The sequence below is a fragment of the Plectropomus leopardus genome, chromosome 4, assembly GCF_008729295.1.
Source record: "Plectropomus leopardus isolate mb chromosome 4, YSFRI_Pleo_2.0, whole genome shotgun sequence".
Classification (NCBI taxonomy): domain Eukaryota; kingdom Metazoa; phylum Chordata; class Actinopteri; order Perciformes; family Serranidae; genus Plectropomus; species Plectropomus leopardus.
The window spans coordinates 18,438,052-18,509,319 of NC_056466.1; the positions used below are offsets into that span (position 1 = coordinate 18,438,052).

A 71,268-nucleotide genomic window follows, 5' to 3' on the forward strand; every position below is an offset into this window, starting at 1 on the left:
TCAACATGGAAAAAAGAGTGAACTTGTCTCATTGGACCACCTTGTATCAATACGAATAAATAAACGAATGAATGAATGTCTTTATAATAACAAATTATCATGGGTATAATATGAACTCCCATACTACCATTTTCAACCAAGATAATGCAAATATTTGGTAACTGATGCGTATTTATGTAGCATTCACAGCTACAAAATGCTCAGAGGTAATAATAAAACTTTTTGTTGTTTTCTAATACTCACATATCACTTTTCCTATAATATCATTATCATATCCACATCCTTTTCTTGGTAAATAAGATAATGTATGTATTCTGAGCCAGTGTTGCAGATGATATTTGCTTTTTTGTAAATGAAGTGCCACCTCAGAATGAGTTTGCATATTCATCCGAGGGAAGCCTGTAAACAAGGTGAGTTGGTACACGGTCAACAGGTAAAGAGGGTTTGGTTTTGACTTGTGAGAAGTAAAATGTTTCTAATTCCAGAGGAGAACAGGCTCAACAGGCTGTGATGTCACGGTTTTCACCAACATGGGACATGTTTCCTCCTGCCAGTCAAGCTTCCTCATTTGTTCAAGGTAAGACCACTGCTCTGATATATCTCACACATCACGCGGTTTAATTAGTGAAGGAGCACACAGTGCGACTCATAGCAGACTGTTTGTTTATGGTGGAGGCAGGTCTGCGCCCGTTTGGATCAGATACCACGGCTTTGGATCTATCTTTATTACATAAGAGAAGAAGTCCCATGTGAGCTGTCGCTTGGCTGCATTCAGCAGGTGTGTTTTAAAGGCTGATTCTGTTGGTTTCAGGTAACTTTTTTGCAAGAAATCGTGTCATAATGTGTTATTTTGAATTTATAAGAAGTATTAAGCTGAACATTTGAGCTAAGATGATACTGATTGTGGGATGTTTTTCATTCAGGTGCTGTACTTGAGTACAATTTTGAGGTGCTTGTACTTCACTTGAGTATTTCTATTTTATGCTGCTACTTCTACTCCATTACATTTTACAAGTCAATATTTTATTTTTAATATATATGTTTTGCATCCTTATGTGTTTTTTTAATGTCAATCATTTGATTGTTTGTTTGTTTATTTATGTTTTTTTCTGATTTAAGAGCAGATACTACCACCACTGCTGCGACAAGAACAGCATTTTGTACATGTGGCCCGCTCTACCAGGTGCGCTACTGGCACCCTATATGGTTCGGTTTGGTTTACTTTACTTTACTTTAGTTTGGTTTAGTTTGCCTTTTTTCCAACATAAAAAATTCAGGTACACTCAAGAAAAAAAAACAGTAATCAGTTATTACTCATGAAGCAGTTACAAACCAAAGCATGTTTTTCTGAACAAATAAGTGTAGAATGAGCCTTAGCTTATTGCTTTTTACATTAATTGTTTTGTACTGTTTTCTTTAGATTTATATGAAAGACATAAGAAAAACAAAATCCATGTCTATTCTTTAAATCCCTAAGTCCCGAAAAAATATTCATATACACACACTGGCATTTGTAACCCAGTTTTGTATCATATTATATTGCATTTTTTACTCTAGTACATTTATCTAGCAACTTTAAATACTTTGGTAATCAAATTATTAATATAAAATATAAATCAACAAATAAATGTATTAATAAAGATTAAGCTGCACAGCAATATAATGAGTAGTTGAAATGATGCTTACTTTACCAGCTGTTAAAGTAAATGAACACATTAATGCATCAATAAATTCAATACATAATGTAATATACAGTATATTATATTTTTAAAAATGGCCCACTCTGCATTATGAATATGTTTAATTTTGGTACTTTAAGTGGATTTTGATGCTAATGCTTTTTTACTTAAGAGCAATTGTGATTCTTTTACTTTTAACTTTATTTTTTTTTAGTATTTTTACGCTGCGTAATTTCTACTTTTACTCAAGTAAGAGCTCTGAATACTTCTTCCATCATCACAAAAATACTTCACATCAGTTTAAGAGTAAAAATATGTTGTATAGATATTCTCTCTGAATCTACTCCATACATTTTGTGTTAGTGTAAATGCAGTGTTTTGTGGTGTAAATGTAGCACTGCATGTGTTTTTGGAGTGATTTCCACATTGTAACTGTGACAGTAATTGAGAAGAATTGACAGGATGCCTACGTTGTGTTTGATGATACAGTCATGCTGCAGTGTGTGTTGGTTTGTTTTGATTCTGTCACTTTAACCGTCTTCTGTGACAGTACAAACCGGTGCATATACACCGTGGTCTCAAGCATGCCTCTCTATTGTTTAATCTGTCGCAGCAGTAGGGAGGAGGTGATACCAGTTACTCCCACAACTAAAACAGAGCTGCAGATTTCCACTGCAGCAACATGACAACTCACAGCTTGAAGAACAGCTGTGTGATGTTCACTGTCCTCATACACACTGGGCTGAGAGAGAAATGTAGTGTTTGCCAGTGAGGAACTACAGACGGCAGTGACAGAGCAGTATAAGTACACTGAAAACTGTGAAACTACCATCACAAAAGAGAGCACCTGGAGGACCACATACCTCCAACAATAACACTAGACTTTATAAATAGAAACTGCAACACTGTCCAGATCTACATGGTATGAATCATATGACACATTACATTTACAAGCTTTTTCCAGAGCCTCCAATCTGACAATCTTCATCCACAGATGGAGTTTGGGGAAGAAGTACTACAATTTTTTACATAAGTAAAAGTAGTTATACCACAGTGTAAAAAAATCTTTGTTACAAGGAAAAGTTAGGAAGGAATACTTCCTCCAGAAACCAGTAAACCAGTTAGTCGTGCTGTGTTACCTTGAATTAGTGAAGAAAATTTCTCACATTACACCACTAAAAACCTTAATATTAGAGACTTGGATTATGCTGCAGAAGTTGTGTGAGAGTTTGTAAACAGGTCTTTTGATATAGTTTTGATTTGCACGATCAATCAGTAAATCAAAATGTTTGTGTTTTCTGTGGAAACATGCTCCACAAATTCAAGGTAACACAGCATGACTAATTGATTTGCCAGCAGTTATTTTGTGGATTAGTATTCCTTTTTCCCTTTAACACCTGGAGTGACATCAGTTTTCTTGTGCTGCCTTCAGATGCCTTTCACAAGCATTTAAACCTCTGAAACCTGAGAAAACTGGTTTGATATCTTTAAAAAAAAATAGGAAGCAAGTGGACAAGAAAAGACCCACAAATTGCAAAAAAAATGAAAAAAAACCAGAAAACAAGATTACCTGAAAATTAGCTGGGTTGATTTTTGAATACACTTAAAATTATAGGATGGTAGCTCGTTTTCAAAGATGGCCTCTGTTAAATGGGGATATCAATGATCTCCTCAATCTTTCTCTGCCCGTCTACTGACTCCTCGATGACTTTGACCCCCTCTGAGTTGATGCTGTGACCGGTTTGGCTTCATTTTTCACAGACAGTTGGTGTTGTCTGTTTCCAGTCTTCATTCAGTCTCTTGACAACTGAACAAATTACATCTGCTGATAAAGCATGTTGTGAGATGTGGCTGAAAAAACTTCCTGTGGAAAAAAAAGCAAGAAAAGTGATCAGTGTGGCTCAGTTCAAAATGTTGAATACACAACTCTTCATCTGTTCTCTGACATGATTTTGACTTCCCTCTTTGTCTCAGCAGAGATAAATCTCATCTTCTACTGGATTTTGATTAATGACTTCAGTAAAGAAAGAAATACTTCAACGAAAAGGAGAAAATCCAAGTTCACTGAACTAAATACCGTCAAGAGCTTGTCTTTTTGTGTTCATCTCGTCTGAATTATCTGCTCTTTGTCCTCTTTAGCACTAGATCCTGTTTGACTGGATGATCTCCTGATGGAACCCCCTTCATATGAGGAGGCCGGTCTCCACCCTCCTGCTCTGGGCACAGCAGCATTCCCCCCTCCCCCCTCCTACGCCACCTCCCTCCACTCCCCCCCAACACCTCCGCCCACCTACGGAGAAGCAGGTACAATAAGAAATCTCACTGGTTTCTCCTCCCCAGTTTGTTTCACGCCTCATCAGGTGGTACTTTACATGCCGCGCTTTAATGAGCGTGAGCCTCCGTACCATAAGCAGATGCACACTTCCTCCTGCGCAGTGACACGGTTGGTGGGTGTAGCTCAGTAGAAAAAAGATTCTTGTATGAAACTGCTCCCAACAAAGTCTGTGGATTATCTTGAGTAACTGAGTCATGATTTTTGGAAAGAGAAGAGCTTTTCAAATGTATTATTTGGTGCTTTGAGCACAGCAACTCTATTTAGTTTCACTACATAGAGAAGGCAGACATCTCTGCGGCTGATATCCTCTAGGGCCTTGGCATCTATGGCGACTCACACCAAAACAATCTAGATTGATAAATAGCACTACAGATAAGAGGACACACAGATACATGTAATTGTGATTTTGGGGTGAACTGTACCTTTAACTTTTCTGGTACACATCCTCCGAGCCTCACTGGGCTGTCTAATATCACTGTTCTTCCGAAGCCATATTACCAATGTAATCAAAGCCAGGTTTCATCATCTAAGAAATACTGTTAAGGGACGGAGCTTTTTATCTCAGGATGATGCTGAAAAACTTGTTTGTGCTTTTATTTCTAGTCGGCCGGACAACTGTGATGCACTGCTCACAGAAATACCTTAAAAACAAATAAACCGACTTAGGCTCCTCCACAATGCAGCCGCCAACCAGAACAGAGAAATCTGACCACACAGCATCTGTGTTGAAGTCACTGCACTGGCTTTGAGTAAATTTGAAAATTTTATTTTAATATGTTATGACTGTTTTTTAAGGCTCTACACAGTCTGGCACCCCAATATATGTGTGAGCTATAAGCCAGCTCGACCCCTAAGGTCATCTAGTACAGGTCTGCTGAATATTACCCAGGTCTCCATGAACACAGTTGAAAGTGTCTTTAGCTTTTATGCACCAAGCCGCTGAAACATGTTACGTGATAACATTAGAATTACCCCAGCAGTATCATTATTAATTTAATTAATTTTAAAATTAATTTATTGTTAAGCTGAATACATTTATTTTGAGCTGCTTATTCCAGTAGTCTGGTTCGACTATTTTATTTTAGACTACTTAAGTGGTTTTAACTTAGGTGTGTTTTTACTTATGCTGGTTTATTGTTTTATCTAGGCCCATTATTTGTTCTTTTTTGTTTGTTTGTTTGTTTTACCCATGTGTTGTTTTTTTATTGGTCTATTTTTCTGAATTTATTCTATTATTAATTTATTCTATTATTAGTTCTTTATTCATTTTAATTCCTATGCATTACCCTATTTAATGGTCTACTATTAGTATTATTATTTTATTTTATTATTTTATGAGCTTTTATTTTTAATGGATTTGATTCTTATGGTTGTACCTCACACTTTGTGCAGCACCATTGTGTTTCCACCTGGAATTAAGTTTGTTTTAAAAATAAAGTTTTGCTTGTTAACTTGCTGAAAAGGAGAGAAAGCGATGCATTTACAGATTTAATGTGGACGTATTTCCTTTTTCTTTTTTACAACAGTCCAGCCAGATCCTTTTCCTGTCCTGACAGTGCCAACTGTTGTAACGTCGCACACCGGTATCACAATCCATCCTATTACACAAAGTATGTAGGGTGGATCTTTACCTCTGTTCTAGCATACACACAAACCAACTGGGCAGGTGGAAATGTTATTTAATTTTCTTCATAGTTTGTTGCTGATGTCCTCCTCTTTCCCTCCTGTTCCTTGAATGGCAGTTGGTGTAACACCGTCTGTTGGCGTCAGACAAACTCAGCCAGCTGTAGTTGTGACACAGCCACGGCCTCATCACGTTTCAGTGTCGCATCTGGAAGATTTCCCCAGTTTGGTTGTTTGCTCGCACTGCCACCACTCTGTCACCACTAAAGTCACATACCAGCCTGGGAAGGCTGCCTGGTGCATGTGTTTTCTTCTAGCAGTGATGGGGTGAGACAACAGAGGCACACACTCACGAGTATTTACACGTCAGAGGGGTGAACCAGCTTTAACATCTTCTGTTCTTTCTCTGCATGTGTTTCAGTTTGTTCTGTGGTTTCTGTCTGATACCTTTGATGGTACGAAGCCTACAAGATGCGCATCATTCCTGCCCACGGTGTGGAAACCATCTGCACACTTACATAAGATGACAATGTCAGGATAAATAAGGTTCCTCTTTTCCTCAGTCCACGCAAAACCTGATACTGATAATGTATTTTTGTCACAACACTGATAAATAACAATTTGTCATAAGCTAGGAATGTAAACACCTCACTGCCTAAACTACACAGGAAGATAAAAGTGAATTCAATTAAGTGTGCAACTGAATGTATATACAGTGCATACTGACGACAGAGATGGACAGAGCGGTGGCTTATGCTGCAGGAAATGTTTGAAATTTTTCATAGAGAGTTTTTTCTATAAAAACTAAAAATACCTCCCACTGCTTTACGCTATAAAGGACAAATTTCCCATCTTGTAACCTACAAAAAGGTGAGTATGATACCAAAAATATTTAATTTGCAGTTTTAATGTGATCTTTTTTTGAGATGTTTTTCACGTTTTACATTTTAAGGCACAGCACAAAAGCATTTCGAAGACAAAAAGTAGGCAAAAAACTTGTGCACTTTTGACCCTCTGTAAGAATCTATTGTGGGGGTTTAAATCAAAGTTAATGGATAGGATGAGAATACTGAATCTGTCCCTGCATGTGCACACAGTATGTGCAGGATGCTTTTTAACATAAACGAGTGCAGACAGAAGACTAAACAGAGGGCATTTAGAATGAACAGGATAATGTCCAGTCCAGGGACTTCAATCATTGTTATTTTTCATTTATTTTCTATATTTAAATACTGAACGAGCAATGTCTTTGTTTTTGTTTTTTTGTTTTTTTTCAGATGTATATGAAGCTACAATTTAGATTGTTTTTCCTCGGTGAAGCAAATCAAAGCAAAAGCCTAAAACACATCAAGTTAACACGATTTAACTTGTTTTGCAGAATTCTTCTGCTGAGGCCCTGCACATCCAATGTACATCCACATAGGTGATCGACTTAAACACTGCTAGTCTTGTTGCACCTGTTAGGGAAATAAAAAGATCTTTATCATTCTCATGAGTTCATGGAAGTCATGTGACCTAATGTAAATCCAGCTCTGATCAGTTTCAACATGAGCAGCTCTAATCAACCAGAGTGAATGAACAGTGTGGATGTGCGGGGCCTTTAGGTAAATTAGACACTACTAATAACTAAATGTAAAATGCTTTTTTTGTTACTGTAAAAGAAAAGTTAACACCAGGAAGGTTTATCCAAAAAGTTAACCACATTTATAATTTGAATTATGATCAATGTAGAAACACAAAATTGAGATATGCTATCTATGAATTAACTCTTCTGTTGTGCTTCAAATTTATCTGTGGTATCTTTCGGTTGTTCAGTTTCAAATTCAATCCCATGTCACAAATTTGCCTTTGCATTACTTCTCAAAGTTAAATAACCTTCATAACTGTAGGTGAAAGGGTTGATGCAGTAGCCCTCTCCTTCTGAACAGATGTGTGTCTTAAAGAAGCTGTCTGACATTTTGGGAAAAATGCTTATTCACTGTGTTGCTGAGTTGTCACAAGATAGATATCTCATGTCTGTCTGTATGTATTTAAAACTACAGTCAGATGAAGATTAGCTGAACTTTGCATAAAGACAACAAAAAAAACACCGGCACTGGCTCCCTTGCTGACTGGTTTTCAGGCAATAAGTGAAGTCTCTGCTTTATTCCAAGATGGCTACTCTTCCCTGCTTGCCTTGTCACACCCCAATGACTGCATGTAAACAGTCCCTCCAGCATTTTATGTGAATTCAGGCAATCCCTGTGAGTTATGTGTGACCTTGCATCACTGCAACTTTAAGTGCAAAATTGACTCATTTCATCATACAGCTGCACACAGCATACTGATCCGCTCATCCCTTCTCTTTTCTTATGTCTCACTGTCTTTAAACAGCTTGCATCTCATTTTTTTAACAAATCTGCCACAAAATCAGGCATTTCAGGCTGCGACAATCATGAAAACAGCCCATAAAATCCTGGAGGGACCTTAAAAAGATGGACAATGGATCTCCACTAATTCCTACTGTACAAAAAAGAAGCCAAAATGCCCGGCCGCTTCAATCTATTATTTGGAGCCAGAATCTGTGCAGTAGCAATCTCGGTGGTATTCAGTTCCCTCCTATACATCCATCTGAATTAATCATGAACAGCGCCATTGATAGTGAGCACAACAATTGGCACACACAGCTGTCAGTCATTATTTAAATTCCCCTTCTTATAGCATCAAATTAAAAGCAAATGATCAGAAAAAATACTTGAACAAACATCAACATGATAAGAACTACCTGAATTGGCAAAAATCACCTTTGGAAAACATTTATTCGATGTGTAGCCTTGCTTTGAGTTTATAGTTTGGCCCATCTGCTAACATGGAGGGGCGAATTCATTAGCTATACTGCAGGCAGCCACCAGGGGGCAATCAAAATGTTTTGACTTCACTTTTTGGGGAGTTGACATGTCGTCCATCTTATATAAAGTCCATGATCACACAAGAAAAATAGCCTAAATTATGGCCTTTTTTGTGTCAGGTATGGGTTTGTTAACAAGTGAATGCATCTACCAACAAACAGTGTAGAGCTTATTTTATTGTATTTAATTATACTGATTGATTGTATTATTGTAATTAGGCTAGTGTAAATATTGCTTTTCATTAAGATGTAGGAGTATTTAAATGCTGTACTATTCCTCTGATGATATAGACTTGATGTATGCTGTGATAAAAAACAGGGTGAAGGATGTGGTTGAAGGATCTGTGTGGTGCTTGTGCTGCTGAGTCGATGCACTCCAGTGCCATGACTGATAATCACACCTGATTTACCTGTTGTTGTTGTTTTAATATTGTGTGATGCTCAGTTCCTGCTATTTAAAAAAAAAAATCCAAATGTTATGTTATTATTATTTATCACTCTATCATGTTGATAGAGAAATAAAAATGGTCTTGGTTACTTTGATGAAGCTGTGAAACTGTTTAATTTTTCTGTGTAAGCAGGTGAGTTTAACATAATGTGTGTGTATGTGGTGTGTGTTTGTATGCTTCCATTTTGACCTTGCTGAGGCTAACAGTGTTAGGCAAAGGGCATTTAGATATTAGTGATATACTTGATATGAACAGCAGCCAATAGCAGAGATACAGCAGGGCTCAGATAGGAAAGTTAATCAGCTACAGACTGGTGGGTCTGGTCGGCAGATAACAGAAGTGTTCACAACTACCAGCTCAGCACTGATACACACACACACACACACACACACACACACACACACACACACACACACACACACACACATCTGTATATCAGCCCTTCATTTCACCACTCCCTTCATACCTTTGTGTGTAGATTGCTGCAGTGTCCAGTCCGTCAGTCTGCAGGTGAACCGTCATGAGGACACTGTTGCTGTTGGGGGCGACGGCCCTCTGTCTCTGTGTGTTTGTCGCCGCTGACAAACAGCCGGACCGACAGGCGGATAAATCATCCCCCGAGAAGGAGGATGGAGTTTTACAGCTGAAGAAAGGGAATTTCAACAGGGCACTGAGAAAACATAAGCAGCTGCTGGTGCACTTTTGTAAGTCACACTCAGCTCGATCTCGACCTACATATTTATACAGACCATAGGGGAGAGTGGGGTCATTTGAAACACATTTCACTCTCTGCTGTTTTTCTCTGGCATTATTTATGTTAGAATATTCAAACAAACCAGCTGCAAATGAAAAGTTCATCTCTGTTAAAGGGACTGCCTCATAGCCAATTTAGTCTTATTTGCTGTTGTGGAAGAAGAGCTCAGAGCTGTCACTTAATTTATCAGAGACTGTGACACATTGTTCATTTAAAAACGGTTTAAAATAACCCAAACTTGCTAAACTGGCACATTTACAGAAATGTTTATCAATATGCACTCTCCCTGTAAAAGTAGCAATACCACTTTAAATTGTGGTAGAGTAAAAGTAGCAAAAAATGTAGAAGTAACGTCAAAATACTTTAAAAAATTGTACTTACATAGAGTACTTGAGTAATTACTGTGCTCACTGTTTGTGTCTGTTTCCGTGTGTGTAGATACTCCTCTGTCTGGAGAGGGCCATCGTGTCTCAGCAGCTTTCGAAGACGCTGCTGCAGAGCTCCAGGGGTCAGAGGTCAAACTGGCTGTGGTTGATGTGGTAAAGGAGAAGGACCTGGCTAAAGAACTCAATGTGACGGGCCTTGTCACAATCAGGCTGTACCTTTCTGGAGATAAACACAACCCTGTGCCCTGTCCGGGTATGCGCAAATAACACATAGCTTATCCATTAAATGTACATTAATATCAGCACGAGTTAATGGAAGTGTAATCACATTATTAGGAGCTGAAGGCCTTTAAAAGTAGCCTGCCTTCAAACAGCTAACTTTTCGTTGACCTGATCAAAGATCTTCGATTACTCTCCGAGCCAATCAAAACTTACATACACACATTTATCCCTTCTCAGGATAAGGTCCATGTAACCATCTAAGATATATAAATTAAACATATATTTATAAACATTGCCCAACTCATACATATTGTATGATCATCAGCTTTTCAGCTAATTCCTGTTTCTCTTGTAATATCACAACGCGTTTCTCTCCCGAAAGAGGAGGACGTGATGTCAGGTACAACGTGATGCCAGTCTGGTCTATCCTAGAGTTTTGTTCACACATGAGGTTTGTTAGCAAACCAACAGAAACTCAACTGGCTGCTGGTTTCCAAGAAATAGTTGCAATCCCGTAAAACATGTATTTATATTTCTGTTTGTGTAAGGTTCAGACAAATGAGACATAAGATAAACAGTGTAAACGAATGCACTTAAAAAGTTAAGGTATATATTTAACTTTGGAGAGAGTTATGATAGCTCTTTCCAGTCTTTCTGTTAAACTACGTTAATCATCTGAAAGTCTAGCTCAACAGTTACATGATATGCGTATTTTCCAACATGTCAAACTGTTTTTCAACCTTAACTTTAAAAATGATTTGTTTGGTTTTGTGATTAAGTTCCTCAGAGCTCGGCCTCCATCTTGACGTGGCTGAAAAGAAGGGCGGGGTCAGCTACTGATCTCATTGCTGATTTGAGCCAATCAGAGGCCTCCGAGGAGCTGACTGTGGTTGGATTCTTTAAGGTTAGTGCAGTACAATACAATACTGTTGTAATGACTGTAATCATATGTCTGAATAATAACTTTGTGATAACTGTCTGTGTGAATGTGTGTGTGTGTGTGTGTGTGTGTGTGTAGGAGCTGAACCATGAATACGTTAAGGTGTTTTACGCTGCAGCGATCGACCTTCCTGATATTAACTTTGCTGTGACACAGAACGATGAAGTCATCAGCAAACATGGACTCACACATGATGTAGTTATGCTGTTCAAAAAGGTAATTTAATACAACACACACTGTGACCAGTGGTGGAAAGTAACTGAGTACATTCACTCAAGAATTGCACTTAAGTACAATTTCAGTGTACTTGTACTTGTTTTTATATTTTCTGCTATGTTTTTGTTCTCCACTACATTTCAGAGAGAAATATCATATTTACTGCATTACTTAATTAATTTTAATTACAAGTGACTGTGGATTCAAGAGACTGATACAACATTTAGTCAACTAATAAATTATGATTGATCATCAAGGATGAAGCTACCAGAATTTAAATTGATGAATACATGAATACATAAATAATTAGTCCAATAAAATAATAATATAAATGATTCTGTAATGAAGTACTCTGCATAATGAGCAATTTTAATTTTGGTACTTGATGTTGATGCTATATTGATGCTGTTGTTGCTTTTACTTAAGTAAGATATTGAATGCAGGACTTTTACTTGTAGCAGAGTTTTTATACACGATGGTATTGTTACTTTTATATAAGTAAAAGTTCTGAGTACTTCTTCCCTCACTGCTGCAGACAGATGGCGTATATGTCTATGTCTCTGTATTTTCTTGGTACAAACTCAATTATTTACATTTCTGGGGATTTTATATGCAAGAGATGGGATTTAAATCATTAAACCATCACAGAAAGCTGGTGGAATCTATTATGTATAAGATAGTTCAAGACCAGAGGTTCATTGCACTCTCATTTGTGTGGTGTGTGTGTGTGTATGTGTGTTTGTGTATGTGTGTGTGTCTGCGTCTGCAGTCCAAGCTCATCCAGGCTTACAAAATGATGCCTGAGACATCTAAAGAGATGCTGATCGTTTTTATCACCGTCTACCAGATGGACCCAGTCACTGAGTACACTGGAAAGGTGTAGTATCATGCACTTTTACACACAAATAAACACACACACAAACACACAAACACACACACACACACACACACACACACACACACACACGCAACTGCTACGCACTCTAAAGTTTAGAAATGTTCTGTTTGTTTTTTTAATTATTTAATCTTACCGAAATGGGTTTTACAGGATTAATACATTGAAAGAATGGCTATAGTCCTATTTAGTTTGTGTTTTGGCTTCAGTTGCCATCTTTTTAAGGTGAAAATCTGAAGGTTTAAATATCTCTTTGCATGAGTCTAAAAAAAGGAGGTTTTCTTGCATATTAGGCCAAACATTTGACTTGATTTTCTGGATTATGTTCTCATAGTTAAAGGATTTAGGGTCATCTGCTGGTAGAAATGGCATATTATATTCCATAGTTGTGTTTTTGTTACCTCAAAATTAGTTGTTTTAGTCCTTTTCCACGGAGTCCGCCATGTTGTTGTAACACAGATGCTCTGCCTATTTTTAGCCCATTTTCAGTATGTCTATGTTCTTGTCAAGTTTAAAGGTTAAATGTGAAGTGTATTCCACCCAAAATTTTTGTTTTCGGAGTCAAACACTCTATCCCTTGTGGGTCTGAAAGTTGGACATTAAAAACAAGTGTTTTGCTTAAATTTGGTGTGATGGACCATTGCAAAATTCTGTTTAGCTCCTACTTAAAAAAAACTCAAAGGGGTTTCTGTAGTCCTTTTTATTTTTGAATTACTTTTTTTGCAATCCATTTTTAAATAAATAAATGAGTAAAAACTACATAGATTCAGGCTTTAACCAACCAGATAGAAACTGTGTTATTTTGCATGTAGAAGTGTTATATTGAGCCTTGAATGGCCAACACTTAAAAATAATAAATTCAACAGTTTGTATTTGCTAAAAGCATATTTACACACACGTAACTTTATCTTGTTAATGGAGATGCATTGATGTTTTACTGTCTCTCATACAGACAGCCACTCAGATATTAACATCACCTGTGTTAAACCACGCCCTCCTGTTTGTCAACAAAAGCTCTGCTGGCTTTAAAGAAATTTACAACGCCTTTCACAGCGCTGCAGAAGCCTTCAGACTGAAGGTAGAAAACAAATGCACACACTCTTTTTCATATGGCAGCATTGAAACACATTATTAGAATAAGTTGACGGCGTACTTCACCGTGCCTTTGTGTGCGTTCAGATTTTGTTTGTGTGGGTGAACGTGGATGAACCTCGTAACGGCAGGCTGATGGAGTACTTCCGGGTTCGGGAGTTCGAGGCTCCTCTGATACGAATGGTCAACCTGACAGATCATGTGACGTATCACCTGCCCTCTGACACTCTGGATGTGCAGACCATAAAAACATTCTGCCAGTCCTACCTAGAGGGCAAGGCTAAGGTGACGTTCACTGTCATTTAATGTGTGTTACATAACAGGAACTGGAGAAACAGCTCATCCCTGATATAAATAATGTCTTTGTGTTGATGTGACAGCCGAAGATGCAGAGTGAGCCGATACCTGAGGGATGGGACAAGCAGCCGGTGAAGGAGCTGGTGGGAATGACTCTGGAGAAAGTCGGCTTCAACCCCAACAAGACTGTTTTTGTCCTGTTCTGTATGTAAATACACTCTTCATTTAAAAACTACCCAGTAAGCTTGGACTTTCAAAAGTTAAAATACACCAAGACAGTTGGGTTAATACTGGGATAAACTGAACTGAAAAGTAAAAAGTCTCAGCCCAGTCAGCAGAGAGAAATGGTGACATTGCACATTTCTGCAAATCACAAATATGCAACGTTGTTACATTTCATATATATTATATAAATGTTTCTAAAGCGATTTATTTAAGCTGATTTTGTAATAGGGACAAAGAGAGGACTGTGGATGTCAAGCTGCAGACCACTGTTCGAGACCAACAAAACCGGTTGATTTTTAGCAAGTCCTTGATTTTTTTCCAGTGGCTGTTAAGCCATCAAACATTTGTGTTTTTTAGCAACCCGTTGCTATTTTCCCATCAGGGATAGTGGAACAATCAGCATTTTTTATAGAAACATTGCTGCACTTTCTGCAGGGATTGTGCCACAAAAGGCAGTTGTTTTTTTATCAAAACATTGACAGCTTCTCCAGCCACGACTGTGTCACCGAAACTGTTTTTAAGTCTTAACATGATCTTTTCGGTTTCAGTGTATCTGCTAATGATGTACAAATGTAACGTATCCATGATTTGCTGAAACACACAATGCCATTTTTTCCCCTTGGCGATTCAGTTGGACGTCATGGTTTCATGAAAGCACTGTTCAGACACCAGTTTAAAGCTGTTGTAATCAATGTTTCACATTAACAAGTTCTCAGCTCAAGAGAGCAATCCATTTTAAGCTATCTGCCCAGTACCAAACGGTAACCAAAGTTCAGTGACTAAGTCATGGACATAGAGGAGCATTCAGAGCCAGATATTTCACTCAGGAGTGGGTGGAGGCCAAAAACAGAGCTAAAGGAGAGCGAACACTGGACTAACATTCATCATGTGGCCAGAATCACGACTCCTAATAAATTATGATGTTGCTTTATGTCTGATATACAGTATATGCAACTAGAGAGTTGTTTGCTAACACATTTGTCACAATAACTTAATGAGGTGATAACATTTTAATGTGTTTACAGCTTGTTTTCTTGACCCAAAACTTAACTCAGGCTTAGACACAAGTTAGGTAATTGTCTAAATTGGACCCCTGAAGTAATTTGACCTTCAAATCAACAAATTCATTCTTTCCGCGTCACGCTGCTTTGTATCATCTTTTGTGTTTAATGTTTTCTTTGTGCTCTCTTTGTTCTCCACTCTTGTTTTCTATGTTGTGTCTTACATTTATACATTACTGATACTTAAAATCTCATACTATTCAGATCTTCCCTATAGTTCAGAGTCTCGTGCTCTGTTTCCGCTGTGGGAGGAGTTGGCCGAAACCGTGAAGGACTGGGAGGACGTGGTCATCGCTCGCATTGATGCCTCAGCCAATGACATCAACATGTCAATGCATGGTCCCTACCCATCCCTCTGCCTGTTCCCTGCTCTATATGCTGAAAGAGTATGGAGTATCTATGTTTAAATAATAATAATTTAGTGATAGCTTCAATATTATCTTTTGTCAGCGTGATGATTTGACTGTGGAGATGTGAACTGCTACAGAAATGAAAAAAATTATGTCAAGAAGGATAGATAGGCTATATAATATAATAAGATATGTGTATTACTTCTGTTCTTTGAGAGACACTTGGCATATATTGAGGTAATAATGTTCATTATGTGATGTCTGTGTTCATGTCAGGTTGTGGTTTACAAAGGAAAGAGGAAGGTGAAGGACTTGGTGAAGTTTTTAGATAAGGAGATGGAAAAAGCCAGAAAAGACAGAATAAAGGTAAATTATTGCTTCACAAACACCAACATTACTGCAGTCCTTTGAGTTTATATGAGTGTGTGTGTGTTTGAGAGCTGTCCTCTTAATCTCTGTTAAAAATAAACTTTCTTTTGTGTCTGCAGGAGGATGAAGACAGGATAAAGTACATCGAGGCTGCGAAAGCTGAAGAGGCAAAAAAAGCTGAAGAGGCAAAAAAAGCCAACAAAACCAAAGATGAGCTTTAATGCACAAACAAAGAGAGTACTGTGTGTGTGTGTGTGTGTGTGTGTGTGTGTGTGTAGTTTGTGTGTCATGTATCTTTTAGTCGGCACTCTTTAAATACAGATCTGGTTTTATCTACACAACCAACCTGTCATTAACCATCTGTCCTATCAAATCCAATAAAGTTAAGTTAAAAACTCTGATGACTGATAGCTGCAAACCTTTTCATTTATTTATCCAAAAAGATTTTTTACACAGAACTGTAGACTGTTAATGAATAATACAGAGCCCGACTGATACATCGGCATGGTTGATGTCATTGTCTGATGTTATCGTAAGACAGATTTGTTAATATTTCATCTGATAACAAAAAAGTGCAGTACAGAGACACAAAAACATAAAAAAAATGTTAAAGGTAATTTAGAAACTGTGTTTCCATTAAACAGTTTGCCCACCAGAAGGCGCTAATGAATTTAATTTTTTAACTGTAAAATGTCTTGCCCAGTACATATTTTGGTCAGATCAAAAAAATAAGACCAACAATGAACTGATCCTTGTAATAAGTGTTGTCTGTGTAGGCAGCATTTTTAGATGTGATGTTTTTCAGTTTAATTCGTTTTAGGCCGGCAGAATAATGCTATAAATTGATTCACCATACCCTCACCAGAGAGAACAAGCATTTTTGCACTGTCAAATTGTGTCCACTAAACATGCTCTATGGAAAGAATTCCTACAGACATAGACCTTTTTGTTAAAGATCGTTTTTGCTGAATCAGAAACAGCCCCAAATTCCTGATGTAAATCGAGAATGCATAATTGCCCCGATTGGTTACCTTGCAGCCTGTTTCCTGGCTGCAGCACTCTCACTTTGGTACTGGACCAATTTCAATCATTTTTTTCCCCATTCCTCAATAAGACACAAAATTATTAAAGAAGGGTACAGATTGAAAAACACTGAAGTAGCCCTTTAACATATTCAGTTTGAACGAGAATTTAGTAAAACAACAAATGATTGTAATATATATTTTGCCATTGTGAGTCAGTAGGCTACATGATAATAGCCTATTGAAATATTGCCAACCCTAAATTATAGCAGTAGAGTGATGTGAGAAATTTAGGTTTGAAAGAATGTCTCCTTTTCATCATCCTGCAATAAAAAAAAAAAAAACAACCAAGTTTGAATACAAAGCGACGGACTAAGTCCAATAGAATAATGATCATTGTCTATTTATTCTGCAGTCTCTGATGTGCTCCCGGTGACGCGGTGTGACTTCACACGGAGGCTGGAGGAGGACGCCGCCGCTCCGCGCAGCTCTCTGACCGTCTCCTCTCGTTCTTTCAGCGGATGTCAGGCTGCACTAAAGCCGGAGGGATGGAGCCAGCGGGCGCGTACGGCGCCGGGAAGGCCGGGAGCATCGCCTTCGATCCGGTAGCCTTCTTCACGCATCCCCGGACAATCCTCAGACTGATGTCGTGGGTAAGTGAGCCTCCTCTGCAATGTGTGGGCTGACATCAATGGACAGGCCTACCTGCACCCCCCTCTTTCTGTCTCTCTCCCATTCACATTGTCTGTGTCTCGCTCTTGAGTGTCTTATCCAGGCAGACTCTTATTCATACAAATCAATATTCTTTTATATAAAAAGGCTCAGTATATTTGAGTTAAATCTACGTTGTGATGTGCGGTGTAATAAACAGAAATCATATCAGTGATGCAGCTTCTGGCTGGAGCTCCAGGAGCAGCGTCTGATTACCATATGTTTATCTGGAGCCTCTTTGTGTCTAGATGTGAACGCTTTGGATGTGAATGCCCCCCAACCACCAGAATGTAACACCTCTCTGTCTCTGGTGTGATGCTGTGCAGCTGTGAGTCACCAGCGTTTTATGTGCACTGGGGGAACAGTTTGCTTTTGAAAGGAGGAATATTAAGTTAACAGATGCACATAATAAGCCCTGTCCTTCTTTCTGTCTCTGTCTCATAATTCAATTCAGTTCAAAGTGATTCAATTTCCCTGTGCTCCCTAAAACAGACTGTAACACAAAAGACAGCAGTAAACACTGAATCAAGTCAAGAGGAAATATTTGGATAGATAAAAACACGTTACAAATTGGAAAATTTCACTAGAAAAAAAAAGACACTTAGGCATTTAAATGAATTGCTGTAGATAGAGATTGGTTGCAATGGATGATCATTTTCATTGTTGATTAATTATGCTAAATTAAAATGAAAATATTAATTGTTTGTTCATCTCCAAACAACTCCAAAATATTAATTTCACTATCACATTAGACAAAGAAAAGTAGCTCAAAGACCCTCAGTTTACTGTTTGGAGTAACTTTTACTGTCTGCAAATGTATGTTATAATATTATCCACTAATTGACAATCTAATCTTAAGTTAAAACAGGCTAAAACTAACAATATCAACATTTATTTACTGGTTTGTTTTTCACATTTTTTATTTTTTAAATGAATCCATGAATAAGTTGCGCTTTAAAATTTCAGAAAATGAAAAAGGTGCTTTTTTTTTTTTTTTTAAATCAGACCAACACTCCGAAATATAAAATATTCAATTTACAATGATCCTCAGAATTTGAAACTGATGAACATGCATGTCCTGCAGCACATTTAGAGAAACGGTGGCTCGCTGATTTTTTACACGTGCCATGTGGATTGGTCGGCAGAAATAGACAGTGATTGTTATATTGGCGCTGTATCACTCCTTACTGCAGTTTAAGTGTCTCCCATGGATGTATCCCTGTCACAGAGATAAGGAAATACAAAGACATTGGTTTTACTCAAATGTCCCTGCTTACCTTTCAAAATAAAAGCATTCTAACAGTTGCTGATAAAAGGCATTTTTATTTTGAAACATTTACAGGACCGTGTCGTCGGCAATGCAGGAGCTTGCATGACTTCAGAAATGAGTGGTGTTTGTGCTTTTTAATGTGGAAATACAGTACTAATATCACGCTGCAGCTCGGCAAGGCTGTCCTCACGCACTGCTGACGCGCGCTGTGTTAACGTGACGTAACATGACTTCCGGTCTGTGCAGCACCATGTAGAGTTAGGCTTTACCTGAGCTCAAACGGGACTGATTAAAATCACAAGGAATGCTCTAATTTCGACGCAAAAGTCCCCCAAACCAATGTCCACTTAATGCATGCACCCTGGAAGCTCGACAAAAAGTTAGGGAAAATGCCTAAAACCCAGAGTGACCGCGCCTCTGATGCCCAGGAATGCTAATGGACAACAGGTAGTTTTACAAGCTGTCAGCGTCCTTCGGGAAGAAATAAAGATGAAAATGACAGACATTTCCACAGCCCACTCAGAACAGCTGTGAGAGCTGCAAGACACGATGGAAAAGATGAACTGATTACCATCCTACCCGACTACACCCAAGCAGTGAGTAAACAAGGAACAAAAAGGGTGAACTTCATAGGAGACACTGGGAGAGTTTTTCCTTTCTCTTTTATTCTTTCTCATTTTTTATGGTATTTGAGAATTTGAATGTGTTAATTCCGCTAGTTCAAGTGATTATTGTTTTATTAGGCCTTTATGTAACTTTTTGTTTGGTAATATGTTCAGTTTTTGTTTTTCTCCTATCCTTCTGAGGTGTATTTTCAGAAAACTCCAGCAGGAATGCCTTTCCATAGACATCAGAAATACTCCAAATCATATGATAGCATGGCAGTATACTTTTAAACTTGCTTGGTATGATTTCAAACACTAGCAGAGCAACAGGAGCCAAGATAAGTGTGGTGGGCTGGAACGTCAAAGGCCTAAATCACCCAATAAAATGCAATAAGATATTTCTACTCAAAAAATTACAGGGTAATATTATGTTCTTACAGGAAACACACCTGCTAATCAAAGACCAGAACAGGATAAAACGATCAGACTTTATACAAGCTTATCAGTTAAATTTCAGTTGTAAATCTAAAGGGGTGGCAATTCTTTTTAATAGAAATGTTTAGTTTAGTGAAGTTAAAACCATTCAAGACAGACATGGACAATTCATACTTGTTCAAGAAAATTTGTTTAACATCCCTCTAATACTGGCTAATATATATGCTCCTAATTGAGGCAATATGCAGTTCAAGGATTTTTTTCTCACTTCTCCCAGGCCTAAACACTCATAACTTAATTCTTGGGGGATACTTTAACTGCACACCGCTAGAGTCCTCGTCAAATATAGGTTCCCCCTTAAGCAAGTCTGCACAGTGCATCAACTCTTTTCTCCAGACTTATGGCATGGCATTAAAAACCCAACATTAAAACAGTTATCATTTTTTTCTCCTCCTCATCAGTCATACTCCAGAATAGTTTACTTTTTACGGGACCATAGACCCCTCCCTTTGGCGAGCTTGACCAATTACTATAGTATAGTTATTTACGACTTTACAGCCACAGCCCTGCCTTATTAACTGTCAGTTTTCCAGAAAACTGCCCCTCCTACAGTGAAACAGGCCACTGTATCATAGCTCCTTAAGAGGAATCTTACCGTCCAGTGAGTTTACTGATTATAAAATTCTAACTTGAGTGTTGGCAGACAGACTAGAGCGTGTGTCAGAAAAAAATCATTCACCTGGATCAAATGGGGTTCATTAGGGGTAGGCAACTCTATAGCAATCTCCGCCTTGTGGTTAATGTGATAGACAGACTACAGAGCATCGTCTTTCCCCAGGCTACGAGACTCCTCAACTCCCCCTTAGACGCCAAAAAGATGTAGCAGGATTTAGGGTCGACTTTAATTACATTTCTTCTTAAACCAGGTTTAAGAGAAATGACAATAAATCTACCCTGTACCTTGTAGAGGTCCACAGGCTGCAGTCCGGACAAATAATATTGTTTCCAAGTACTTCCCTCCATTCAGAGGTTCTATAGACAGGGCTGCGCCCTTTCCTCTTTACTTTTTGATTTCGCTATTGAGCCCTTTGCAATCACACTAAGAAGGAATGCTGACCAGACTGGAATTAGTAGAGAGGGACAAATTCACAAACCTTCCCTTTACACGGATGACCTCCTTCTTTTTCTGTCCGACCTTCATACGTCCATCCCAGACGCTCTAAAAAGCATTGAAGAATTTGGGAAAATATCAGGATACAAAATAAATATGACTTAGAGGCTGATTGTCCCAATCAATGAAAAAGCGAGCCAATTGTCACTTGATTCCTTTCCATTTACAATCAGCAGGGACAAATTCATCTATCTTGGGTTGTCAGTAACAAGAAGTTATAGGGACTTATATGAGCAAAATTTCAAAACAGCCCTCAGGCAGGCCAAACAAGATATGGATAGATGGTCATCTCTTCAGTTGTCGCTGGCAGGGAGAATTAACTCAAAACTAACTTAAAATGGTGATCATGCCTAAATTCTTGTTTTTATTCCAAATCATATTTTAAAGAACTCGACAAATGCACATTTATATATTTGGAATAGAGGAATTCCACAAATCAGAGAGGACTTTTTAGAGAGAGAGAGAGAAGAGGGAGGGCTGGCTATGCCAAATTATATGCGCTACTATTGGGCTGCTAATATCTATAAGCTAAATTATTGGATGGAGGCTCTATAGGAGGAACACATGCCCCTCTGGGCTCTCATGGAACAACATTCATGTTATCCGGTGACTCTAAGTTCCCTAATCTGTGCGCCACTACCACTGAGTAAACAACTGGTTGCAAACAATTTGGTTATAGGAGGGACTCTCAAAATATGGGCACAGTTCAGGACTCATTTTAAAGTTAGACAGGGTTCCCCCATGGCCCCCATTTCTGCAAATGCTTTGTTTCCCCCCTCTCCTATTGACTCTGCATTCCATCTCTGGTATAGAAAAGGTATCAATTCTGACCTTTTCGGAAATGGTAGTTTCATGTCCTTTCAGCAGTTGTAAGGTAATGTAACATAACACAGGCTACTGAACTGACATTACGTATGTAACATGACTTACCAGTTTTACATATGTTTTAAAATGTTAACCATGTGTTTTAAATTGTTGACTGTTATTGGTCATATCATTGTTGTATCAATCTCCCACCATCACCTAATTTAGAAAAACCCCTGTGGGACATATCAGAGGGTGCTAACAAACAGACTATGTAGTGCTATGGGTTGGAGGACTCGTTGAGTTTTTCTCAAAAGTGAACAACTCAAATCTTAAAATATATGCAGAAATATCTGAAATGTCTGTGTAGCTCAATACCATTAACAGCAGGTGCAAAAATGTTTTGTAATTTGAATGAACTGACCCATTTCACCTCACAAAACTGGATGAAAATGTACAAAAACACGAGCTGCAGTACTTATTATTTCTGTAAAATTAATAAAACTGTCATCAACAATTATTTGAAATTATAAATAATTTTTTAAAATTTGAGTGAACTACCCCTTGAAAAAGAAAAGAGCCGGTGTATGTGCTGCTATGACTGTGTGTGTTGTGTATGTATGAGGAATGAAAGGCATTCGTACAGCAGTGTGAGCTCATTCTCGTCCACCTGTTAAAGTAATAAATTGTCTCTCCCTGCAGGTTTTCTCCATGGTGGTGTTCAGCTGCATCGTGAACGAGGGCTACATCAACATTGGCAGCGAGCGTTTGCTCTGTGTCTTCAACAACAACGCGGATGCCTGTAACTATGGTGTTACAGTGGGCGTGGCCTGTTTCCTCGGCAGCATCTTTTTCATAATCCTGGACGTTTACTTCCCTTCCATCAGCAACATAAAGGACAGAAGACGTGCTGTCCTGCTGGACCTCGTCTTCTCTGGTACGTACACACAAACATTACTGTCCTCAAGTTCATTTTTGATGTACTTGTACTTTATTGAAGCATTTTTATTTCTGCTCCTTTATACTTAAACTACACTACAATTCAGAAGCAAATATTTCAGTTTTTACTCCACTACATTTACTTTGTAGATTCTGATTAACAAAACAAGTCAAAAAATAAATATAAATTTAAAAACTGTAAGCGAGAGTATATAAAGTAGTAAAAGTTATCCCCGCCTTAACTGCTGCTTTATTAAAGTGATGAACACGTTAATACAACAAAAACTGTATTCCAACAAAACACATTATTCTAAAATGAGTAATTCTGCATAAGGAGTACTTTATATGTTGGTACTTTAAATATACCTTAATGCAAATACTTTTATATTTCACTTAATGAAGGACTTTTACTTGTAACAGAGTATTTCAGCCTTGTGGTATTGCAATATTTTTTTAAAAACAAGTTCTGAGTACTTCATCCACCTCTGCACAGACATCATGGACTGATGGTTAACAAACATGACAAAATATGTCAAATTTTCAAAATTCCTCCAAAACTCCTGGAGTCCTGTGCAGACCGGCTGTGCAGGATAGTGGAGCACATCTTCAACCTGAGCCTGGAGCTTCGGCGAATGCCGCTGCTGTGGAAGACTTCCTGTGTGGTCATCACAACAGGAGGACTTCAACAATTACAGGCCAGTGGCACTGACTTCACATCTGATCAAGACCCTGGAAAGGCTGGTCCTTGTCTGTCTCCGCCCCCGAGTCAGCTCATCGATTGACCCACTCCAGTTTGCCTACCAACGTGGCATCAGAGTGGATCTAGTCATCTTCCTCCAAGATAGAGCTTTCTCCCACCTGGAAAAGCCTGGGAGCACTGTGAGAATCATGTTCTTTGATTTCTCCAGTGCTTTCCATACCATACAGTCTGTGCTTCTGAGGGACAAGCTGGGGCACACAGGGCTGGACCTCCACTTCTTATCTTGGATAATGGACTACTGAGGGCTCGGGACTGTGTGTCTGACATGTGAGTCTGCAGCTCGGGGGTCCCGCAGAGAAACCTCTTTGCCCCCTTTTCTCTTCACCCTCTACACTGCAGACTTCATGTGCAGCTCTACCAACTGTCACCTGCAAAAGTTCTCTGATGACTCTGCAATCATCGGCCTCATCACAGATGTGGATGAAACAGACTGCAGAGAACTCACCAATAACTTTGTGTCCTGGTGCAGGCGAAACCATCTCCAGATCAACCCGGGGAAAACCAAGGAGCTGGTGGTGGATTTCCACAGGCGCAGACACGCCCTCCTTACTCTGGTGAACATCCAGGGAATTGACATTGAGATAGTGGACTCTTACAAGTACCTGGATGTTCACCTGAATGATAAACTGGACTGGACCGAGTATATATATATATATATATATATTTGTATAATATATATATATATATATATATATTTTTTTTTTTTCTTTTTTTTAAATTTTATATTTCTAGACCGTTTTAATTTGGCACCTTTTTATGTTACTATTTTTGCACCTTGTTTTTCATTATCTAACATTTGAATATTTTTGTCTTTTTTTTTTACTATTTTATTGTTCTTTTGCTGCTGTTACTGTACCTCATAGCTGCTGTAACAATGTTAATTTCCCCACCATAGGACAAATAAATGATTATCTTATCTTATCTTAAAAAACAAGTGACAAAAGGTCAACACATGAAAAACCAAGAATATTAAAAGCAAATTTCACAAATGTGTGACATGGCGGTCCAGAAACAACTCAAAAGAAAGAAGTAAAATAAATGCATAAATAAAGTAATAGTCTATTTTAAAATCAGGACAACATCTTAACCTCGACACCTTAGAGACCATTTTGGGTGGGGCTCACTTGATCTATGACTTGGGCCAGGGATGTGAAGTGGGGGAACAAGGGCCCCTTCACTACTTCCTTCCACACTACTTCCGGCGATCTTGCACACCCCTTCATATTTATCTCATCTAAACACCCGTAAAGTTCTGTGACTGCATCCATCATTGTTTAGTCATTATCACAAGAATGTGCCACATTTTGCCACTCAAAGTGAAAACACCATCCATCACCACTGGTAAAGGTGATGCGCAATACTGCTTTCTGACTCCTGTGTGCCCTGCTTCCAGGTCTTGCCAGCTTCCTGTGGTTTGTTGGCTTTTGTTTTCTGGCCAATCAGTGGCAGGCTACCTCTCCAGATGAGCTGCCATTGGCCCAGGGCTCTGACGCTGCCAGAGCTACCATCGCTTTCTGCTTCTTCTCCATCCTGACCTGGGTCTGTATTTTTATACCTGTGTGTGTGTTGTAAACCTGTCCTCTGTCTGCATGTACATTCATGTGTGTGTGTTGTTATCATTCTGTGTATGTGTGTGTGTGTGTGTGTGTTCATCATCATCATGTTTATGTGTATGTGTGTGTATTTCAGGGTTATCAGTGTCTGCTGGCAATGAACAGATTTAAGAGCATTCCCTTTATGGAGGACAAACAGAGGCTCCTGCCAAAGAGCCCTCCCACCCTTGCTCTAGTCTAACACACACACACACACACACACACACACACACACACACACACACATTCAATGATACTAGTCAAATAGTAGAATTGGCAGATTCAGAATAGGGCTTTTCCAACATTAGGATATATATATATATTCAATATTGATATCACATTCATAAGTGTAAAACAAAGCTGCAACAACTTGTGATTTTTAATTAGTTATCTTAATTCCATTAATAGAGACTACCAGTTTAAAAATTAGCCTAACGGTTAATTAATTAATTAATCTGTCTTTCCAATTATCAGTACATCCTAGTGAATTTGAGAGGCTTGAAGGTTCGATTTTTCAAAGTTCGATCCTCTAATCAGCACGATAAATCTTGTAAGAGGAGTGCTCATACATCCCTCATTACAACCTCCAGCTAATGTGCCCTTTATTCAGCAAGGCTCTTAACCTCCAACTGTTCAAGTTTGAGCTGCGGGTCAGACTGCAGCTCTACTGGACAGTTTCCAGGTGTGAATGTGTGTAACTGTGGGGATGTGAGTGTTGTTAAAAAGACCCGCTACCGAGACTCAAAGACAAGGTTGCTTTTTCTTTTTTTGTTCCACAGATCAACCAGAGACAGACTGACTTATTATCCATTGACAACTCAATGGAGCTTGTTAAAACAATTTTACCACCAAACCAATAGCAGCCATTCATCTTACTGTCAGAGGCGGTGGAGTTGTTAAGCCATTATTGTGTCAAAGATCTACAGTATGTTACAAAAGATCCTTTTCTTAGTCTGCCAAGTCATTTCTTTCACAAAAGTTTTGTTGCAAATTGTTCAAATTTTTTTCTGACTTAGACTCTTGACTCTTTGGGGAAGTATACTGATTTTACAATCTAAAGTTGCTTTATAAGCCATAAACAGAATGACTCCACCAGTGAAAACAGTTGTGAAATAAAAATACATACTACTACTACTACTACTACTACTACTACCACTACTACTACTACTACTACTACTACTAATGATAATAATATTAATAATAATAATAATAATAATAATAACTAAAATCAAGATGACAAACAAAAAAATAACATTTGTAAAATAGCAAATTAAAAGATAGTTTAGATAAAATCACAATATGCTCTCCAATAGAAGTACACTTTTAGGAGAGACTTAAACTAAACTTAAACTCAGATGTCAAGGCAAGTAAGTTTTATTTATGTTGCCCAATATCACATACGTGCCTCATGAGGTTTTCCAATCTTGCATACAATACTCTCTGTTCTTTGACCATTGCTTATAATGTCATCTGGCTTTGTAATATCATTAGGGTTGTTGCTCCTCTTCTTTCTTTCTGTTTTGAGTAACAGCATTTTTAACCAAAATGTGCACGTTCCGAGGTTTATGGACTGTTACAGCCCCTTTCTCAGTGCCAAAACTTGCTAAAAATGTCATGTAATCTGTCATTTGGTAGAGTATCAGTGTACACCCCAGATGGGTTGAGTCCTTGGCAGCCGCCAGGGTTCGAATCAGTAGTCCTTTGCTGCATATTATACCCCCCCTCTCTCTTCCCTCTCCTGTCACTCTCCAGCTGCACTATCAATAAATCCATTAAACCCTACAAAATCAAAATCTTAAAGAATTTAATGTTTTGTTTCCACTGTTCTGTTTACTTTAGGGGGGGGGCTACTGTTGTTGTAATTAAAGAGTAACCCCCCACTTTTGACTTGGGTGCCTCTTCCCTGGAATGTGAAAAAAGTCTCAAAAATGGGCGTAGCGGGGAGGATACACACAGTTATGCCACCTCTGGATCCACAGCCCCTCCCTGCCCCGTGCACACACATGAAGTAGTTGGTGGGTGGGAGAGCAGGTGGGAGGGACAAGGGAGCTCAGTTGGTGATGAAAGCAGGCTCCTGCTACCAGGATAGCACAATTCAATTGCCATAGCAGGTTTCAGCCTTTAGAGGGCAGTCACTGTGCACATTCATATACAGTATGTAGAACTTTAATACTTTGCACTCAGGTGTGAAGAACTGAACCTGAATCAGTAAACAGCACTACTTAATACCCATATATATTGCTTTTTGACTGAAAAAAGTGGTTTGGGGGTTTAGTTACTCTAAAATTGCAGATGTTTTCTCAAATCACAACAAGAAAGGCACACATAGCTACATTAACCACCAGTTTACCATTGAATCTGTCTCTAATAGGACAACCACTGCTTTCACAAAGAACAATAGTGGAGCCTTTTCCAACAAACCAAGATGTGTTGGCCCTCGTTAGTATAGTATAGTATGAAGAGAGGAGGCAACTCAGAAAGAGCTAGAGTCAGAGATTAACAATGGAAAGATGCACTAGAAAATTTATTTTCGTCTGGCAGACATGCAAATCCAATGCACAGCAAAACAGTGCAGGCAAAAAAGTTAAAAGGATTATAACAAGATTATGGAGAAAGTAAGGATCCCAATGGATCTAGTGGAGAAACTCAAGTGATTCGACACGCTGGATTCCATTATGGGACACAGATCAGCTTTTTTATATCCGCATGTCCTCGTTTGAAAATGTGGTATGAAGTGGACAGTAGAGAAAGAACTCAGCACCAAAACCTCACAAGGTTCTTAAAAGTTTAGATTTTAGAAAGCCCAAGATTATGAGATACATTTTTTAGTTACACTAGAGGATTGACTTAAGTGACAGCAGACTAAAATGTTTCAACAACTATGAGATGGATTACCATGAAAGTTTGTACAGACATTGATTGTCTCGAGCAGATGAATCCCTCTGACTTGGACAATTCTTTAACTTTTCATTAAATGCCATCATTAGATTAGAATTTATATTCCTCATATATATTTGTTTATGACCAAATACCGGCAAAAATAATGACATTTTCATCAACCTTGCAGCTTTACTTTGTGTGTAGGGCTTTTTAGCTAATTTTTGCATACCAAAACACTTAAACTAACATGGTGTACATGGTAAACATTAACCCTTTTTACACAAGATTACACCAAAGGGCCGTTATGATGTCCCTTCTTTATGCATCGATTGCATTATTTACACAGGTGGGGTGTGTGATGTTTAACACAACAGCATCTGCCTCTAGTGTGCCGAAGTGCGAGTTTGTTTTTACGATAGAGAAGCACCTATCAACATCGGGAAAAGTTGTGTGGAGTTTGAATGCAGCAGACCGCGAGAGAATCCCTACCAATGGCCAGTCAGACCACAGGGGAGAAACGAAACCGAAAGCGTCGGCAGAAGAGACGGAGGATAGTCGGCATCAGGGCGAGGCTGACCTGACTTGGACTGAGAGCTGTTTGTCTACCAAGCCTTCCTATGGCTAATTTCCTGTCGCAGAAGAATAAAGTGGATGAGATTTGATTGAGGCTCACTCAGCAACGGGACATGAGAGGAACTGAATGAAGCCACCAGCAGCAGCATGCCCAAACAACCGGATGGGATCTTCATAGTAGCTGCTGATTTAAATCAATGTATCCTTAAACTCCAAAGATGTAGCAGTATCAAGGACAAATGAAATTTCATTTTTTAAAAACTGCTAACTGCTAATAGCTACTTTTAAATTTCCCGTGGTGGTTTGCATGCATTACAAGTTGTCAAAACATCAAACCAGTGTGGCCCATGATTCCATCTTGCCGACTGTTAAATTTACACAGATGCCTCCCCCTCTTTGGGATCTTACCGTATTTCCCATATTTTTTTAAGTTTTTATGAAAGATTATTTATTTTGGCATTTGCCTTTATTTCCCAGGACAGTGTGCAAGTGTGAAAGGGAAGAAAGGGCATGACATGCAGCAAAGGGCCACAAGCTGAAAAACACACCTGCGGCAGCAAGGACATGCCTTTGCGCCAGCTAAACCCACTGAGCTACAAAGCACCCTGGCTTGTACGTCTTACAAAGAATGGCAAAATGGCAAAGCAGCATATCGGCATCAAATTTCTGCCTTTCAGAAGCATTGTAAAAGGGGACATTATCAGCTAGATGTTAGCATTTATCTTAAAGGACTCCTTTGCCTGAGTTCAGCCTCACAGAGCCATTATCTTGCTTTGGAAAAGTGCTGTAATGGTAATCATGCTCTTGTGCAAATCAGCGTCTAACTAACAGCCTCTGCTAATATATGTCGGTGTGTGTGTGTGTGTGTGTGTGTGTTACTAACAGGCTGTGTTGACGCTGAGTGCGTTGAGGCGCTTCTTAACCGGCAGCAACACGAACTTGTTCACATGGCAACACCTGGATCCTCCCCCTGGCAACATTCGAGCTACACCGTATCCCATCGCTAATGGAGCTACCATAGTAACCACCAACCCCTATCAAGCACCGCCCTTCACTGAGACCCTGGACCCCCAGAAACTCACACAGCAGAGACCCATGGCTCCTGCCTTCTAGAGACAGACAGAGAGACAGACAGACGGACAGAGGTGTGAGCAGAAAAACAATGCGGGCACGGACAACTTCCTGCCTCGCTGATTGATGGCTTTCCATTCTCTTCTGGGATTGGTAGGACTTTGGGTCATGTGATGATGTATGATCTATTTTCACCATGGCAACCGCTGGCTTAGTTAGTTGTAACTCTCTGTGTCAAGAATACTGTCTTCTTCTGTCCATGCACACACACACACAGATATCGATGCACGCAAACAGCTTTACTCACTCACACTTAGATATACGTGTACACCTGGAAACACACACATATATACACCTGGAGGCACAGACACACACAAACACACACCCTGACTGCATGTTCATTCAGTGAGGTGCAGATTAACATAGATGTAGACCAGTGATGATGCTCCATCTGCCTTATAAAGGGATACAAGGTCTTCAGCGAAAGAAATATAAAGGACAATGAAGCTGTTTGTAGTTCCTTTGATCTGCTTTTGTTTGCCCTCAGCCAGTCTGACTTATCACAAGCTGCCCTGCAGACATGTGGCCTCCAATTGGCTGAAATTGTGACCGACAGGCAGTTTGACCAATAGATTGCGAGAAAACAAGTGTAGAGGCAGAAATCAGTGCATTTTCTGGTTGAGAAAATAAAGGCAGGATAGCTAAATGCATTCTGAATACTATAGTGTTTCAGTGTGAAATATTCATGTGATTAAATATTTAATTGTGATATGCTGAAGTGGTAAAATAAAATTTGAAAAATAAAATCTATACACCACCACTATAAGAGCTGCAAGTCTGCCTTCCTCAACGTCATCTTTAAATAATTTCCTCTTTGCTTCTTGCAATGTGAGAAACTCTTTTTAATAGAATTATGTATGGAAACGAAGAACCAAGGATGTGTTATACATATTAATAATCAACATCTGCTGGAGGATGATAATTAGAAAGAGTACTCAAGATATGTTGAAGTCATAAGCAGCAGCAGGCAGCAGCTGTAAATAATTTTTTCTTTAATTTGGGATTAAAAATGTAACATAAAAATTATACATGTAGTCTACCTTAAAGTTTTTTATATAAAATGTCATAGTATTGAATGTATGAAATATTTCATAAAAGCTTAGTATGTTCAAAAGATCATCATATAGATTGTGGTTAAAATTTCATGACAAAAAGACACAGCAGAATGTTAAAGAAAAATATCATATGAAAAATGTTACAGTACAGCGTGTTATAAGAATTTCATTTTTTTTTTTTATAATATACAGTAGTATGCCATGAAGGTCATAGTATGAACTGTAGTAAAAACCTCATAACAATGTGATAGAAGAGTGTGCTACAAAAATGTCATAATATAATATGTAAAAAATGTTAAGAGTAAATCATAAAAAACATTTATGCTATAGCATGCCATAAAAAATCACTCATTTCAATAATAATATCATAGTATAGGATATTGAAAAATTTCAGTGTACAATAAAAAAAGAGATTAAAGCACCACAGTATAGCATGCTGAAAAAAGTGCAGATACAGTCATCATTTTTAATGTTGACAGACGCCATAGTATAGCATGTCCAAAAGTGCCATAGTATAGCATGTAGAAAAAGGTGCTGTAAAAGTCGTAATTTTTTATGTTGAAAACACGCCATAGTTCAGCATGTCAAAAAAAGCCATTAGATAGCATTTTGAAAAAAGTGCTGAAGAGGTTGTTGTTTTTTGTCGAAAATGGCCACAGTCTAGCATGTCAAAAAGCGCCATAGTGTACATAAAAAAAAAGTTCCCTCTTTTTTTCCCCCTTTTTTATGTCGAAAAACACCATAATATCGCACGCTGAAAAGCAGCACAGTAAAGCATGTCAAAAAGTGCTGAAAAAGTTGTTTTTTTATGGAAAAAATTGCTATAGTATCGCATGTTGAAAAAAGTGCGGAAAGAGATGTCATTTTTTTATGTCAAAAATTGTTATAGTATGGCGTGTCAAAAAGCTTTTATGTAGAAAAATGCTATAGTATAGGATGTCAAAAAGCGGCATAGTACAACATTTTGAAAAGCGCCATAGTATAGCGTATTGAAAAAAGTGCCAAAAGTGCCAAAAAAAGCTGTCAGTTGCTATACTATGGCGATTCTTGACATAAAAAACTACAACTTTTCAGCACTTTTTTCGACATGCTATACTATAGTACTTTTTATCATGCTGTACTATGGTGGCGTCATATTTTGACATTTTTCGCCACACTATAGTATGGCATGTTTTCAGTCATTTTTTCAACATGCTATATTTTGGGGTTTTTTCCCGTTTTTGTATCATTCCGTGCCACAGCGTGTTTCTGCATGCTATTTTATGTGGTTTAGAGTGGTCTTCAGTATGTTTTGGAAATGACATATTTTGACATTTTTGCCTTACTATAGGCTTGCATTTTTGGTCAATTTTTTGACATGCAAAATTACGGTGTTTTTTGGCCCTTTTTGCAACTTTCTTTGCTATTGGGTGTCTTGGCAGGCTATTTTATGGGTTTTAACTTGGTTTTTAGCTGTTTTTGGAAGATGTCATATTTTGACATTTTTTGCCTTACTAGAGCCTAGGCGGAGAAATGGAGGGCGGTGAAGTCTAAAGAAAGGGTTTTGTCTTTTCTCCAGGTAATTTTTACATATCCATATGTATACTCAAAGTCTCTCCTCCTGTTTATACTGCCTGTGAAGAGACCCCTTCCTGACTTTAACCCTTTAAAACCTGATTCAGCATCCATTTTTACCAGGCCCAGACAATAAAAACTAATATTTTTCAAAAAAAAATTAAATTCAGTGACTGGATATGTATACAAATTGCCATATTTCCTAAAATATTTCAAGTTACCCAAAAAAAAAAGCAAACAACAGCAATCTTCCCATCACTCATTTTATTTTGTTAGATTCGATTTTTTTTAATAGACATTTATTTTACAGTTAAACTAAGGAAGAAATTGCTAAACATGACACATTTGAGGTACTGGAACTTTAATTGACGTTTTCCTTTTTATGCAGCTTTATAGTTTACACAATATTTATCTCTCAAATTTTGAGAGATAAATATTTTGTAATATGTCATAACAAACACAGTTTACTGTATCAAAAGTATTATCACAGCAAAGTTTGGTCTGTCATTTAAAAAGTTGTGTATATCATAAACAAAGCATTTTAAAAAGTCATAATTGATTTCATAGTATAGTATCTGGTGATAAATGTCGTAAGTACAGCATGACATTAAAAAGTAATGTCATGAAAAAATAAAAAGTGTTAAGTAAGTCATAAAAACAACAATTTAAAAAAATCATAGTACACCAGAAAAAAGGAATGATATTACAGTATGACCTAGAAGTCTGAGTATAATGTGTCATTAATGCAATAAAAAGGTCAAAGTATTGTATGTCATTAAAAATGTCATGAAGAAGGTCAAAATATATTATGTCATAAAAGGCCATAAAACCTGATAGTGTAGTATGAAGTGAAAAAGGCCACAAACGTGATATTATGTCAAAATATAGCATCTTGTTTAAAAAAAGCATGGAATGTTATACTGTAGTGTGTACTGTGTACTGTGGATTGTACAAGCTACTTTATGGTGTTTTGAGCTATTTTGAGCTTTTTTTAGGAGATGTCAAATTTTGCCATTTGTTAGTTTTGGTTTTCTATATGCTTGCATTCTCCCCCCTCTCTCTCTCTCTCTCTCTGTGTGTGTGTGTGTGTGTGTGTGTGTGCCAGTGTCCTTATATGGCACTTGCCTGACTGATGGTGTGATGCAGGTGGAGGGCCATCACTGGGCGGTCCAGAGGGCCGCTGCAGGATAACTGTCTGATCAGGAGGTGCTGGTTGGAATCACATGAAAACAAATCTGAGGCTTGTGTGGTGCTCATGAATTACAGCAACACTACAGATCATACCCCTAATCCCTCTGTGCTGTCTATGTAAATCACATGTCTCTGGGTTGACATCCATTCTCCTGCTCTGCGCTGGCTGGACACAAAGCTCTCTCGTTGTTTACATCAACTCTGACTCACAGGACTGTCGGGTTTATGCAGCCATGTTGTGTGGGAGTGAAGGAGATACAGTAACAAAGCTGTCTGAGGAAATCGGCCTGAATCAAATCTTCTGCATGTGTCTCGTTGATCCTGACATTCAGTGGCATCAATAGGCCTGAGTATATATATATATATTTACCCCCCCCCCCCCCCCCCAAAAAATATAGAAATAGGCCTAAGGAACTGTTCTTTATTTATCAGTGGAATGGGGGTGGCTATTGTGGCTGCTGGAAATTTGAAAAATCCAAAGATAATATCTGTTTTTACAGTTTTTTGACCATTATAAATTGTGTAATTTTGGGGATTTTTATTTGGTTGGCCGTGTGGGTTTGGAAGGCATATTTTTCTTTAAAAGATCAACAAAAATATTAAATGAAAAAAAAACAGTATGCATATTAAAGTGAAAAACATTGTGAAATTTTTTAAAGGAAAAAATAATCACCAAAAATAAAAAAAAGAAAAATTGATCTCCAAAGTTTTTTAAAGAAAGCATGCCTTCCAAACCGGCAGGCCCGCAGGTTTGGAAGGTATTTTTATGTAAAGAAAAACAAATTTCAGGCGATATTTGACAATTGAAAGTGTAAAAATAGGCTCTTATGAACTGTAATGCAACAATGCTCCCAGGCAGTCTGTATCTGTATTGCTTTAAAATACTTTTGTCTCTTGCAGATTTCCAATGTACTATCAGTCAACACATATGTAAGGGAATTTTTAAAGGAAACGTGTCTGTGCGTTTGGAAGACATTTCATTTTATTATTTTGGCAGTTAATATTTATTTTAAAATTTGTGTGTGTGTGTGTGTGTGTGTGTTTTGGGTATTTTGTAAGATAACACGCTTTCCAAACGTGCGGACCCGCCAAAATTTTTAAACTCGCTAAATTTATACTAGTTATAAAAACCAGAGACTAAAAACAAGAAATGATCGTTGAATTTTTGAATTTCCGACGGTCTTTGAACATATCACGTGGGACGAACACTTCATGCATTGACTCCGAGCGCGGGTAGTACCCCCTTAAACAGGCCCCGCCCCTTTGTGACGTAAGGATGCGTGAAACGGAAGTTTTCAAATCTCAAAGACGGGACCTGTGAACTGTGAAGTGTTTGTCCCTTGCTTCGCTGCTGCTATTCAGTAAAAAAAAAGTCCAAAGTCGATTTAAAATCAAACAGAGGCAAAATTATCATCACCGACATCAGTCCGGATCGTGTCTGGGGAACTTGAAGCGCGGTTGGATGTGTGTTATGTAGCGGGTAAGCTAGCTAAAGTTAGCTGTGTGTTAGCTTAGATGATGGAAAAAGTTCAAGTCGGACGCTTTGAAGTGCGCTAAAGCAGAGAGAAGAGGACATCGCCATGGACAGTTTTGGGAATATTTGGGAGTTTTCGTGTTCAAACATTGGACATTGTGGACATTTTTCACACGGGATCCAGTGGACTTGTTGTCATTTTTGCTGTATTGGATTCAAGCTAACAGCCGCCGGATGAAAACACCGTCGGTAAGTTGGTTCGTATTAATTACTTGTCTCGTTAAAGACTTGTTATAGATGCTGGCTGTCTGCTGTTTCAAAATTGGCGTTGTTTGTTGGTGCCTGTGTTTCAGACCGCCGTGTCCGCTTGGTTATTGTGTCAACCCCTTAGGGACTGCTCGGTACATGTAATGCGCTTTACATTCTTCATTTTTTACGCAATAAGTCTAAGATACACTGCAATAAGTCTAAGATACACTGTGTAACAAAATGGTTAAATTCACACCTTAAGTGCAAAACAAACAAATAATTGAAACCCATTCAAACTGCAATTTTTGATCCCACAGCCATTTACCCTCCGGTATCCCGCCCAGAGAGCCCCTTCTTAAGCACCGAAAGCGCATAATTTAGGGGTATTATCACACAAAAAAATCTCATACCTATTTGACCTATTTTACTTTTTTTTTTTTTACTTGATTTGTTGTTTTTTTTTTATATTTCATGAACTTGTGCCGTAAACAAAAATAACAAATTTTCAATAATTGCCATATTTTTTTAACCTTTTAAATGCCATGTTCGTAATGTAAACAAACCACATTTTTTAAAGCATAAAACACAAAAAGTGATTTCTTGTTTTAGTGAACTATAAAAAAATTGGATTACTTTTTTATTTTTGCAGCCTGGCATATGCCAGTGATTAACAGCAACATTGGTTAATATACTTTTTTTTTTTCCTGCTGGGTCAAATATTCTAAAATACTCACCCTTTGTGCATAAAATGCACACCTCTATTAAATATTATGTATTGATTTATTTTTCTGCTCTATTTGAATTTCATTTTTGTGAGATGAAGTGCAAAGTGTGCATACTATACTCACCTGGATACCGGAGGGTTAAAGCATAGAAACATTGCATTGTATTATTTCTGGGTGTCATTCTGGGCTTTTGCCTTGCAATTTTCCTACTTTACAATGCTGCTGGATCGGGAGCAAATGTCTGTCTGATATCCAACTTAAAACTAACTTCCCCGCAGTAATTATACTTAAATATACTACATGAAAAGTAGCTTTTTGTTGTTGGTGGGTTTTTTTTTATCACAGCCTGGAATATGTCAATGATCTGCAGCAACGTTTATTGAGACAGTACACCTAGTGGAAACAGCATGTATTTTCTCCATGTGCAAAAAATGGCTAAAAAGACGTCACCAGGTGGAAAATATTATAACAGACAAATTTCAAGGCAAATGACACCCAGAAATAATACAGTGCAATGTTTTTATGCTTTAATGGCTGTGGGATCAAAAATTGCAGTTTGATTGGGTTTCAGCTGTTTGTTTGTTTGTTTGTTTACACAGTGTATTGTAGACACAATATATGTTGCTGCAAATCATTGACATATTCCAGCTTGTTATAAAAAGAAAAACAACAAAAAAGCTACTTTGCATATAGAATATATAAAAATAATTCAGTTTTTGTGTTTCATTTTTTTCCTCATAAAAACATATCATCACAGCTTGTTGTTGTTGATGCTGTCATCGTGTGTTTTGATTGTTTGAGCTTTGTGGCTGTATAGAGATAGATTTTGGGCCTCTAACCTCTCCGAAAATGAAACTGTATGCTTATTTGCTTTCTGTCCTTAGTTGCAAGCCCTGCTAGATGCAGCTCTTATTTTTTTAATCCTTTGTCTCACTGAGGTTTTGAGTCATTTGGTAAAACCCAAAACTCGATGATTCTAAAATAGCCTTTCAGCAATTGTGCTGTTTAAATATCAGCAGGTACCTGTTTCCGGACAGAACTAAGCTGATATCAGCTGTTTCCTCCTGTTTCAGTCTCTGACAGCAGTACTCAAACTTTTGTAAATGGGAGCCATATTAGATATTGGGAAAACCCTGAGGGTCAGCTGCTTCTCGCATCATACGGGTTATAAGTGAATCAACTTGATTTTTGCCCCAATGTTATGTTGATTTGTGTTGACTGAATATGCAGTTTTTTGTTTTGGGGTTTACATTTTTTTGCATTGTTTCTATGTGTTTCATGTGTTTGCTGAGAAAAAATACTCGAGACACACAATATTTATACATCTATATTTTTATATTTTAAACTTACATATTAGTTTTATACATTGTACGGTCGCATAAGGCACAGTTTTATGTTGTACACACTTTTCATAATTATACACACTGCACATTATCCACATTGTAACTGAAATATTCATATATTTGTGTTAATTGTCTATTACTGTATTTCTTGGTATTTTTATTTTTACACCTAACATACTCAGCATATTATGAATACTTTATTTTTTAAATATTTACATACTGAACCAATTGGATACTACTGTATTTTTATTTTTACATTTATATTTTTACATGCTTGTGCTTGTACACATTTCATCTTGCTGTTGTTCTCTATGCTGGCATCAGAGTGACTGTAACGAACCACAGTTTTCCCCCTGGGGATCAGTAAAGTATTTCTGATTCTGACACACTGTCTGAAACAGTAAATATCTGTAGGACTATTTTGATATTTCTAAAAGCTATCAAAAGTCTGCGCAAAACTTTTACCATTTGTCTGTGGATTAGCATTGAATGCCAGTGTTTTGCAGTAGAGGGGGAAATTATTATAACCTTACAGTACATGCTCAAAAGTTGAAAGATAAAAACTATTTCCACAGCCTGTTGACCATCACTTTGATATCAAACATTCTTCACAATACAAACAAAATACTGAAAAAAAAAAAAAAAAATTAAGAAATTACAGTCTAATGTGTGAATGCATAACCCGTTGATGTTGAGGAAGCATGATGTGTCCTATGAACTGAGCAGGAAAAATTGTTGAACAATTGACAGTTTCTGAAGTTTTTTGGGAGTTGATGACAAATTTTGTGATATTTTTCTAAAAGAAAATTGACTGAAAAACAAAAAGCACAAGCCTCATGTTAGGATTACAAGATTTCCTTTAAATCAAACTTCTGACCGAGCTCCAAATTCTTCATGTAAAACTCCTTGAGCGCACTGCCGTCTTTTTAATACGTAAAGTTTAGATACGTGTTTACTGAAGTTCTTATAAAATTTTATTAACAGTAAAAGTTCAGGGTGTCAGTCGCTGTTTTTGGGTAGTTGTAGCACCTCACCGTCTCAACAATGAGCCCTCAGAGCGGGAGGTTTTCCAGAAGTCGATGATAATCTTGATTTCGCTATTATTTATTTATTTATTTTTTGTATAACAGTTTATTTCCACTCCTTTTTCAGTATCAACTTTTTGTCACCATTTTGTCTGAGGAGTTGGGGGGGCTTCATAGGAATGAGGAAAAGTGAATTTTCCCTGTAAATAATACCTCTGTCTGTCCTCTCGGTGTGTGTCTCTCAGGTCAGGAGCGTATCGGCATCGATTCCCAGTACGAGCAGGAGGGGAAGGTCCAGTTTGTGATTGTCATGGTGTACGCCATGGCCCATGCCCCTCCACAATACCCCAAATAACTAACACGCTGTCACCATCCAGTGGGCCAGTGACCCTCAGGGTCAGAATCTGGGCTGGGCAGCCGGGCAGCATGAAGGGGAGGGTGCCCTGGGCGTGCTGAGCCCTGGCATCTTCGATTCCTCCTGAGGGGCTATGTCCCGTGCATCCCGGGGGAGGATGTGGACATGGAATCCAAGTGGTCCATGTTCAGTACCTCCACTGTGTAAGCGGCTGCTAAAAGCTGTGGTCTGAAGGTCGCCGGTGCATACCAAAACAAATACTTTGTTTTAGGTACTGTGGGTAGACACCAGTGAGGAAGCTGTCAGACAGCAACCTACACACCTGCTGGTAGAAACCCAACAGAGAGGTGTCTTCCTAGACTGCAGCGGTTGACCTGGAGGCCATCCCGGGGGAGGATGTGGACATGGAATCCAAGTAGTCCATGTTCAGTACTTATGTTGCGGAGGCAGCTGCTAAAAGCTGTGGTCTGAAGGTCGCTGGTGCTTGTCTTTGCATGCAGACTCGCATACCAAAACAAATACTTTGTTTTAGGTACAGTGGGTAGACACCAGTGGGTACAGGAAGCTGTCAGGCATCTGACGGCAACCTACACACCTGCTGGTGGAAAACCAACAGAAAGGTGTTTTCCGAGACTGCACCTGTTGGCCTGAAGGGCTGCAGCTGAGGCAGATTTTTTTAAAATAAAAAAAATAAAATCTTCAAAATGTTTTCCTTAAATATTACCAAAAATAAACTAGAAAAAAGATAAATAAATGGCAAAATCATTGGGGGAAAATATGAAAAATGTGTTCTCTAAAATAGACAAGAAAATGTAAAATAAGTAAAAAAAAAAAAAAGTACAGCCTTTCAAAGTTGTATGCCCCTCTCCTAGGCAAAAATAGAAATCATAAGTTGTACATGCCTCCCCCTCCCCTCTCAATAATAATAAACAGTCCTTAATTTATATATACCTATTAAATTTTAATCCTCATCTGAATTAATAAAAAACAGTACAATAAAAGTATATACTATAAAGTGAGTTAAAGAAAAAGAGCCAATGAGGAGTGTTTGTGGTTGTTTCAGAGAGTGTACGGGCTTAAGAATTTGCCTTAACCTCATGGACAAGTCCTGGAAATTTATTGGTAAAAATGTATATGAACCCCCGATACGAACAACAAATTAAATATGAATCAAGATTCTGTTTCTGGCTATTTCTCGCCTTAAATGTTTTCAGAAACATATTTTAGTGTACTGTTTAGCTGTAGTTGATCATTTTTTTAAATTTATATTATCTTACACATAATGCTTTATAGATATGATCAGTTTGCATTGCAGAGCTTAATCACAGACATCAATTTATGTTTTTAATTACTTGATTGCGGTTTTCAGCAGTATGATCTACAAAAACAAACAAAAACTTATAACATCAAGATAGTTTGGAACACCACAATACAGCAGTCATTATAATACTGAATATTTGCAGTCAGCTAAGTCCTTGAATAAACCCTAAAATGTATTTATTTTAAATGGGTACTCAAGGAAACCTCTGCGGTCAGGCGGTTTTATATGGTTCCCACAGTCATGAAATTCCTGAAAAATGCATTAAGTGAGAATAACTGATAACTGACAATTATTATTGTTATAATATCCTCATAAAAATCCCCAAATCTGTCTTAATGTGCGTATTACAAATTGTTTTCCTTGTATTACCAGTGAAAAATCTGATATTAACAAGCGAGTAAAGAGAGCAAGCACTAGCAATTTTTCTGGGAAATGTGTGTTTAATAGTGTATGCACTTTCAGTGTTTTTTTTTTCCGACATGCTAAATGATGGTGTTTTTGGCCCTTTTTGCAACTTTCTATGCTATGCTCTTTCCAGCAGTTTTGTCAAATTCTGACATGTTTTGCCTTACTATGGCCTTACACTTTTCAACTTGCCAAATACCATTTCGCTTTAGCTAATGTACGTAATTTATGTACATTAGCGCCGAAAGTCATTATGTATTTTACGTAATGACTTTTATGGGGCTGGCAAATCGACCATAGACCTCACTACTAAAATAGTCCATGGCAGGATCCCAGGTGGAGTTGCCATCTTATGGAATAAGACATTTGATCAAATGGTTAATGTGATAAGATTGGATGTTAACTGGGCGATTCGACTGGAAATCGGCTGTAAGATAAAAAGTTTGTCATCTTGAACATGTATACAACGTATGAGTCTCCCCAAAATGAGGATGAATATCTCAGTAGATGGGCCTGTATAATGTCTTTTATTCAGGACAATGCCTCCACCTGTATTTATGTTGTGGGAGACATGAATGCTGATCTGTCTGATGCTAAGTCTATTTTTGTTAATTGTTCCCAGGCCAGCTGGGAGACATAGTCTCTCCAGCGTGTCCTGGGTCTTCCCTGGGTTCTCCCGCCTCCCTGGGGTCTCCCGCCTCCCTGGGGTCTCCCGCCGGTGGGACGTGACCTGAACACCTCACCAGAGAGGCATCTGGGAGGCATCCTAACTAGATGCCCTAGCCACCTCATCTGGCTCTTCTCAATGCGGAAGAGCAGCGGCTCTACTCCGAGCTCCTCCCGGATGGCCAAGCTTCTCACCCTATCTCTAAGGGAGAGCCCAGCCACCCTACAGAGGAAGCTCATTTTAGCCGCTTGTACCCGCGATCTTGTTCTTTCGGTCACTACCCAAAGCTTGTGACCATAGGTGAGGTTAGGAACAAAGATCAAACGGTAAATCGAGAGCTTTGCCTTTTGGCTCAGCTCCCTCTTCACCACGACACATTGGTGCAGAGTTCGCATTACTGCAGACGCCACAATGATCCGCCTGTCGATCCGAGGTTCGACTATCCAGCGGACCCTCCTCTCCAGTACCTCTGAATAGACCTCACCAAGGAGGCTAAGGAGTGTGATCCCCCTATAGTTGGAACACACCCTCCGGTCCCCCTTCTTAAAAAGAGGGACCACCACCCCGGGTCTGCCAGTCCAGAGGCACTGCTCCCGATGTCCATGCAATGCTTTAGAGTCGTGTCAACCATGAGAGGACTTAAGGAACTCTGGGCGGATCTCATCCACCCCTGGGGCCCTGCCACCGAGGAGCTTTTTGACCACCTTGGCAACCTCAGCCCCAGAGATGGGAGAGCCCACTACCGAGTCCTCAGGCCCTGCTTCCTAACCGGAAGGTGTGTTGGCTGGATTGAGGAGGTTTTCAAAGTATTCCTTCCACCAATACACAACGTCCCGAGTCGAGGTCAGCAGTGCACCGTCCCCACCATACACAGTGTTGACAGAGCACTGCTTCCTCCTCCTTAGACACCGGATGGTGGTCCAGAACCTCTTCGAAGCCGTCTGGAAGTCGTTCTCCATTGCCTCACCCAACTCCTCCCATGGCAGGGTTAATGCCTCGGTGACCACCGTAGCTGCGCTCCGTCCTGTCCAGTATTTTATCGGAAGTGCTCGAGAGAATCCTCTTGTCCAGACTGGAGCAGGAAGTCTGCACTACTGATAATCAGTTTGGCTTTAAACATGAATATGGCACTGATATGTGCATTTTTGGTTAAAGGAAATCCTTGACAAATATCACTGGCAAAATTCCACAGTGTTTGTTTTATTGATATATCAAAGGCATTGATTGTGTAAATCATGAAAAAAAATTGAAGAAACTGTTTCAAAGGGGGGTTCCTGGATTCCTTGTAAGAATCCTGGTGTTTTGGTATGCACATCAGACAATGTATCTGCCCCGTTTCAAGTGAGTAATGGTGTCCGACAGGATGGTTTTTTATCTCCATTTTTATTTAATATTTATGTGGATGAGTTGTCAATGCAGTTGAGCAGATGTGACTCTGGATTTATCAAAGGCAGCTCTCTAATCAATTACCTTATGTATGCAGATGATTCGGTCATTTTATCTCCTTAAAGTGCTGGACTTCAACAGTTATCCAGTATGGCATAAATTTTGCCATCAAATATAATGCAAATAAGAGTAATATCATGATTATCCGAAGTAAGGAAGACAGAAAATTGGTATTCCCTGACTTCCTCTTGTCTGGTACAGCTCTTAAGGTGTGTGATGAGATAAAATACCTGGGCCATTACATCAGCAGTGATCTCTCAGATGATAGGGATATACTCAGATGATGATGGCTCGTAAATTTAGTATGTGTACGCAGCCTGTGAAAATCTCTGTTTAGAGCCTTCTGTACGCCTCTGTATATGGCCCATATGTGGCGTTGTGACAAAAAAGCAAAAAAACTGTGGCCTGTAATGACAGTATGAGACTGCTGCTTAAAGCTGCTCGGAGTTCTAGGGAGAGACAAATGTTCACCAGTGTTGGCATTCCTACGTGTTCTGCTGTAATAAGAAATGTGATTTATAGGTATATATGTATAGTGGGAAAATCCGAAAATGGCATTATTTTGGCTCTAGCCAATCCTGAGATGAGTTATGTGAGGTTTAAGTCTGTCATTTGAAACAACTGGCGTTGATGTTTGATTTACTGTGGTATGTATGTATATATGTGTATGTATGTATTTATATGGACCTCTGTTTGAGCTGAGTCTTTAATAAAGTTTTGAATTGAAGAATTGAATAAATTATGTTTTTGGCCGTTTTTGCAACTTTCTGTGCTATGGCGTGTCTTGGCATGCTATTTAATGAGGTTTTCAACTATTTTCAGCTGTTTTTGTGACATGTCGAATTTTGACATTTTTTTGCATTTTTGGTCAATTTTCTGATGTGTCAAATGTTTGTCATATTTTTAAGACATGTCATATTTTGACATTATTTTCCTTGCTTTTTAGGTCATTTTTTAATGTCCTATGCTAGGGCGTGTCTCTACATGCTCTTTTATGTGGTTTAATGTGGTTTACAGTATATTTTTGGAAATGTCATATTTTGACATTTTTGCCTTACTATAGCCTTGCTTTTTTGGTCATTTTTTCAACATGCTGTATTACATTTTTTGTGGCCGTTTTTGCATCATTCTTTGCCACGGCATGTTTACGCATGCTATTTTATGTGGTTTAGAGTGGTTTTTAGCATTTTTTGGAAATGACATATTTTGACATTTTTGCCTTACTATAGCCTTGCTTTTTCGGTCATTTTTTCAACATGCTATATTTTGGGTTTTTTGTCCGTTTTTGCATCATTCTTTGCCACGGCGTGTTTACGCATGCTATTTTATGTGGTTTAGAGTGGTTTTTAGCATTTTTTTGGAAATGACATATTTTGACATTTTTGCCTTACTATAGCCTTGCTTTTTCGGTCATTTTTTCAACATGCTATATTTTGGGTTTTTTGTCCGTTTTTGCATCATTCTTTGCCACAGGTGTTTACGCATGCTTGCTATTTTGAGGTTTAGAGTGGTTTTTAGCATTTTTTTTGAACATGACATATTTTGACATTTTTGCCTTGCCTTTTTCGTCATTTTTTCAACATGCATTATTTTGGTTTTTCTGTCCGTTTTTGCACTGTTGGATGCAATAACGTGTTTTAGCATGCTATTTTATGCTGTTTTGAGGTGTTTTTCAGCTGTTTTTTGGGACATGTCATATTTTGACATTTTTTGCCTTACTTATAGCCTTGCTTTTTCGTCATTTTTTCAACATGCTATATTTTGGTATTTTTCTCCGTTTTTGCAACATTTTTGCACTATGGCATGTTCAGCAGGTTGTTATTTGTTGTTTTGGTGTTTTTAGCTGTTTTTGGAACATGTCATATTTTGACATTTTTGCCTTACTATAGCCTTGCTTTTTCGTCATTTTTTCAACATGCATATATTTTGGTTTTTTTGTCCGTTTTTGCATCACTGTTGGATGCAATAACGTGTTTAAGCATGCTATTTTATGCTATGAGGGTTATGCTGTTTTGAGGTTTTTTCAGCTGTTTTTGGGACATGTCATATTTTGACATTTTTGCCTTACTATAGCCTTGCCTTTTTCGTCATTTTTTCAACATGCAATATTATTTTGGTTTTTTCTCCGTTTTTGCATCTTATTGCTTTGGCATGTGTTTCAGCATGTTGTTTTATGTGTTTTGAGGTGTTTTTCAGCTGTTTTTGGGACATGTCATATTTTGACATTTTTGCCTTACTATAGCCTTGCCTTTTTCGTCATTTTTTCAACATGCATTATTTTGGTTTTTTCTGTCCGTTTTTGCACTGTTGGATGCAATAACGTGTTTTTTAGCATGCTATTTTATGCTGGTTTGAGGTGTTTTCAGCTGTTTTTGGGACATGTCATATTTTGACATTTTTGCCTTACTATAGCCTTGCTTTTTCGTCATTTTTTCAACATGCATTATTTTGGTTTTTTGTCCGTTTTTGCACTGTTGGATGCAATAACGTGTTTTAGCATGCTGTTTTTTAGAAGTGTTTTTTCAGCTGTTTTTGGAACATGTCATATTTTGCCATTTTTGCCATACTATAGCCTTGCCTTTTTCGGTAATTTTTTAACATGCATTTTTTTGGTTTTTCTGTCCGTTTTTGCACTTTTTTGGATGCAATATAACCTTTACTTTGCATGCTTCTTTTAAACGCTATTTTGAGGTGTTTTCAGCTTTTTTTTCGAACATGCCATATTTTTGCCATACTATGGCTTGCTTTTCTGTCATATTTTAGTGCCTTTTTTGGGCCTTTTTTGGTGTTTGTTTTTGCCATCATTTATTGCACAGGTGTATAAGCTGCATGCTATTTTTAAGTGGTTTGGGAAGGGTTTTTGCATTTTTTTGGTACCATGACATATTTATGACATTTTTGCATTTTTCAACATTGCTATATTATGCCTAAATTTATTGTCAATTTTTGGACAATTTTGCTATGTCATTTTTTGAAACATTCTTTCCACATTGTATGTTCAATCCAACCATCAATTACTTCCAAGGTTATATGGAATTCAGGTCGCAAAAATGGTCAAAATATGTTCTTACCAAAAAAATGCCAAGACCACTTAAACCACATAAAATCCCCAGCCTCTTTGTCACGCTCTTCCAAAAAATGATCCCAAAAATGCGTTCCCAGAAAAGCCATAATAGAGCACATTGAAAAAATGACAGCAAAGCAAGGGGTTTTCCAGGGGTTTCCTACCATCCATCCATTTTTCTTTCACTCACCCGGGAGGCATCCGGGAGCAGCAGCCTAAGCAGGGATGCCCAGAGCTTCCCTCATCTCTCTTCCAACTTCAGGAGCAGCGGCAGCTCTTCCCGGGGGACCCGGATGACAAGCTCTCACCCTATCTCTAAGGGAGAGCCCAGCCACCCTATGGAGGAAACTCATTTCGGCCGCTTGTACCTGATCTTGTTCTTTCGGTCATACCCAAAGCTTGTGACCATAGGTGAGGGCAGGAACGAAGATCGACTGGTAAATCGAGAGCTTTGCCTTTGGCTCAGCTCCCTCTTCACCACACAGATCGGTGCAGAGTCCGCATTACTGCAGACGCTGCACCGATCCGCCTGTCGATCTCCCGTTCCATCCTTCCCTCACTCGTGAACAAGACCCCGAGGTACTTAAAACTCCTCCACTTGGGGCAGGACTTCGTCCCCGATCCGGAGGGGGCACGCCACCCTTTTCCGGCTGAGAACCATGGCCTCGGATTTGGAGGTGCTGATTCTCATCCCAGCCGCTTCACACTCGGCTGCGAACCGATCCAGTGAGAGCTGAAGGTCACGGCCTGATGAAGCCAACAGGACCACATCATCTGCAAAGAGCAGAGACCCAATCCTGAGGTCACCAAACCGGACCCCCTCAACACCCTGGCTGTGCCTAGAAATTCTGTCCATAAAAGTTATGAACAGAATCGGTGACAAAGGGCAGCCCTGGCGGAGTCCAACCCTCACACTGGAAACGAGTTCGACTTACTGCCGGCAAGGACCAAGCTCTGGCACCGGTCATACAGGGAACGGACAGCCCGTATCAAGGAGTCCGAAACCCCATATTCCCGAAGAACCCCCCACAGGACTCCCAGAGGGACACGGTCGAATGCCTTCTCCAAGTCCACAAAGCACATGTGGACTGGTTGGGCAAACTCCCACGCACCCTCAAGGACCCTGCCAAGGGTCCAGAGCTGGTCCACAGTTCCACGACCGGGGCGAAAACCGCATTGCTCCTCCTGAATCCGGGGTTCGACTATCTGGCGGACCCTCCTCTCTAGTACCCCCGAATAGACCTTACCAGGAGGGCTTAGGAGTGTGATCCCCCTGTAGTTGGAACACACCCTCCGGTCCCCTTTCTTAAAAAGAGGGACCACCACCCCAGTCTGCCAGTCCAAGGGCACTGCCCCCGATGTCCACGCAATGTTGCAGAGTCGCGTTAGCCACGACAGCCCACAACATCCAGGGCCTTGAGGAATTCGGGCGGACCTTGTCCACCCCCGGGGCCCTGCCACCGAGGAGTTTTTTGACCACCTCGGTAACCTCAGCCCCAGAGATAGAGGAGCCCACCCCCAAGTCCCCAGGCCCTGCTTCCTCACTGGAAGGCGTGTCGGTGGGATTGAGGAGGTCTTCGAAGTATTCCTTCCACCGATCCACAACGTCCCGAGTCGAGGTCAGCAGCGCCCCGTCCCCACCATACACAGTGTTGACGGAGCACGCTTCCCCCTCTTGAGACGCCGGATGGTGGTCCAGAACCTCTTCGAAGCCGTCCGGAAGTCGTTTTCCATGGCCTCGCCGAACTCCTCCCACGCCCAGGTTTTCGCCTCGGCGACCACCGCCGCCGCGCTCACACCACGCTTGGCCTGTCGGTACCTGTCTGCTGCTCCGGAGTCCCACAGGCAAGAAGGCCCGATAGGACTCCTTCTTCAGCTTGACGGCACCCCTTACCGCCGGTGTCCACCAGCGGGTTCGGGTGTTGCCGCCCCGACAGGCACCGACCACCTTACGGCCACAGCAACGGTCGGCCACCTCAGCAATGGAGGCACGGAACATGGCCCACTCAGGACTCAGTGTCCCAAGTCTCCCCCAGGACACGGTTGAAGCTCTCCCGGAGGTGGGAGTTGAAGCTCTTTCTGACAGGGAGACTCTGCCAGACGTTCCCAGCAGACCCTCACAATGCATTTGGTCTGCCAGGTCGGACCGGCGTCCTCCCCCACCATCGGAGCCAACTCACCACCAGTGGTGGTCGGTTGACAGCTCCGCCCTCTCTTCACCCGAGTGTCCAAGACATACGGCCGCAAGTCCAACGATACAACTACAAAGTCGATCATTGAACTGTGGCCTAGGGTGTCCTGATGCCAAGTGCGCATATGGACACCCTTATGCTTGAACATGGTGTTCAGTTATGGACAATCTGTGGCGAGCACAGAAGTCCATTATACAAAACACCACTCAGGTTCAGATCAGGGGGCCATTCCTCCCGATCATGCCCCTCCAGGTCTCACTGTCGTTGCCAACGTGAGCGTTGAAGTCCCCCAGCAGAACGAGGGAGTCCCCAGAAGGAGCACTCTCCAGCACCCCCTCTAAGGACTCCAAAAAGGGTGGATAATCTGAACTGCTGTTTGGACCATAGGCACAAACAACAGTCAGGATCCGTCCCCCCACCCAAAGGCGGAGGGAGGCTACCCTCTCATTCACCGGGGTAAACTCCAACGTACAGGCACCGAGCCGGGGGCAATAAGTATTGCCACCCCTGCCCGGCGCCTCTCACCGGTGGCAACTCCAGAGTGGAAGAGAGTCCATCCCCTGTCGAGAAGAGAGGTTCCGGAGCCCAAGCCATGCGTCAAGGTGAGGCCGACTATATCTAGTCGGAACTTCTCAACTTCGCACACCAGCTCAGGCTTGGGCGAGGGAAATGACTGAAAAAGTAAGCCTATAGTATGGCAACAATGTCAAAATTTAACAAGAGCCAAAACAGCTGAAAAGACCTCAAAACAACAGAAAGTAGTGTGCTGAGACACACCATAGCAAAAGACATTGCAAAAACAGCCAAAAACACCATAATATGCCATGTCGAAAAAACGAACTAAAACCTCACTGTATAGTTTGGCAAAAAAAATGCCAAAATACGACTTTCCCAAAAACAGCTGAAAACTGCATAAAATAGCGTGCAGAGAAATGCCATTGCATAGAATATTGCAAAAACTGCCAAAAATGCCATAATGTGGCACGTCAACAAGACAACTGAAAATGCCATAGTATGCCATGTTGAAAAATGACAAGTTATGACATGTCCCGAACACAGCTTAAAACCTCATAAAAAAGCATGTTGAGAAACACCATGGCATAGAATGTTGCAATGACAGAAAAAACACTTTAATATGGCATGTCGAAAAGCCACTGAAATTTCAAAATATGTCATGACCCAAAAACAGCTGAAAACTGCAAATTATAGTGTGCCTAGAAATGCCATAGCATGAAATGATGCAGAAATGGCCAAAAACACTGTAATATGGCCTGCTTAAATCTACCAAAATGTCAAAACATGACATTTCCCAAAAACAGCTGAAAACTGCATGAAATAGAGTGCCGTGACATGCCATGGCAATGAATGTTGCAAGAACAGCCAAAAACACCATAATATGGAATGTTGAAAAATCGACCAAAAATGCGATACAATATGTGCCGAAAAATGTCAAAATATGAATGTCCAAAAAAAGCTGAAAGCTGTATATAATAGCATGCCGAGAAATGCCATAGCGTTGAATGTTGCAAAAACGGCCAAAAACACCATAACATGGCATGTCGAAAAACCACCACCTCAAAATGTGACGTCCCAAAAACAGCTGAAAACTGCATAAAATAGCGCACAGAGACACACCATAGCATAGGTTGCATAAATGCCGAAAAACACCATAATATGGCATGTTGAAAAACCACCAAAATGTCAAAATATGACCTGTCCCAAAAACAGCTGAAAACCACAAAAAATAGTGTGCCGAGACACGCAAAGAATGCTGCAAAAACAGCAGACAAACACCATAATATGGCAACAGAAAACAGAAAATGCCATACTACAGTATGGCGAAAAATGTCAACATATGACATGTCCCAAAAACAGCTGAAAACCGCTTGAAATAGCATGCGCAGACTACCATAGCATAGGATATACTGAACAGCTATCTCTGAAAGGACACCAGGACCGACCAGCCTCCTCCTGGATCCATGGAACTGCACAGAAGTGACTGAACCAGATCCCCCTTTCTTCAGCCAGAAACCCAAAGAACTCTTCTCCCGTTCCTGGATTGGCAAGTAACATCTGGGAATAGCATTAGGACATAAGTACAGGCTGAGCAAGACTGTTTACTTTGTCTTTCATCATATCCATACCATGTATCGATGTAATGCTACTGAATGAGTTGTTGTGATCTCATTGTTGTTAGGTTATCGATTGGTTTGGATTTAGTTTGTTCATGCTTCACACAGACAGGGTCTGGCATGCAACTATACACCCTTTTACTAACCAAGGCACCTCATAAACATATTAGATCCATGCATACATTCAAAAACTGGCTCTCAACTGAAACACATAGAGAAGGAACTCAAAGTTCCCGCCTTTTCTTTGTGTCTTTGTCTGACCAACCACATGGTCGGCCTTCTCCGCTCTGCGGCCATCTTTGAAACTGGCATCTTGTTGCAGCTTCTGTTGTTAGTCAATTCACCTCTGTCTCTTGGTGCGTTCACACTCACACAAACACACATAGATAAAATGTATAAATGTATTTTGGAATCATACTTGCTGTTTGCTTAGTGTTGCACAAAAGTGAGTAAATCGGCAACTACTGTGTCAAGAGCGCCAAAATCCTTCACTCTTTAATCGGTGTGGTAATTTTGCATATAACAATTGATTTTTGATCAGAGTTCCAAATTGATAATTTAGTTTACTTTAAGACTGATTTTATTGATCGGCTGTCATTTTTCCATATTCCACAAATAAAAGCCATATTCTGCAGATAATCAACAATCATGTCCCAGCGGAAGCAGAGGCAAAAACTGCCATAAGACAACATGGAAGGAGATCAACGCAGACCATTGCAACATCGTGGAGACACTCATTAGCACCACCTTGAAAAAGTTGGAAAGAATGGGGGAGTTAATTTACATCTGGATGGATCAGTTTGGAGCAGTTGAGAGGAAGGGAAATACGTCGATGGTCCCCAATAAGACCAGGAGGCAGAAAGAAATAGATCACCTGCTCAGAGAGAAAAGGCAGCTGCGGAAACAATGGAAGAAGGCCACAGAGGAGGAGAAAGAAAACATAAACGTGTTGCAGGCAGAGGTCCGGAGTAGGCTTGCGACACTGAGGGGAGCTGAAAACCTGGCGGAGAAGCGCCGGAATAAGGAGCAAACAAGAACACGCTTCTACAAAGATCCCTTCAAGGGTCTCTTCACAAAGCAGAAGAGCGGAAGTCTCTCTGTGTCAAAGGCCAAACTCGAAAAACATCTGGAAAAGTTCTGCACAGAAAATAGACGCCACGAAGAGGTCGCCCCGCCACCTGACATCCCTCTCGCTTTCTCTCTCGCTCTCCTTTTGCGTACAGCCCATAACTTATCTTGACCCTCCCAGAGTCTTGGCAGCATGCCCCAGGGATATTAACAGCTAGTCCTATTTCACAGATGTGTTGTCCGAAATTGCCTAAAATATTTTTAGTATGGCATGTCGTCGAAAATGGCATTAAAACGTCATAATATAGTATGTCGTCAAAAGTGGCATGAAAAAATCCTAGTATGTCCTCCAAAATGGATATTGTCAACAAACAATATAAGGAAAACCTTTCATCGTACAGAATTTATATTTCTTTTTCAAATGTCATAGTATGTTCAAAACATGTTATTAAAAATATCACAGTCTAGTATTTTTAAAAATATATTAAAACCAGTCAAAGTATAGTATGCCACAAAATGTCGTAGTATAAATTATAAAAAAACAATAAAAATTTGAATAACGTCATTGTATAGTATCAAAAAGTATCATAATCCATGGCATTGTATTATTTGTCAAAAAAGTAGTAGTATAGTAGTATGGTATGCCACAAAAAAACATTAAAATGTCATAGGATTGTATGCCATAGAAAAATATGTAGTATGTCTTTAAACATTTTATTAATATTGTGATCGTATAGTATGCCAAAAAAAACCTTATGAAAATATAGCAGGGTAATATGTTCTGTCATAATTCATGATGACATTGTTGATGAAATTTGCATGTCAAAATAATTTAATAAAATATGTCATAGTATGGTTTGTCATACAAATTTTATGGATAATGTTTTCGTGTTGCAATCCATGAAAATGTCATTATAGTACACCAGAAAAATATCTTTAAAACTCTCATAGTGTAGCATGCCATATTTAAAAAATATCATGAACAATGTCATAGTACAGTTTGCATTCAAAACCAAAAATCTGTGGTTAGGGTTAGTGCATGTGCGCTCAGCTCCACCATGACTGAGATACGTAAAACAGAAACAGTTCCAGAATAAAGGGCCTCAACTGTTGCTGCATTTATAATTTTTAAATACTTTCTAAGACCCATCATACTGTGTCTTTCTTAAATAACTTTACACAAGGGGGAAGGAACCATGATTATGGAGTCAAATTTAAGTCAGACAGGAAGTGGTTTTATTCCAGCACTGTCCAATCATGTTACTGCAGGTGAGCGTACTGTTTATCATTCCCTGCTTCATCCTGCAGGAACATTATACAATATTATGAACATTTGCTTTATCTATTGCCCTCCTTATCATCATCATCATCATTATAATCAACATCCTATGACACTGACACCATCATCAATCATCCTCATCATCACCAGCAGATAAATTGACATTCAAAAATGTAGAAATTCACCTCTGCAGGTCTCATATCATTGCTGCTGTGTTAATAAAATATATTCTTCGCCTTTTTTCTACAAATTTTACACACCATTATATCACCTGAAAAAGCCCTTCTGTGCATCTCCTTCTCCTCCCTTTGTCTAAATTTCACCGTGCACCTGTACAGTACAGTACAGTCTCTTCAAACGTCAGGCGAGAGCGATCTGCTCCAGGTTCAGACAGCAGGGGGCAATCTAACTCTGCAGACCTGTGATCACATGCTTCACACTCACCTGCGTCTGAACTACCTCTACCCTGAGAATACTAAGACAGAGAAAAGGAAAGTGGAGAGGGGTGAGAAACTAAGCTGACTGAACATCTGAATGGGTGGGATCAGGAATAAAGCGAGGTAGCAACTACTAAAGCCGAGGTCACACTACACAATTTTAACTCGGAGGCGCTCGGCGCAAATTGATTTTTCCGACTGTCGGGGAGGATTCGAGCAGGAATGGTCTCTCAAACATTGAAAAGATGTCCATGTTTGATTTGACCGGGAAACACTGAAATCTGAGAATGATCAAGCAACTTCCAGTGGCAGTTTACTGTAGGTTAAAAGGTACGGAAAATAGGAAGATAATTAAAAAAAAAAAAAAAAAAAAACGTACACTGTTAAATAAGATTCAGATTTTGCTCCACATTTAATATTTTTCTGTACAATTTGTTTGGTATGGTGGAGCAATAACTTTCTAATAAAATGAGCCTGCACCAATCTACATAAGCGTGCAATTACAAATTCAGCGTTTTCATATAAAATTCTTTGCCAGCTTTAAATTTTGTCAGTTTATCACTTAAAAATCTCTGTTGTAAACATAAACTGTGATTTCTGCACCACAGAGCATGAACTTTTACAAAAAGTTAACTGACAAATTGCAGAATTACTGTAAGATTGATTGACGTGATGTGCGTAGAGCTGAAAACACGGGTTGCGTCAGCAGTGTCTACGGTTATGTTGATAATCAATTTTTAAGCCTCTTATATGTAAAGATTTGTGGCTTTTCCTTGTCTAACAACAGTGAGTTTAAAATTTGTATTATCGACTGAAACCGTTTATTGATCAATTGAGAGAAAAATCTGTAGATTAATCAATCAATAAAATAGTTTCTGTTTTTCACTGTGTCCATCTACATGAGCAGATCAGTCAGTCACTGAATCTGTGCTGCACCTTTCGCATAATTTTGTCTTGTACTCTGACCTGGGCTTGAGGTTCAGGGAAAGGATGAGAGTGCGGGCAGAAGAAGGAGCGCAAGCAAAGGGAGGGTTAATGTTTGAGTAAATATTGCAGGGGAGTGACTACTATGTCTGAACTAAAGCTAGGACTATGACAGAAGAAAAGGAAACATCTTCTTATGTGCATCTTGTGTGCAAATAGCACAAAGGTTAAGAGTCTTTGAACACACACACACACACACACTCACACACACACACACACACATACAGTCTGAAAGATTCCTGCTCAAACACCCTGTGAAAATCTTGTGATTGGACGGGACAAAGCGAGTGGCGGGGCCCAAAATAGGAAACGGGTATCCTTCCTGTTTTGGATTGTAGCTCCCGTCCCTCCCGTGTGCTCGGCAGCACGTCAGGCCTTCTCCTAGTGAACAAATAACCAATCCAGCGTCACTTATTGCTTAGTCATCCACAGAACTTCCCTCCGGTTGATTAGGAGAGAGAGTTGTGGCATCAAACGACAGAGTCCGTCTTCTGAGCTCAACACTGCTGTCCATCAACTGGGTTGCCATAGTAACTGGCTCCTCTCCTGGCGGCGGGCTCATCCTCTGCTTCCTGTTCCTGCCCGACACCGGAGACACTGATTGGCTGAGGCGGCTCCTGTGCTCCACGGGGCTCGGGGTAAGGTGTCTGCTTTTGTGTGAGGAGCTGGGAGGGAGCTGTGAGTGTGCGTGAACAGAACTGTTGATGCGGCTGACTTCCTCGTCGGCCTCATCTAACTGGGGGTCGGAGCTGGGGCCGGGGCTAGGCGCTCTGGAGCTACAGAGCGGCGCCGATAAGGTGGAATCACCGCTGAGGACCTTCAGACTAGATGGCCTCTGCAGGCTGACAGGCCTTTTCTCAACATCTGTTTCTGGCTGTGAGGCGCAGATGGCCTGCTCAGGTACATGTTCTTGCCCAGTGGTTTCGCTGTGGCTCCGGCTGTGGCTCCTGCATGAGATGACCCTCTGGGGGTGTGTACATTTCAGCGTGTGTACACTGGACGATCGCTGGCGTGGTGGTGTGGAAGAAACGGCTGGCACGGTGAGGTGAGGCTCTGCCAGATCGTCAGCTGAGCCGCTCTGATCCAGAGAGTCACAGCGCACAGCCTCCTGAAGACACAACACATACACAAACACACACAGAAGAACTCATCTTCATCTGTTAGGCTGAGCAAATAAAAGCATTTTAGAAATGTTGCACAGCATGATGGAAAAAATTAAAAAGATCAAAAAAAAAAAAAAAAAAAAGCACAAAATGTGTTGTTAAAGAGATAGTTCAGGTTTTGTGAAGTGGTGTTGTATGGGATAGTTATCAGTATTTTACGGTAGCTGGCCCCTCTTTAGAGAAGCAGGCTGGAGACACGGAAGGTGAGCAATGTGCTGCTGGGGTTGAGGGTCAGCAACAAAAAGTGTTTTAGCCACCTAAAAAAAGTCTCCCCTAAAAAAATTTATATCAGCTAAAGTGTACACTATGTACTATATTATATTTTATACTACACTTTATTTTCACTGCTTTACCTTTCCGTCAGGTAATGTTGGCGGGGAAGCCGCTTCAGTCCACATCTACTCTCTCGTCAAAACCACCTGACTCCATTTAGAAAAACAGTCATTTTAGTTTACTAAAGATGGGAGCTGCAGGTCTACGCCTGCTTCAGTCAGTTTGTATTATTTTGTGACTTTGGTGAATACAACTAACCCTTAAACACACCAAAGTCACACAGTTACACAAACTAGAGATACCACCACACAGCTGTATGCCTCAGCTATCGCAGGCACGGAGGCATTAAAAACTCACTCATCGAGGCAGCAGTAGACCCGCAGCTCCTGTGTTCAACGATGTAACATCACTGTTTCTCTCATCAGTCTTAAAGGGCGTGATGTAATGGCTTCTTTTTTCCTTTAATAATCACTGTCTGATATCAGGGTGAATCAGTAAAAATATCCTAAATACAGAACACACTTCGACTGATATTGATTTTTTTAGGTGGCAAAAATAAGTTTTATAGCTGACCTCTTTCAAAGCATTAGATCGGTTAGTTTCTGAATCAGACTCCAGCATGCTTCTCCAAACGGGGCATGTTGACTGACATCTGCTGTTTGTAATAACCGTCTATGGATAAGTACCCACTTCCAAAAATCTGAAATATCCATCTCAAGAACTAAAACTTTCAAAAACACTTGAAGAGAAGAAGAGGAGGTGATAATGACACACCTGTCTCCGTAACTGTCTGCTTGCAGTGCGGAAAGATGCTGGTCTCTTCAGGACTGAACTATCCGGAACGTATGAGGGACTCAGCTTGTTTCTGTCTAAACTGTCCTCAGGACTGAGCCACTGAGAGGGACGTCTGCTCGCACTGTGGGTGGGACTCAGTCTGAGGGAGGAATGTCTGTCCATGCTGTGGCTGGACATGAGTTTAGGTCTGTCTGTGTTGTGGTCTGGATTGTGCCTGTATCCATCCATACTGCGAGTAGAGCTGAGTCTGTGTCTGTTTATTCGTCGGGTCGGGCTGAACTTGTATCCGTCTATACTATGAGCCGAGCTGAGTCTGTGTCTGTTAAATCTGTGAGCAGGGCTGAACCTGTATCCCTCCATGCTGTCAGCTGGACCCAGTCTGTGCGGGGAGTATCTGTCGATGCTCTGAGAGGTGTTGAGGCAGATCTTTGGCCTCGAGCTGCGTCCAGTCCCCAGTGAAGCGTGGCTGATGGCCGGCAGCGCTCCAGGAACCTGCAGCAATGAGCCGCCTCCGCTGGAGCCCAGAGATGACATGGAGCCTGCAGAAAATAATGAGGTAAATGGACTTAGTGAAAGGAAAAACACAGAATAAGGTAGAGTTTTTCTAAAGAGAGGAGTGAAAACAAGAATTGTCTAGAGACTTTGGATGGATTTTGCTGCTGGAGTTGTTATTTAGGTGCCGGTAAAAAAACTTGTTGAAAAAAAAACTGATTGTGTCCAAATACACACCCTATACAATACTTTATATCCAACTTACAAGAGTGAGTTACTGGATCATTTGATGTCTTGTTTTAAAACTACTGCACAGATTCACTCACTCTTTTACCACCCAGAGACTCTTCTTTGCAGAGGTCAGTTTTTTTAGCGGATATATCCGTCTTATCTTAGGGAGCTATTTTTCTCTTTTTTTTCAAAGATTTTTTGGGGGGGTTTATTGCTTTTAATGGACGGGACAGTTTGAGAGTGAAAGGGAAACTTCCTCAAGGTGTTCTTAAGATATCACGCTCACAAGAACTAGATTGATGCAAGGTCAGGTGACCTTGACCTTTGACCACCGAAATCTCATCATTTATTTGTGGGGTTCAAGTCAAATTCCAATGTTTGTGCCAAATTAAAAAAAAAAAAAAATATTTTGAGGTATTCCTGAGATATCGAGAACAAGACAGATGCAAGAATGAGACAGATGCAAGTTCATTAAGTATGACAGCGAAACAGACAAACATGTTGCTGTTTTTTCGGTCTTTTTGTGGGATTCAAATAGTCCTAAATAAACAAGAAAACAAGAAGTCTAACAACACATCATTCTGTGTTTTATACCTATTGTTTTGATTGTTTGTGTTTTTATGTCATAAACTACATACAGTGTGTCTTTGAAATTGTGAGTACTGATTTATATAATCTGTAAGACCTTTTGAGAGCTTTTCCCCTCTCTCTGTACATTACACGCTACATTTGTTTGTCATTTAGCTCATGCACATCAATAAAACTGAAAACTCAATGTTAGACTGTTTTGATTTGATGAATTAGCTGTTTTAAAGTACTCCCTGGTGTGATGTTACCAATTGAAAAAATTAGGGTGGGATTGGAGTAGCAGTCGTGGGCCCAGTGCTCTGTAGAATTACATTTGTTCTACCAATTTGCCACTTAAATTTAAAAAAGATCTCCCTCTTTAAGGTCTGTACTAACAGTGCCTCTTGTGCTGCATCACATCTCAACAGCCCTCTCTGCTATTTATGGAAGCAATAACCTTTACAGCAATCAGTTAGTGGTTATAGCACAGTGAGAACTGTTCCTTAATTTAATAGGATATAAACAACGAAATTACCTGAGTAGCTGTAGCTGGAGTACGCTTCATGGCAAATGGGTGGATAAGGGGAATATCTGAGTGGCTGAACGTGGCTGTCGCTGGGGAGAGACAGCATGCGTCCTATGCTCAGCAGGTTGCCATGGGAACAATCCTCATCCTCAACCTGCACCTGCCACATGAGATCATCACCGCTGCCATTATTGTCACCTCCACTTCTTTCCCCTTTCACACATGCAGAAGTTGGAAACACACGCTCCCTCCGTTACCTGAGCAGGCGTGTCCACATTTGGCACTAGGTCCCCGCCCACAGATGCATTATTGAGGCGCTGGTTGGCCTCCTCCCTTTCCCGCCTCTCCTCCATCTCCTCCAGCGCCGCTTCCTTGTTACTCTCCTCCAGGTGCTTCATCAGAACGGCAACGACCACGTTGACCAACACGAACTGAGCCGTTAGGACGAAGGTGACAAAGTAAATGGGAGAGATCAGGGGCAGGTAGGTGAGGCAGTGGCGTTCCTGTGGGCGACACTCTCGCAATGTGTCCTAGAGGGTGTTAGAAGAGGATACAGATTATGAAGCAATGAAAACTGACTAAATGGACCAAGGGATTTGTTATTCAAGTACATTAATGGACAAAACAGTATTTCCTCTCTGCTCCAACAGGGGGAGATGTGGATCTGAGTGTGAGCAGACCTTGAGCCTGTCACAGAAGAATAATACACTCTCCTAACCCTCTAATGTCAGCACCTCTTAGTCTGTCATAAAAACAGTGATCTTCTCTCTGCTTAATGCAACGCCTGTCTCATAACCGGAGCTTTGAGACACACACATATGCACAGAAACAAGCACAGACTTCCTCGTCTATCCATCCTCTTAAAAAACTCCCTCACAGCAGAGGAGAGGAAGAGAAATAACCTTCATAATCCCATTCCAGTTGTCCCCAGTCGACACCCTGAAGAGTGTGAGGAAAGCCATGCCGAAGTTGTCAAAGGTAGCGTGGCGACTAAGACCCTCACATGGGTTCTCCTCTGAACACTCTGAAAGAGGATGAAAAGAGGAGAGAGTATTAGAGGCAGTAAGTGTGAGAGAGGAAGGCGAGGGGAGAGAAGAAAGAGAGTTGTGTGTAGATTAGAGCACTCATTAGAGCACTGATTCTAAATTGACATAATTAATGTATATAACAACAAAATGTATGCATGTTACATAATCCACGGATATCTCACCAGAGTCAGCTGAGGCACACGCACACATCTGTGCCTCTGCATCGATTTATATGCATGCACGCGCTCACATGCTCACTCGCACACACGCACTTGCATGCACGTACACGCACGCACACACTAACCCAGTTTTCCAAAGAGCTCAACTCCCAGAGCTGCATAGATGAAGAACAGCAACATGAAGAGCAGACCCAGATTCCCCACCTAGACAGACATATTACACGCACAAACAGATATATACAGTGTATGATACACAGAAAAAAAGACATGTACAGTATACATCGAGAGAGACGCAAACATGCAAACAGATAGAAAGAGGCCATAGACAGAGACTGCTAAGCCTTATTGCATTGATGTTTACTACATCTTAAAAACACATTAGGAGCCATCATGATACCTGGAGGTGACTCATATGTCAGATTTTAGTTTCACAGCCTGGATCCAGACCTCATGAACCAAAGACATGCCTGTTTATTCTAATTACAAAGCAATTCTCAAGGACTTGGCTTGCCTCGCCCCCATGGTGGGAGATTCATTCATTCATTCATTCATATTTGGTTTATTTGCTCATTTCAGTGTATAATTTCCAAAACAATAACAAAAAGCCATGATGTACTTTTTTTCTCATAACACTTCTACACATCCCATGAACAAACAGTAGAAGGAAGAAGAAAATCTTATAATACCTGCCCCCTTCCTAGGAATAACAGAAGCTACTGTAAATACAGATACAAATGTCCAACCTTTCTATATTCACATTTTTTGCATGCATGTGAAGTCATTACCCAGAGAATTCCACAGTTTGACTCCATATACTGAAACACACATCTGCTTTAATTTGGTGCGAGATACTGACTTTTGAAATTAAACCTTCTTCTATGATACTAATCATTGGATCTTAAAAAACCTCTGTAGATTTTCAGGTAATAATCTGTTTCTGGCTTTAAACATGACTAATAATGTTTTTGAATCAACTTAAATCTTTAAATTTCAACACACGTGAGCTGATGAACAGTCTGTTCGTATGTGCTCTGACATTAACCTTGTTAATAAGCCTTACTGCTCTTTTCTGTAACACATACAAAGATTTAGTATTAGTCAGATAAATGTTGCCCACCTCGGTGCGACAACTGAAATATGGAAGAATAAGCGATTAATCTATTGATGAAGTGCACTTGGACACCGCTGACCTGGGTTCAATTCCCAACAGTGATCTGTCACTTCAAAGACAGTTGGCATTATTTGCATGTGGGAAGGCAGTGAAGGATCATGGGTATTTTGCTGCACTAATACATAGACAATCATGGGATCTAGTGGGAAGCTATGATTTTGGAATTACACAATCAAATTTGAGAGGAAAAAAAGGTACATAACTGCTATACTGTATAATTTGGCTGCATTTCAGGAGCAGGACCAAAAACAGTTTATAAATGTCTATCTGACCTGCTTACCTGTTCTCATTTACTGTGCATTACTCACTCTGGTGGGGTCCCCTGAGCCCAGGAGCTGAGGTGGATCCCTCCTGAAGGCTTCCCCCAGACTAGAGCGCATCATCCCAATTCACTACTCACATTTGACTATCACTATTCGCACATTTTAATATTTAAAGTTTTAGAGTCACAGCAGTGTTTTGAATTAAATGCCACATGCTAATATTTACCATTAATGTTTACTATGTTAATTTGGGGAATTTTTCCTTCGTCGATGTGAGGGTCTATGGTCAGAGGGATGTCGTATGCTGTAAAGCCCTCTGAGGCAAACTGTGATTTGTGATAATGGGCTATATAAATAAAATTGTCATGACTATCTTAATTAGGTGTGTTAACAACCTAACACAGCTGAGGCTGATGGGAATGTCATTAGTTTTGCAGGTATTTGGTCATAAACCGTAGTAAAGAACAAATTAAAATTTTGACCTGATGATGGCACTTGATGAAAAGAGGCTCCCTCTACTCCAAAATGTGATTTTCTTGTGTTTATGTCCCCAACATGTTTGACCTTGACCTTGGCGTTTTCACATTCCTCTACTGAGGTGACGATGTCTGTGCACTTTCCTAAAATTCAAGATTCAAACGTATGCTGGGCAAGCTAGATAAAGAAATCCAGTAATTAGTCTGAAAAACCCAGAAATTGGTCAGCACCTCATCTCAGAGTCAATGTGTTTTATGAATGGGTTTTTGTTAGATGCTGGAAATAAGGTCTGGGTTAACACAAACTTGAAGAGACTTTCACGTTTTGTTCTATGAAATAAAGTATGTCAGCAAATACCCCAATGTGACCTTTAAAGCATTTATGTGTCTTAGAAAAAAGGCAGTTGCATACAAGTTGCTAAATGAGATGACAGAAGGTCATCAGTCCCGGTTGCTCCGAACACGGCTTTACAGATGTGGTGGCGTTAAGTCATGTAAACATGGTGTAGTTCATTTTTAGCCAAACTTTAGCTTTTTACCTCTAGCAATTATATTTAGGCCAGGTTTGCTTCCAGCTCAGGGCCATTTGCTGCATGACACCCCCTCTCTCTCGCCCTTTCACGCTTTCATTCTGCCATGTCAAATAAAGGCCAAATTGCCAAAAAATATTTTTAAAAAAACACAAAAAACACAAACTCTACCGATTAATGAAGCCTTGCAAGCTACTGCATTGTCAGCAACATGGCCCTGAAAATATTTCACAATAAAAAGCCTTGTGTCAACAACTGAAGGGATTATTTTGACAGAAATGTTGTACTAAGAAGGCTTTTATTTTTTAAATAGAAACAGAAAAGGTGGAGTTTAAACGTTGGGTAAGTATTATGTCAATATAATTATCAAAAGATCACAGTCTACTCTTGCTGAAAGCTGTGCACATCATGTGGAAAAAAACAGTGAGACTCCATTTCTCTAGATGTGCTACAGCTAAGCAGTGGCTCACTGGCCAGTGTGGGTGCTCTAACTTTTACGTTAACGTTAACAGGTGCAAAAAAAAAAAAAAAAAACAACAGGTTCCGCAACGCACATGTGCTTGAAGGAATCACAGCATGTAGCAAATTCTATGATAATCCATCCAATAGTATGGAAATTATCAAACCTCATGGTGGCATTACAGTAAAATCAAGGGCTCACTAAAAGCATTAGGCTTCATCCTCTGGGGACCACAAATATCTATCTAATAGCTGAAATATTTCAGTGTGGACTAAAGTGATGGACCAACCAGCTGACATTACCATCACTGGAGTCACTAACGTGTCTAAAGATGGTTACATGTGCTCGTTTGATGCTTTAGTCCTTTCTTATAAATGTCTCCTTTAGACCTACAATAGCACTGCTTCAAAAGCACAGCATCCTGAATGAGACAGGTGCCATCACAAAGTGCTCCAGCTAAAGAAAAAAAACCCTCGAATCAGGGCTCATAAATCACTTTTGCCGCATCGCAGAGCAATGTCATCCGGAAATTCTCTGCCTCGGCCAATCAGATATGCGCAATTGTCCACATCTGGTAGAATATTTGGCTAATTTTACTCTCAACCCTACAAGCGATGAAAAAGAGGAGAAAAATACTGCCGCTGCGACAAGTTGACAGACTTTTACAATCCTGCCTCAAAGGAGAATAAATTGCTGTGTGGTGTCTTTGTGATGATAAGCTTTCAGACTGGACTTTCTGGTTCATATTTTATCTCCTCACAGATTCCCAGCAGCAAAACAATCCCACCAAAGCAGCTGTGAAGTTATGTGCCATAAAGTTATGACTGAACTGGTGATTTATCCGCCACGATAATACATTTAAGGATCAGCTGTTAGCCTTTAGCTAAACACAAGGATGTTGTCATGCTTGTTTGGGTGGTTATTTGGTGTCTGTTGGGGGAATGTTTGAAAATCCTGTGGGGGGCAGTCAGTGCCAGCTCTGATGAATCACTGAATAAAACAAGCTGTCTGCAATTCCTCAGATCTGGAAACTAGGCTCGCAGTTAAAGAGACATGTTACATTTCACAGCATCAGTGCTGCCGCTTACCTGAGGCAGAGCTTGCATCACTGTGTCCAACAGAGCTCTCATTCCTGTAGCCATCTTCAACAGCTTCAGCACTGAAACATTGTAACGTGTCAGCTCTCATCAGCCACAGAACATCCTGTTTGTGTGTAAGTGTGTGCGACTGTGTTTTTTGTGTCACTGAGTGTGTGTACCTCTTGTTATCCTCAGAACCCTCATGATGCGTATGATGGTGGGGTTTATGGGGAGGGAGGCATTCATCTCTATTTCCTCCAGTGTGATTCCCATGATGGACAACAACACGATAGCGAGGTCCAACTGATTCCATCTTGACACACACACACACACACACACACACACACACACACACACACAGAGAGAGAGAGAGAGAGAGAGAGAGAGAGAGAGAGAGAGACAGATGCAAACAATTTCAGTTTTTCTCAATGATGAAGATGTGTGTGTTTGAGTGCTAGGGCTGCATGATTAACTGAAAAAAATGACAATCTCGATTCATACGTCCATGTGAAGTCATTTCTAAATGACAGAGATTCACTTGTTCCTGTTTCTTCATGCATTCATGTCATTCTGTATTCACATGTTGATGTGTTCCCTCTACCAATGGGATCCTCCACACACTGCAAAAAGCAAAATATTTCATTTATTTACCTAGTTTATGTGCACGCCTTTTATTTTAGCTCAGTGTACGAGCCTTTACTGTGTTTTCGTGTTGCTCAGCTGTGAGGAGAGCGAAACGTTATGTACACAGGTGACGTTACTTGAGCTAACACACCTTTTGTTACATTACTATAAGTGCAATAAAATCTTTCAAACAAGTGTAATTTATTATTGTATTCTACCCAAAAAAACTGAGACAGATACGAGGTAGAGCCGAAGCTGACATGCGTCTCACCCCTACAACAAGCAACTCTTGTAGCTTTTTACTGAATCTCTGTGGTCTGAAGTTTAGATTTTTTCCTGCGTTGTTTGTATTTTCAGATATCTGCCTTAGTCTAATGTTTCATGTTTGCTCTTAGAAGGATAAGATTTGTGTTATGTCACTGCAGATGAAAACCTAACATTTCCTGTTTTTTTTAGCTGCTTCATAATAAAAGCGTTTACATAACAAAACAATTGGGAAGAATTTTTAGGAAATGAAATATCCACTGATTTACAGCCACTTAACTCAAGTGAAGCACATCATATAATGTATGTTATTTATTCTAAAGCTGTAATTTTACGTTGTCTTTTAAATTCAGCAGCATTTAAGTTAATCACACGAAATTAGGGGTTTATTTCTTACATGAGACTTTTAAGTATAAGTCCAGCACGATGATATATGTTATATGTAAGTCAAGCACTTTGACAATGTTAATGATGTTAATAACACGAAAAATGTTAATGTCTTCAATGTAAACCTCGTCTAGACAGCATGCATCTCGGATGTGTTTTTTCACTTGGGATCTAAGAGGGCAATAAATGTTTTTGTTGAAAAAAATAAGACTTGTGAGAGAGAATCATGATCTAGTTCTTATGAAGAAAAATTCACATTTGATAAGAATTGTACAGCCCTAGTAAGTGCCTTTGCATTGATGTGAGAACTTGAATACCTCTCTTTGAAAAAGCGCCGCAGGCCAAAAGCGATGAGTTTGAGAATGGCCTCGATGACAAAAACCACTGTGAAGACGTAATTGCAGTACTTCAGTATCTCCTCGAGGTACTGCGGGACACACAGACGCAGACACACACATCAAAAACCCACGGTGACTGTACTGTACCACCGCATACTGCTTCATTACTATGGTTCTAGGGCAGGTGATAGAAGGTGTTGCCATGGTTACCTGAGGCTGGTTGTAATGCTCCATGCTCATTGTGAGGAGGTTTGTGAATATGATGATGGTGATGAAGAGATCCAGGTAGTGGCTGGTGCACACGGTGTGGATGGATCGACGCAATGGGGAGTAGTCAGCATAATAAGGCTTCTCCTGGGCCCCTGTGTTACACAGACACACACACAGACACACACACAGACACACAGACACACAGACACACAGACACACAGACACACACACACACACACACACACACACACACGGTCATTAAAATGCTTCTGGAAGAAAAATATGATATGGGCTATGAAGTCACTGATGAAGTGGGTGCCAAGTGGCGCACTGCTGTGTGTTTGAGTGTGCAGGTGTGTGTGAGTGTGCACATGTGTGAGAGTGTGTGTGTGTGTGTGTACAGACTAAAAGTGCCACCTCAGGAATTCAATCCTATCCATCACGGACACACACACGCACTGCATGGCACCTCAAGGTGTCTTTGGGCAGAAACCCTCACTGTCTGCTGCCAGACAGTTAACTGACAAAGAGGAAAGCACTACTAGAGATTACACTGCAGAGAGAGGAGGACAGTGTGAGACAGCAAGGAGGCAGAGAGCAAGAAGAAGAAAGAGAGTGTGTGTAGTAAAAGTGTGCATCTGAAATTATGCATGTACTCATACAGTATGTATGTGGAAAAAGAGGTTTATCATGTGCGCTTGTGATATTACATCAACAATATATGGCCAGAAGTATGTGGACGCCTCTGTCTTGTGTATGTTTGGTCTAAGGATAATTTACTGGTTTGGGCTAGGTCCCTTATGGAAATATTAACGCTAAAGCATACAATGAGAGTGTAGACAATAGTGTGCTTCAGGCTTTGTGGCAACAGTTTGGGGAAGTCCCTTTCCTATTTCAACATAACAATGTCCTGGTACACAAAGCAAGGTCCATGAAGAAATGCTTTTCCCAGTTCAGGATGAACTGGAACGCCAACTGAGAGCCAGGCCTTATCACCAAACATTAGTGCCAGATCTCACTAATCCTGGATGTCCACTGGATGAAGCTCCATTGCATTCTGCTTGCGCTGCGGCTCAGTCACATTTCAAATGTCCACTGGAAACAATTCAGAGGTGGAGCATCTTAAAATTGTCTATTCTTTAGCCGCCACATTTCCATAATTTTTTAAGAAGTTTGTCTTACATTTATCTGTGTTTTAACAAACATAATGTTTTTCACATTTGCAACTGATCCATGATCAGTGAGAGCACAGATACTTTGCGGCTGTACTTTTGTGTTTTAAGCACTATACACAGCATGCCGTCTATATTTTGTGTCTGTATAATATTAGAAGAAGAAAAACAGCAATTTTTCCTCTAGTTCTTCACAGACATTTGGAGGAGAAGTGATTGAATAAACAAGAAAAACCATGAGTGGGATGCCCTAATCTTGGGTCCTGTGGACATTGGTTTGAATGGAAGCAGATTATCTGCGGCAGCTGCAACATAGCCAAAATGAAGTGGATGGAGAAAATGATGCTCCTGTGCCTGAAAAGATGCAAATACCTGCAGCCAAGTTCAAAAATCTTGTGGAAAGCATTACTAGAAGAGTGGAAGCTCTAATGGCAGCCTATTTTATCCCTTTTTTTATGTCTTGTTCGTGTCTTTTAGTAAGTAAGCAATTAAGTGAAGTTAGCACCTTTCCAAGTAGATAATCACAAAGTGTTTACCATTAAAAACACTTTAGACAATAAAAGCAATGTAAAAGAAAGATAGCAACAATACCGAGCACAGGGTAGACAAGATAAACACAGCAAGCAAATAAATAAGGACAAATAAACAGGTTATTAGCTCTTTGGATGGGACAATCAAAAGCCTGTCTGAATAAAATTGTTTTGAACTGTTTCATACAAATATCATGAGTCGAAGGATCACAATAATCAGAGGAGAGCGTTTCAAAGACTGGGGGAAACAGACTCAAAAGCATTTTGAGTTTTACAGTGAGTTTGAGGGACATCCAGTAACTTAATCTCAGATGATCTAAAAGCCTGATTTGTCACACAAGGGTGGAGGTGGTTAGCATTATACTGGGGAGTTAAAACTATTAAGGGCTCTAAATGTTAGTATCAATATTTCAAAAAAATATGAAATTTAATGAGAAGCTAGTAAAAGCGAGGACGAAATTGGTGTGATATGTGATCTCGTTACTCAGATCCCAGCAGCAGCATTTTCGAAAGTCTGAGGAGAGTTTGGGGAGGTTTGATTAAAACTGGTAAAAAGAGCAATAAAATAATCTAAATGAGAAGGTTAAAATCATGGAGTGTAAAATACCAAAATAACTGAATGTCAGACATAAAAATAATAAAAGATACCATTATAACGGCTAATAATCTGCCCAAGAGGCAACATGTATAGGGCCAACAGCACTGGACCAAAAACAAACAGCACAAGACAGAGGTGCTTTATCCGACATAAACTGACCCACAGAGCTCGTGAGAAATGTCTGTCCATCTGCAAGTTAGGATGAAAACTGGCCTGAAAATACCCGCTAATCAGTAAGGTGTGTTTTAAAGGCTGCATGATCAAAAATGTCGAAAGATAATAAATCTATCTATCTATCTATCTATCTATCTATCTATCTCTTTACCAATAAAGAGCATTTCCCTTATCCTGCAACCACAATAATGCAGTGATGTGAAGTTGAAGTTTTTTTTATTGTAAAGCACTCTGTAAATTTGTTCTGAACCATTCTGTGTACATGAAAGTATTAATACTATTATCATTAGCATTATTATCACTGCCCATTGTTTTGGAATTACATATTTAATGATCAGAAATGGGTGTAATGTCTTGGTGTCCACATACTTTGGGCCATATACCATATGTCTCTTGTTTCCCCTTCTCCCCTTCCCTTCCCGTTATCTCACTTCTCCTCCTTTTCTCCAATCGTCTCTGACGTTTCTCCTCCCTCAGTCGCGCCTCCTCCTCCTCCTGCTGCTGGCGACACTTGTGAAAGTTTTCCACCACCACGCCCACAAACATGTTGAGCACAAAGAAGCTGACGATGAGGAGGAAAGAGATGAAAAATAGCAGCATCCAAGGGTTGTTGTTTCTTATTGGCTGCAGAGACACAGAGAAAGAAAATGGAAAAGGACAGGAGGAGGAGGAGGAGGAGGAGGAGAGGTAGAATGGGGACAAAAAGCAAAAAAGAGGACCAAAGAGTGACAAGAGAGGGTGAGGATAGGTGGAGAGGAAGAAGAGGAGAGAGCATAAATAAGAAGACAATGTAAACCCTGAGTCAGCACTGAAACTGCAAGCTCCGTCAAGTCACATCTATTTATCCATCTGCCTTTTTTCTTCCCTTACTCATCCCATCTCTCCTTCCGTTTCTGCTCGAAACAAACAGGACCAAATGGTGCCTGAGACTGACACGAAACAGAACCAAAACACAGTGAATTATTATCTACACCAGCTAAATAGTTCCTATGTCTCCTTGATCTTTCTTCCTTTCTATGTGTGTGTGTGTGTGTGTGTGTGTGTGTGTGTGTGTGTGTGTGTGTGTGTGTGTGTTTTTGTGTCTTTACCTGCTGGTCCACTGCAACAGCATCCAGACCATCATACATGATGCTGACCCAGCCATCTTTACATGACAGCACAAACAGTGACATCAGCGCCTGAAAGAGGGAGACGCATATAAATCAGCACCATGCTGTCGATCAGTTTGTAAGAGCAAGTGTCAGCCCTGTGTGTGTGTGTGTGTGTGTGTGTGTGTGTGTGTGTGTGTGTGTGCGCGTGCGTGCGTGCGTGCGACAAACCTGTCCCAGGTTGTCAAAGTTGTATTTCCGTCGAACCCAGTGGTATCCTGCCTCCAGACACTGGGTTTTATTGGTGATGTTGCTCAAATCGCGCCCGTCACAGTAGAAGAACTTCCCTTTAAACAGCTGCATTCACAGACAGATGTGTGCACACAGTTTAACACACACAAAAACACCTCAAGAAAATGCAAACAAAGCTTTAAAGAGTGAGAAAAGGTTGGTGTATTACTGTACAGTAAATTACTCAACGGGCGCCCACAGGCCAAATGTGTGATGTAACTAAGATATCCAAGTACCGTCTGGTCAGAAAATGTTTGGGTGGGAGCACCTACTGTACTCAAACTGAGTTTTTTTTGGGGGGGGGGGGTGCTCTTTGTATAAATGTAAACACAAAAATTCAGAGAAATTCTTCAAGGCATTCTCTTTTAAACAAGTAAAATGCCTTTATTGTCATAACATCGTCATGTTAGTCATTTGAAAAAACTCAGAGGTGTGTTTGTTTTGGCTGCAAGAAAAACCATACAAATAGTCATTTTGCAGATATTGTTTTAGTGGAGAAGTTCTGTTACTACTTGCTACTGGGTTTTTTTTTTTTCGTTTGATAACTTAAAGGCATTGAGTACCGAAACCCAGCTTTACTTGTGACCCCTAAAAATGAAGCAAAACAGATGTCAGTTACAAGCAGCTTAACCAAAGAGCATGTTCCCCTCACATATTCTCGCCTTTTAAGGATTTACATTTCACTACATTAAATTACATTACATTTATTTAGCTGACACTTTCATCCAAAGTGACTTACAATAAGTGCGTTCAGTCATATGAGTACAACCCAGAAAAGTGCAAGAATCATGCAGTGCTGGATCACTGAAGGATTTTGGAGCCTGACGAATTAAATTATCCAGTATTTCACAAGAAACCAAAAGCAATTACTATTCAAGTACTGATAAGATTTTTAGTGATTATTTGGGACCCCTGAGATTTATCTTGCGACAACATGGGAACTACTGTTGTATACAATGATAATTTTATTGGTCCTTTCTTTTATATCCTGCACAACTGTGTAAAGTTCAACAAAAAATGACAATTTATCAATTTGCTTTGAATAATAAAATAATATATATATAATATAAAAATAATAAAATTAAAAATGTAGAAATTCAGGTAAAAATCCAATCAGAAAAAAAATTTCAGCACAGTCCCTCTGTACTAGAACCATTGTATTTTTAATTACTTCCAGGGACTCTGGTGCATAATCAGCAGCTCATTTGCATTTTCTCCCAATTTTTCTCTCCACTTTTTATTACCTGGAGTGTTTTCAGAGATGTGCCTCGTTAATTTAAAACCACGGTGATCAGTGTCTTCTTGCAGCAAAAAAGACAACAAGCTTTGAAAGTTTGGGCACATATAAACTGAGTGAAAATAGGTTTAAAATGAGTATTTTTCAATATAAAAATAAAAACTTAAATAATGAAGCTTATCTTCAACCAGGAGGGGCAAACAGGGAATATACAGTGTAAATGTTTACCTGGACTCCCAGAATTCCAAACACGATGAAAAAAGCACAGCAGATCAGGACAATGTTCCCAATTGGCCTGAGAGATGTGATCAGAGTCTCCACCACCAGTTTTAGACCAGGAGCACGACTTATTACCCTGCGACACACACACACACACACACACACACACACACACACACACACACACACACACACACAGTCATACAAATGCTACACAGGTACACTAGTTATTAATGGAGGAAACAAAAGACAAAATCTACCATACTCTTACCTGAGTGGTCGCAGTGTGCGCAGAAGACGAAGGACACGGAGGATGCCAAAGATTCTATTACCCCCTGCCGATGCCATGGACACCAGGATGTCCACAAGCGAGACAAACACCAGCAGTCCGTCTAAGACATTCCAGCTGCTCTGCAGGTACACACCGTTCCCAAAGTACAGGCCCATAGCTACCACCTTGACACACAGGCAGGCACACACAGATCCACCAAAATTACTGAAATAATAAATTAATATGAGGAGTAAAATGAGTCTGAAAGCAATTCTGATCCCCACCCAGGAAGAAAATTGCCCCATTTATGAGTAAGACGAGAAAATGACTTTGGAGTGAAGTGCTCATTCAGGAAACATGTCTTGTTATGGTTACCTTGATCATCATTTCACCCACGAAGATCACAGTGAAGATGTAATTGGACACACTGAGGAACACCCGCTCCTGTCACACACACACACACACACACACACACATTCCCGTGTGAGTGGGCACAGACACACACAGAAGCACATTTGTCAATTTAAGGGTTTCGTGTCCCAGTAGCTTTAGCTTTGATTCTGGACTCTGCAGCGTGTTACATAATGAGCTGGAAAAAAAACAACTATTAGGATTGTAGTAGAAACATAATAAAAACATACTGAGAACAGCACGTGTTCGTATAATAACTCCCAAACCGCTGTTACATTGGCAGAAAGCATATGAATGACTGTAATTGACAGCTTGTGTAGTGTGTGTGTGTGTGTGAGATCTGATACTTCTATCTTTGTGAGGACTGATACCTAAAGCCCTGACAGTGAGGCTGGTCCACACTTCTTTACAGGGCTGTTTAAGGTTTAGACTGGATGTTAGGATTACGGGTAGAATCAGATTGAGCTTAAAGGGACAGTTCACCCCAAAATCAAAAATACACATTTTTCCTCTTACCAGTTTTGCTATTTATAAATCTACATTGTTTTGGTGTGAGTAGCAGAGTGTTGGAGATATTGACTG

The 71,268-nt window shown here is 39.8% G+C and overlaps 4 protein-coding genes across 8 annotated transcripts in view; 3 read left to right on the plus strand and 1 right to left on the minus strand.

Annotated features, from left to right (window-relative positions):
• Positions 1-498: 498 nt before the first annotated feature.
• si:dkeyp-75b4.8 (lipopolysaccharide-induced tumor necrosis factor-alpha factor homolog) lies at positions 499-6,431 on the plus strand. 5 transcript variants are annotated; one of them, XM_042484292.1, is made up of 6 exons: positions 499-577; positions 680-778; positions 3,819-3,983; positions 5,541-5,624; positions 5,757-5,964; positions 6,059-6,431. In XM_042484292.1, the coding sequence occupies exons 3-6, from the start codon at positions 3,851-3,853 to the stop codon at positions 6,162-6,164; spliced, it is 531 nt and encodes a 176-aa protein (XP_042340226.1). In that variant the 5' UTR covers positions 499-577; positions 680-778; positions 3,819-3,850; the 3' UTR covers positions 6,165-6,431. The 5 variants fall into 5 exon arrangements, with proteins under 5 accessions (XP_042340226.1, XP_042340227.1, XP_042340228.1 ...); XM_042484293.1 differs by lacking the exon at positions 499-577 and adding an exon at positions 1,125-1,183 and having other exon boundaries at positions 593-778; XM_042484295.1 differs by lacking the exons at positions 499-577; positions 680-778 and adding exons at positions 935-949; positions 1,125-1,183.
• A 2,721-nt stretch (positions 6,432-9,152) lies between these two features.
• Positions 9,153-16,181, plus strand: zgc:136472 (uncharacterized protein LOC678514 homolog). Its single transcript, XM_042485943.1, has 11 exons — positions 9,153-9,677; positions 10,166-10,366; positions 11,115-11,239; positions 11,354-11,491; positions 12,261-12,368; positions 13,339-13,464; positions 13,566-13,763; positions 13,859-13,979; positions 15,266-15,447; positions 15,688-15,777; positions 15,900-16,181. Exons 1-11 carry the CDS (start codon positions 9,494-9,496, stop codon positions 15,999-16,001), a joined length of 1,575 nt encoding a protein of 524 aa, XP_042341877.1. The 5' UTR covers positions 9,153-9,493; the 3' UTR covers positions 16,002-16,181.
• A 938-nt stretch (positions 16,182-17,119) lies between these two features.
• LOC121942673 (synaptogyrin-3-like) lies at positions 17,120-30,425 on the plus strand. The gene is made up of 4 exons (XM_042485944.1): positions 17,120-17,455; positions 22,501-22,735; positions 24,891-25,036; positions 29,428-30,425. Exons 1-4 carry the CDS (start codon positions 17,324-17,326, stop codon positions 29,653-29,655), a joined length of 741 nt encoding a protein of 246 aa, XP_042341878.1. The 5' UTR covers positions 17,120-17,323; the 3' UTR covers positions 29,656-30,425.
• Positions 30,426-53,049: 22,624 nt separating this feature from the next.
• The window catches only part of LOC121941811 (voltage-dependent T-type calcium channel subunit alpha-1I-like), a 62,766-nt gene continuing 44,547 nt past the window's right edge, over positions 53,050-71,268 (minus strand). Inside the window, exons 20-35 of the mRNA XM_042484692.1 lie at positions 70,651-70,719; positions 70,276-70,460; positions 70,014-70,140; positions 68,489-68,614; positions 68,258-68,347; positions 67,601-67,793; positions 64,696-64,847; positions 64,465-64,574; positions 63,052-63,185; positions 62,882-62,952; positions 59,019-59,097; positions 58,589-58,710; positions 57,944-58,216; positions 57,696-57,846; positions 55,850-56,409; positions 53,050-54,747 (exon numbers count right to left, since the gene is read on the minus strand). Coding sequence (XP_042340626.1) covers positions 54,058-54,747; positions 55,850-56,409; positions 57,696-57,846; positions 57,944-58,216; positions 58,589-58,710; positions 59,019-59,097; positions 62,882-62,952; positions 63,052-63,185; positions 64,465-64,574; positions 64,696-64,847; positions 67,601-67,793; positions 68,258-68,347; positions 68,489-68,614; positions 70,014-70,140; positions 70,276-70,460; positions 70,651-70,719 — 3,132 coding nt within the window. The 3' untranslated portion in view covers positions 53,050-54,057. The remainder of the gene's footprint in view (positions 54,748-55,849; positions 56,410-57,695; positions 57,847-57,943; positions 58,217-58,588; positions 58,711-59,018; positions 59,098-62,881; positions 62,953-63,051; positions 63,186-64,464; positions 64,575-64,695; positions 64,848-67,600; positions 67,794-68,257; positions 68,348-68,488; positions 68,615-70,013; positions 70,141-70,275; positions 70,461-70,650; positions 70,720-71,268) is intronic.

Bases quoted from the DNA above. Each gene is read 5' to 3' on its own strand.
- zgc:136472 (XM_042485943.1), top strand. From the start codon at position 9,494: ATGAGGACACTGTTGCTGTTGGGGGCGACGGCCCTCTGTCTCTGTGTG. The intron at 13,980-15,265 runs GTATGTAAATAC...CATACTATTCAG, and splicing joins GACTGTTTTTGTCCTGTTCT to ATCTTCCCTATAGTTCAGAG. The intron at 15,448-15,687 runs GTATGGAGTATC...TGTTCATGTCAG, and splicing joins CTGCTCTATATGCTGAAAGA to GTTGTGGTTTACAAAGGAAA.
- LOC121942673 (XM_042485944.1), top strand. From the start codon at position 17,324: ATGTCAGGCTGCACTAAAGCCGGAGGGATGGAGCCAGCGGGCGCGTAC. The intron at 22,736-24,890 runs GTACGTACACAC...CCCTGCTTCCAG, and splicing joins GCTGGACCTCGTCTTCTCTG to GTCTTGCCAGCTTCCTGTGG. The intron at 25,037-29,427 runs GTCTGTATTTTT...TGTTACTAACAG, and splicing joins TCTTCTCCATCCTGACCTGG to GCTGTGTTGACGCTGAGTGC.
- si:dkeyp-75b4.8 (XM_042484292.1), top strand. From the start codon at position 3,851: ATGGAACCCCCTTCATATGAGGAGGCCGGTCTCCACCCTCCTGCTCTG. The intron at 3,984-5,540 runs GTACAATAAGAA...TTTTTACAACAG, and splicing joins GCCCACCTACGGAGAAGCAG to TCCAGCCAGATCCTTTTCCT. The intron at 5,625-5,756 runs GTATGTAGGGTG...CTTGAATGGCAG, and splicing joins AATCCATCCTATTACACAAA to TTGGTGTAACACCGTCTGTT.